The following is a 71,747-nucleotide window of genomic DNA, read 5'->3' on the forward strand; positions in this document are numbered from 1 at the left end:
TTTTCTGCCCGCCTCCTGCTTCGCATCAGACATTTATTGTTCAGTAGCAATTTCTATTTTTTCTTTAGGTGACTTACTTTTGCTCAGGATCTTTCTGATTTTGACAATCTTGAAATTATGTCCTTAAAATAAACCTCACAATCAGCAATATATAAATTATCATTTCCTTCTCCACATGCCTCAACTATTATCTTAATCAAGCAATCATGTCACTTCACATATAGCCCTTCATTATCCAAGTCGTGCCCTGTTTGTATTATATCATCCTTATCTGATGGCACACCAAACCATCTGGCAAATCCTCAGATCTAATGTGATCCGGAGTTCCTTACATATTCTCCAGTTCTTTGGTGCTACAAGAACTGATTTCTATGTACAGCAATGCCCATTAGATGATCTCCAGGTGATGAGATGGCTTGCTTTACATGTCCACCACATTATCTGACTTTTTAAGCAAGACACAGAAGAAGGAAAGCGTCACTCTGCTAAATACTGAGTGACCTTTGCTACCACTTTACCTTTAAAAGGAAACTCTCTAGAGTCAGGCCTTTGCCGGGATCACTTGCACAAGTGAAGCTGGCAACATTTGGACTGTTGTTGGAGACATTTTGAAGTATAAACTCTCCATGGGATGGCCATGCATTTGCCCGGGACATGGTCCTTCAGCTCAGAAGTACCCTGAGCACCAGGCACAGAATACCTGCACAATGCATCCCTGGCAGTGTTCAAGGCCAGGTTGGACACAGGGGCTTGGAGCAACCTGCTCTAGTGGAAGGTGTCCCTGCCTGTGGCAGGGGGTTGGGACTGGATGAGTTTTAAGGTCCCTTCAACCCAAACCATTCTAGGATTCTATGATGCAGACTCCTGCTCTGCAGTCACATCCAACCAGTGGCAGAGCTGGTGATGCTTTTCCACACAACCACTGCCCAGAAAGCACGTTTCTAACACGGAAACACCCCATTTGTATGCTTGGAGCCAGCCTGGCCTCTCGCTCAGCATCCGGCCTCCCTCAATCCATTATTAATGAGCAAAATCAGTCTCCCATTTTCAGTAGCTAATTTGTTCCCACAATCATGATTCCAAATATCACACGAATAATTTAGCAAGTTATTTTAACTGTGGTTAGATAAGCCTGGTAGCCGTCATAAATTTAAATAAATTACCCTTTTCTCACACATGGAGGTGCAAAGGCAGAGCACTTTGTCAGGTGACATATACCTCTCTGCTTCTTAGATAACACATATGGCACCTAGTGACTCACATCTGCATGGAAGTGTGCCCTAAAGAGCCCTTCTCTGATCTGCAGCAGGGAAATGGGGATCCAGCCCCAGCCACCAGCCCTGCTGCCATGCCAGGGCACATCTGGGTCACCATGAGCACCTCAGACGTGTAGCTGTGAGATGTCAATGTCACAAATGTCACAAGTTGAATGATGAACAGACCTGAGTCTGAGATCCCAAAGACGGAGAGGCTTGGCTTGGTCCTATCCCCCAGGAGCTATTGGTTCTTGCCCAGACACCTTATTTCCTTTACAGAAACCAAACACTTTCTTCTCTCACTTGCTCCACTCCTTTGAAAGAGCAATTTTACAGTAACTCAAGACTTCAGATATACTCCCTCAGGCTTCTCACTGCAAGATCCCATTCAGTGCTTTGAAATCCTTCCTTCTGCATCTTCGAGAAACAGCAAAGTGTGCTGCCAGTGCCCTGGGGCTACAAACCAGAGGTATGGCCAGGCAGTCTATTGCCACTGTCACCACTTGCTTTGATCACAGGGACTCGCCTTGCTCTAGGTAAGATGAATAGCTCCATGTGACCCCAAATTTCTTCATTCCTATGAGGCTCAGCTTCCCCGCAGCAGAAACCAACAGAAGAGGATGAGGTATTGTGAAAAAACACCCCAACGCACAAACAGCCCATGTGAAGGGGCTGTTGTAAGCACTGATTCTCATAAAGGTAACCTCAGTATGGCAGTCCACAGATGTAAATCGTGTCTGGCTTTCAACACGCCAGGAACACCTGTGTGCTGACACACAGAGCTGTGCAAGGGGATGGCACAACAACAACAGAGCTTTGCAGAAAAGCCACAAGGCTATTGTCTTTATCACAGCAGGATGATAGTAAACAACTGTAAATAATATATAGGAAATCTAATTTTAGTAGGCAAAGAAATGACAATACCAGTATTAGTTTAAATTGCTGATAAGAGGGATTTTTCCCCAAGGATTGTAGCTGGAGGTACAAACATTTAACTGAACATTAACAAATAGACTGAGGTTTACCATTAACAACAAAAGAAAACATTGCAAGGCATATCAAACCTTGGAGGTTTTTGGGACTAAGGCACTCGCTATTAGGGATTAGGATCAGATAGAGGAGAAGCAGATGATCTCACATGTGCCTATGCTGGGGCTCTTACAGCATCTGGTGCCCAACACTATGTGAAATACAGGCATGAGACTCAGCAAGGGCTGGAGTGGAGTCACTCAGGCAATTTTTAACAGCCTTACCTCTGCACAGATTCCACTGGCTATGGGTGAAATATGTGCAGCTCCTTAATATCACAGATCTAAAGAAGCAGTTTTAAATGAGATTGGTACAAGTACAGAAGGAACATACTTTCAAATACTGCTTAAGAAGCATAGAGAATAAAAAGGTATTTTTCAGTCTAGTTGTCCAATTTCTTGGTTCTTTAAAGCAACAAAGGATATAAAATCCCTGTGAAAGGAAGACAGCCTGTGGGTTGGGATTATTCTGATTTCTGAAGCAAACACAGAATGTCAACTGCCTCATATCTGTTGGCTACACAAGACAGATTCAGTAACTTGAAAAATGATGGACTTTTCCCTTCACGTTCATTGCTGCATACACCACGAGGCAGACGGGCACTTGCATCAATCACCGCAGTAATTTTCTTCAGCAGACCTTCTCGAGTGGGCAGTTCAGAAGTCTGCTTTCCCAGCGAGGGGCATTGCTGGGGTCAATACACTGTTCTGCCTGCAGCTCCAAGCGCTGAATAGGGGCAGTGAGGGTCCCCCTGCTGCTGGGTGATCTCCATCAATGGAAATAAAAGCCAACACCACACCTAACCTAGCTGGAAAAAACACTTATATCTCTGTAATAACAGAAGATGCGCAAGGGATTGGCTCAGCCGCAGCCATCCTGCAAACAGAGGGGCACATGGACACTTACAGATCCTTTCTAATCCTTCCTGGTAACTCTCATTTTCCCAGCCCACCTTTTTTGTCCTTCGAATGCCTTTTTCCTACCTCTGTTCCTCGTTACTTTCCAGCTCCTGCCTTTGCCATTCTTTTCTAACTCAGGTCTGTCCTTCCCTAAATTCTCCTGCTTGTTCTCCCAGCCTTTCTCATCCATAACTTTCTGTCCCAGGTTACTTCAGTTCCGTGCATCTGCCCCAGGAGAGCTGAGAAGTGGGACATCATTGACCTTGTCCTCCATTTCAGCACCTAGTTTATTCTTCCACTGTACCCATCTCTACTCACAGCTGTGTTTAACATCGCTGAACCCTCTCGTCTTCATTCCCCTTCCGTACTGGATCCAAAGCTTTCCTTTCACTCACTGTACACAGAGAGTCCCTCGGATCTAAAATGAATCTCGGACCCTGCCAGACTACTGCAAGACTCAGTTAATAAATATTAGTGAAATGCAGAGATCCCTGGGTGAAAATTGTAGCAGAGCTGCAAACTGCCACATCTCACTAATTTCTTATTATCTTATAAGGACTTCACTGGAGCCTAGAGGACTGCATGAATAGTGCATGAATCTTAAGAGCTTGCTGTCATTCTCACCTTCAGCTTGAAAACGTGTCTCATGGGAATGCAGACCTGAAGGATCCCTTGCCTGAGGATGGACAACACGCCTGGGAGTGGACCCCATCCATTGGGAGGGAGCTGGGCTCTCACACCCCTTTGGAGTTCAGCACAATGCAAATAAATCACAATTAAGAGGGAAACCCTTCCTGATGTTGAGGCCAGCATGCTGGAGTGATGCAGGAAAGTGATGGACTGTGCAGGTAAAGCAGGGATGGTCATGCACAAGGTAGGAGGTGATGGGAGAGAAAGGATGCTGCTTTTTAGAGGATACTTCAGTAAATAGCAAAGCAGCCGCATCCAACACCTCCAATCACCCCAGCACCCATAAAAGAGCTTAGTAAGAAAGAAAGGCTCCCACCTACCAGAGGAAAGCACTGAGGTTTGGGTTTTCCTCTCCTAGGAAACTTGCTCTACCTGCAGATAGGATGGGATCTGATGGCAATTGCTGCTGCAATTGGTGATGCATCACACTGAACAATTAAGCGTTATTGCTTTACATGGGCTTTCCAACTACTCCTTTAATCATCGCAAGGTAACTCATTGTTTGTAAGCACTTCATTATGGTATTTTACAGGAAAATTATATCTCTTTTGCTTAGCTCAGCAGTTTGAAAGTGCATATGGCAACATTTGCATGGGGAGGGTGAGGAGACCTGTGGGTCAGCCATTTAACCTCACTTTCCCATCAGCTGTAGAATAGCTGTTGTACCCAAACCCACACCTACACACACTCTGTACCTTGTGTGTTTTACAGCTAAAGCCCAACTAGCTGGAGAATGCAGGTGACCCAAGCAAGAATGACGGATAGCGTGTGAAAAACACCCAGTCACAGGTTCTGGCTTTGGCTGTTCTCAGCACTGTGCATTTTCTCACCTGTAATGTAATATTTGCTTTGCTATTTATGCCTAAATACACCCTGATTCCTGCCCCTTTCTATTCTCAGTCAGTGATTCTGAGAAGACAGGCAAGACTTTAAAAACCATCGTGAAAATGCCAGCTGCTATTCCAGATATGGAGTCTTGGGCATCCCTTATCTCAACCTCTTGATGCAGTTAACCAAACTAGTTAATGCTGTGGCTCTAGAACACTATTATGGAAGAAAACTGTCTGGTATGTCAGGCTGCTCAGACAGCAGACCCAGTGTGACTCCAACCAGCAAGAAGACAATGAAAGCAATGGCTTGAATTGCCTGAAGAACAGCAAAGTGCAGAAAGACCTGGAAGAAGAATTAGTGGAGGCCCAATAAATGACAGTGTGTCCAGGGATCTCCTATGTACCACACACCTGCAGCTCCCAAACCTCTGCCCATGCAGCCGCAGGGCTGCTCAAACAACAATTCATCTCCAGCTGCTTCCTACTAAAACACACAGCAGGAGATGAAGGCAAACACCAGCAGCACAGACTCAGAGCCTGGGGGGCGGTTTGGGGAGATTTTGGCACTGACATCTCGGTTTGGGCTCAGAGGGGGAGCGGGGTGCAGGGTGCAGATGGAGGAGGAGGTGTTCTGTCCTCACCAGTATTCAGTATATCTCTCTTTGTGACTGCTGTGCTAATTCCAGCCAAAAACATGTGTGTATCCCGCTACACAAAGCCCTTTCAGATGTTAATGGCTCGAGCATCACAGAGCTGGTCTTGGTTAAAAGACTTTTGATGTTGCCTTCCTTCACTTCACTGTCTGCTGCTGTTCAGCTCAGGTTTGCTTTGGCGCTAAAGCCAGCTCCACATTGCAGGACAAAGCTTTAGCATTTTGATAAATCCAGGGGCTCCTTGGACCACTGCAATCTGTGACATACAGACACCCCTGAACTTGACATTAGCAACAAGGATGAAAGTTGACATGCAACAAGGGAAACTCTCATTTTCTTCAAGACCTCAAGTTCTTACGACCCTAAAAACAGATCTACTGTGTGTTCAGCAGCACAGGACCAACAGCATGTGGAGGAGCTGCTCTTCCAGCTCGCAGAGACCACCACCCCCAAGGAAAGCATCCCCCGATGGCACTAACCAGACTGCTCCAGTGCCAGACAGAGCCCTTGAATCCACCCCAGCGACTTCACATGGACTCTGGCACATGCAGGATGGACTCGATGCAGTTTGCTTCCCCAGCCGACATTGAAATAACTTTGCAGCAAGCAACCCACAGACACCCCGTGCTCCAGTTACCTCCCCCGAAACAGAAACACTGTGCAAAGCACTTTTCTCCATCCAAACATATCCCGGAGATGCAGTAAGCATCTTTGCTTCCTAATTGAAATCATACATCACTTACTTAAGTGATACTAAATCAGACGCAAACACCACTGGCAATTTAAGCATTAATAACCAGTTCCGTGCTCCAAGAGACAACAGATTCTCTGCCAGCATAAACCTCACAGCTTCCTGTGAAGCCAGCCCCAACCCTGCTCCTGCCACCCTGTCCCACATCACTGCTGCATCAGTCCCACAGACATGTCTTTGCTCCAGTTGTCACATGCATTTCGTGCTAAGGGATTTAACCTGCCAGAGGGGAGATTGAGATGAGCTCTGAGGCAGAAGCTCTTCCCTGTGAGGGTGCTGAGGCGCTGGCACAGGGTGCCCAGAGAAGCTGTGGCTGCCCCATCCCTGGCAGTGTTCAAGGCCAGGTTGGACACAGGGGCTTGGAGCAACCTGCTCTAGTGGAAGGTGCCCCTGCCCATGGCAGGGGTTGGCACTGGATGAGCTTTAAGGTCCCTTCCATCCAAACTTTTGCTTTACTTTCTCCATTAATTTGACTTCTTACACCCCAGCACAAAGTGGAGCCCTGTACACGACTGTGAATGTAGCTGAACTGATATACATCAAATAATTAACTTAACAAACTTTTCCTCTTCAACGAGGCCTGATGCCTGCCTGGCCAGCTTGGACCTTGGCTGATGCTGCCGGAAATGCTGCCAATGGCAAATGGAGAGACAACATCACTGAGGTCTCTCTTCTCTCCCTGTTAAGATCTGCTAATAAAGATGCCTATTTACTTTACCTGTCCTGTGTGGCTCTCGTCTGCTCGAGCCCCATGTCAGTAATAATAATAGTTATTATGAATAATCTCTGTCAATTAACTGATTTACAAGACTACTCAAATGGCCTTATGTGCTGAAATGTAATTTGCTCATTCCCAAGCCCATCCAACTGTCCTGCCTTATGGCAGAGGAAAACTTCATCTCTGCTTCAGAAACAAGGCAGATTTTCACTTTGATTTTCATTTCCCATTCAGCTATTAGAAGAAACCCATTCGTCAATGCTATAGGTTTTCCCTCTGAAAACCTTCAGCGTTTAAAAGCTTTTGACTGAAATATAACATATTAATGGAAGCCGTGATTGCACAGCCCTCTGCTGACCTTCCATAGACTGAAATTGCTTATTTTGCTAAATTTATTTGCTACCCATTTATCAATATAAATCTAAGGTGGTTTTAAAGGTCATAAACCAAACAGCCACTGAAATATGATTAAAGAATATGGAAATAAATTACAAACTCATAATGTTATCCCTTCCTGTGACTTGGTGACAGAAGCTTGGATGAAGTGTGGGAACTTGTTTAACATCGTACGTATTTGGGGATTCATCTACCTCTGGAGTGTTGCTCAAGCTCCGCTAATTCATAGCATGCTGCTTTGTGCCCACTGAAAGGAGGATTATAGGAGGCAAACTCTGGGTCAGAAGCAGACTAAGAAAAGAGTTTAACTTTCCTTAGAGGGAAAAGGCTCTCCTTGGTGACCAGAGAGCATTTATTAATGGGGGTTAACATCATGCTGAGAAGTTACTTCCCGTTGAATAAGCAGTGCAGTTGCTACCACGTACAGTGCCCAGACTGCCTCCAAAATAATTAATGGAGCATTAAACTGCCTTAATGCTGCAGGATTAGCACTGAACCCACTGAAGATTATAGGAAAAATGAGGAAATCTTTACACCTCTTGCCTGGAGGACAGAAGTAAAGGTGAACTTAACATGATGCTTTGATGCAGTTAGAGCAAGTTTGGTTACAGTAAATAGCAGGGGTTGGAAACAATTCAGTGGAAAACACCAGGGAGGAGGATTCTGGGCACAGTTGAAGCTGGGGAGAAGGAGCAGCATCAAATTGCCCCATATGAGCTGCTTGAGGAGCACCAGAGGCAGCATCAGGCCTCAGCCAGCACTTATTTGGGAGCAATTAGATATAAACACACAGCAGCGGTCATGTCTCTTCTCCAGCTGCTATCCATGGGGTGCTCCTACCACCAGCAATGGAACCCTGAGGGCAGCAACAGGGATCTGTGTCCAGGTCCTGCCCTGGCATGGGATAGGGCTTCTTCAGAGCAAGTTAGTCCCAGAAAGTCCTTAGACCTGCACACAGACGAAGCCAAGATCTCCCTCTCCAAGATGTCTGATGAGTAACCAGCAAACGTTACTGCCTGTAAAAACAAGCTGCCTGCTCAGAATCAGGCATTAATTCCTACATGTCACTGGAACAATTTTGACTTTATTACCAGAAGCTTCAGTGCAATGACTGTGCAGTCACTGGTGAATTTTAATTCTTGATGAACCTGTAATTGCTTTGCCCAGCAGACTCTGGTACGAGCACACACAGACGTCTGCTTCCTGCAAAAATCAAACCTCAGTTCCAGAAACTGCCATTTTCCTCAATATCAATCAATTTCCCAGGGAACGTTTTTTCCATGTAACAAACGAAGAACATTTTCTCTTTTTTTAAAGCAGATCTACAAAAGAAAGAGCTCCAGATGTCTGATATCTCTGGCAGGGGTATTGCAGGGAGTGCTCGCGACTGATGCAGCCCGAGGTGCAAAATATGCACAGCGCAGCTCCCAAGCTGTGATCACTTCTAGCTGTTGGTTTTGGTGCCTTTTTTCCCTCTAATTTGATTAATGAATTATTAATAAAAGAGGGACGTGCACAGCAGAGAGACACTGTTTTATAAAGACCTCTTTAGAGACAACAGGATGGAGATAAAAATAAGCAAGGCAGTAAAAAGGCAAGATGAAAGCAACCAGCAGCCTTGTGAGGGTGTTATAAGTAACAATGAACCCAACAGATGAACAGAAAGACAAGCTACTGCCTGGCACTGCCCCTGCAAGGGTGCTGCAGAGATGGATTGTTGAAAAACATATATATATATATATACACATACCAAATACATTATTACAGCCAGAAATAGAACCTTGCACATCAGACCAGTGATACTACAAATGTGCACACACAGAGCTTTCTGATTGCTTTATCTCTGGTTTTACTCCAAGGCAAAGGATCCAAAGATTAAATACAGTGTAAGATATCTTATAGCAATTAAGAAAAACAACAGGGCTTGTGACTCGGTTAGAAAATCCAGCTCTTCTCCCTTCCATCTAAACAGGCAGCTCTGCACGAGCCAGTGCAGCTCCTGCTTGCCTTCAGAAGCCCAAGCTTTGGGCAAGCATCCCTGCGAGGGGATCCCTCTCCTCTGCTGATGCCCTAGTGCTTAGCAAGCCCTTGAGGCAACGCTTCAGCCTTTCCCATTGTCTAAAGCTCCGGCAAGGATTTTCTCCACTGTCTGTTTTCACTGAATTTGTAGGAATACCATCGCTTCAAAGCCTCTATCACTGGAAAAGAGGGTTAAAATGTGTTAACAGGTTCAGAATTTGTGAGAGAAAGGCTACCACCTCACGCAAGCCTGATAACACAGGTGTCATTTCTAAGCTAAAAGATTAACATGGTCCATGCTGTGACCTGCATCACTTCTGTCAACTTTTGGCCAGTTTTTAATTCCAGGCTCTGCAAATCCCAACTCTACAGAGGCTATTCTGGATTTAAGGAATTGGAAAGGGACCAGACGTCAGGCAAGTGATTGTACTGACACAGATCCAGAGGAATGCTGCAGTGGATCAGACCCAACTTCCATGAGATATTACAGCAATTTCTCCAAGTCCAATTAGCAGCTGATGTGTAATGCACTGAGAATGCCTGCAGTTCCAGGGTTTTCCTATTAACACTCTTATCACCTGCAGAATTTGACACATTGTCAGCTTAAAATGAATTGCAAAAATCCTATATTTTAAATAAGGGTCAAGAGAACAAATGAATGGGCATAAACAGCGTTTTACAGCTATCCATAATAGAGCAGCAGCAATAAAAAAATCAATGAATTTGAAAGAATACACAGCTATTCTGAATTACATGATTACAAAACCATGTCTTGATTGACTCTTTCCCTCAGCGCTTGCATTGGCATACTTGGATTGCAGAATTTCCTTTGAATAGATTAGCATGTATTAAAAAAGGACCAATTACGAAATGCCTCCCTAATTCAATGGTGTGATTTACTGCTCGGGAGCCAACTACTCTTCCAGACGCACACCCTGGGAGCTCATTCTGGCACGTCATTTCTTTCAAGGAAATAAGTTGTTTGAGTTTTCTAAGATGCTGCTAGGGGGTAACTGGGGCAGATGGTGGAAATCCTGCAGAAGGATCGTAGTGACTGTAAGGACTGCCTTGTTTCTTAACCCCAGCTCTATAACTGACTATTCCACTGTGGAAGTTGCATACAAGAAAGAAATCTGAGCAATAGTTTTAAGCTGTTTGAGACCATTACACACAAGCAGTCAGAAACAAGGGGCTAATCCTGGCCTCACAGACATGTGTGATGGAGACATCCAAAATAAGGATGTTTGCTTTCTGCTAAGCACCTGTAATGCTCATGAGCTGAACTGGACACACACATGGAGCACACTGTGCCTCCAAGTCCTGTTCAATTTCTCCAAAGTAAAGTCCCCGTAAGTCTCCACTCAAGCAGCCACCTGAGCCTCCTCCTACCATAAAGATGATGAAGAGCCAGGCTCCTGTCAAAGACACCATTTGATAGCACATAATGGTCCAGGAACACTGATTCCTATCCATTGTGATACCAGTGGACACCACCATGAGCAGAGGGAGACCCATCTCTCCCTCCACCACACACATTTTGGGCAATAGCTTCTCTCCAGCACCAGAAGAAGCTCCAGTATGAAAAAGCTGCACCGAAAGCCCAGCCCAAGCTAGTGGTTTCCAACAGCACTGCCTAATCTGGCTCTTCTCAGCCTAAAGCCTGCACACAGGCACACAGAGGAACAGCCCTCCAAATGTGTGTTTGGGGCTCACCAAAGTGAAAGATGGCTGTAGAAACACCTACATGGGATGTGTTTCTTTTGATTCACGCAAGACTGGAGTTACAGGGATTGATAAGGCTCCCGACTAAAGCAGCAGATAGCGTGTTTATTTGCTAATGCTTCTTCCAACTGCAATAACAGCCATATCAACTAAAAATACATCTTCAGAAAACACAAGCTGCCAAGGCAAAAGTTCTTCTACCTCACTGCTGAGATTCTCCAGGCTGCAGGGATTTCATTGCCAAGATCTTGGTAGGAATTGAAAAGAATCAATTATGGATGTTGCAATCCGGTGCTTACCACAAAGCTGTGCCCCTTGCTGGAGAGAACACGCTCAATGGCTCTGTAGAACATCTGGATGGGGAGCTCTGCTCACAGCACCCCGCTTCCAGCACCCACTGCTTCAAGAGATGCTGCCCAGCCAACAGGCACGGGTAGGAATTGGGCAGATAAGAGGGAGACTTTCCAAACCACATGCTTGCACTTTAATAACAGTAAGCAGCTTGCAACACATTTGGCTCCCAACCGTATGTATCCCAGTTGTCTCGTTAAACATTTTGTGTAAGTTTGGAGACTCAGCTTTAGCCTGTGTTACTACTAATTGCCTTCCTTCTCAGCTGTGCAACAACAAACCTCCCTGAAACACAGCATTCCGTTAGCACCAGACAGGGATTAACTAATTATCCAAAAATAAGATTTTCTTGAGACAACATTACGTAGATAATTAAAACCAAAAAGGTCCGTCCAGGAAGGACAAGCTCTGTGTTAGCCAAGCACCAGCTTTTGGCTTGGTTATTCCCCAGTCAAATGTTTTCTTTTCCTCTGCCATGCCCGAGGCATAACACGTTATTAGAACTGTACATGTGTCTAATTAAGTAACGAGATATTGTTTACTCTCATCTTCAGGGGTCAAAAAGAAAACTTACCTCCTTCATTTACCTACTAATGAATGAGTAACCTGAAACACTGATTAGCTGCTAAGTGCTCACACAGCACAACACGATGCCATTTCTGTACCTTTTGGTTAAACCAACAAATTCACTACGTGCAAACTGGCTGTAAAGCAAAGCAGAAGAGGGGACAGAGACCTTTACCTGGGAGGCCCCCATACTTTGCCTAACAGTAAGTCCACACTTCAGTAACTCAGAGAGAGGGGTGAGAAGTGAGGAAAAGGGGGAGAAAAGGTGCAGAAACTTAGAAAGAAATAAAGGAAGAGAAAAGCAGCAGGAGAAGTGTTTAAGCTGCTTCTGAAGCCAACATGAACATAGGAACCTTTAGCAGGTGTAAGAGCATCAGCTTGCACAGCTGGAATTCCTACAGCACCACTCAATATGGGCAGTGTGACAGAGTGAGGCCGCAAGAACATCTGATAAAAACATTGTTGGTACCAGCAAGGCAGGAACTTCTATTAGATCCTGGCATCTAACAAAGCCCATCCTGGAGCAGATGGAGGCATTATAAACATCAGCAACCATCATCCCTGCCTTCAGCAGCACAGCTTTCCAAAACAAACCAGTCTGTGATCCTGAGGATCAGAAATTGGAGCTCAGGTAACATGCAAACCCAATTCATATGGTTCAAGAAACACTTTCCCAGGTAACAGATTATCTTTTTCCATCACAGAAACTACTAGCACACATCCGTAAGGTATCAGCACATATCCACAGACAGGTCTGAGCGTCAGGCTTCCCTCAAAGGAATACAATCAAAAAATCCTCCTGGCTCCCATCAAACTCAGCCCTTTGCTGTATTTGATAATACTTGTTCTTTATGCACAGACAGGAGAAGGGGAAAGAAAGGTATTATCTCATTACTGACATTGATCAGAGCTCAGGCACTAAATCCTGCCTAAGAGAACATGCATCAAAATATTCATAACTTGATTGCATGAGAAGAAACTATTATCACTCTGCAGCGTTGAGAGGCATTGTCCTATGACATTCAGGAGCAGAAGACCACAGCATGCCCTTCAAGTTTTATGACTGAGACCAAAATTTGCCAGCATTTCGTTATGATCTTATTAATGCTATGAGATGAAGGGAAGAGTGTGGCATAATAGATTATCATCATCATCATCATTATTATTTCATCTGTGTACCCAAACCAAATCAGCTCTGTTATGTCCCAAGGGCTTTCACTTTGGCTTTCCTAATCTCATTGCCACTCCATAACCTCCAGCTGGCTTTAAATCTGACTGCCATGTGCCACTTCCCTGTTTAAATCCCCCTGCTTTTTATTGGCTTCATTTTTTAAGGACATAATTTACATTCGGTTCCCAGTGGCTATAGGAATATGTCCAAGTGAGTCATTCCCATTATCTCGCCACAACATGAGGAAATCCCAAATGATGCAATTTCTTCTTCACTCAGCCTTGAGCTACAGAGGACAGTGAAACCCAGCTTAGCCTGGCTACACCAGAGGTTTGAGCACGTGAGACTGTTTTGTTCTAAACAGATTGGGGACTGCAGGTTATCGTTGTGTTATGACTATTCAGATCATGGATGTTGGGCATTTTTCACCAGAACAAGGAACAGGTTTCTAGCCCATCCTCTTGGCTGGCACCTCACTGGGCTGGCTTCTTGCTCCAAAGTGCAGCCAGAGCTTCGGATGTGTCCATGCCTAAACACTGGCACCAACATCTCCTAATCCCTGGCCATGAGCGAGTGGATAGAAGACATGCTCACAGTTTCCATCACACTGCAAGTCTCATCTAGCCTGGATTTAGGCTCGTGTGAGAACACACTGAAGTCCTGCTCTTCAAGGAACAGCACCAAGCCTGTAAAATACTGGAACCAGCAGCCAATGCAGCAGCCTCTGCAGGGCTCTGAACCTCCTAATTTTTGGAAGTCTGATGGCTTAGTGGGTTTTCTCCTCTTAAGATTTAATTCTTCGTTGCCCTGTGAAGCTGTACAACCATTTGCATACATGTCAAGCACATACAAGACAGATGGGAGGACATTCTGCTGCTGCCGCAAAGCCCCATGATGAATTCAACCACTTAAACATTCCCTTTAGTTCTCAGTAATATCCAAGTATCTGTCTAACACCTGGGTTTTGTTAAGTTTTCTGATAGCATGGCTTTTGAAACGCTATTACTACACGCTGTGGTATGATTAAAGTGTTTGGCTTTCCATGGTAACATCACCCATCTATAATCTTGTTTCTTAGCGAGATCCGAGCCAACTGTACTAGTAATTTCCTTTAATAATAAGGCTTCAGGAATAACTCTGCCCTTTAAACCCCACATCTGATGCAACACAGGATTGACAGGTATCACGGCTTTCAGCTAATTAAACACTGAATGCTGAGCCCTGGGAGTGCTTTTAATAGAGATAATTAGAGGTGCCAGACTCCCTGTGGCAGATCTGCCACCACCAAAGGGTCCAGCGCTGCCCTGGGGTGACTCTGCCAAGCCATGGAGCTGCTGTCCCTCTGCACAGAGGGTCTCACAGCCTCCCCCTATCTAACTGGGGGTAAATGGAGCTCCACCCTCCACTGCACAAGGCAATTAAGCATGCTGTGTTAATTAGTTATAGCAAGGCTGATCTGCTAGAGAAGAAATGTGCTATTCCTTGTAAATGCTACTGCCACGGAAGTGTTAATTTCCTTTTAAGATCAAGCTGCCTGGGTATAAATCAGATGCTACAACCACCTCAAAATACAAATTGCCATGCAAAGATCATAATCAAAGGCAGGGAGAGTGAAGTGCTGCAATATTCTGCAGACCAGATAGCCTTGTAACACCCTGAGATGCATCACATCGATGCACTGTGTCGTATCAGCTTAACTTTTGGGGGTTTTATGGTGTGAAAGCATGTTCAGCTCTGGGCTGGGTTTAGGCTTTTGGACAGCAGGAAATCACAGTATTGCAAGGGGAGGCACATTGCCATTTTGCAGTTATCACAGAGGTCGAGCTCTTTTGCACTTTGTCACAAGTTCAGCCCCACTGCTGTGACTGCTGCTCTTGAGGAGCGAATTCCTCTGTATGTCTTCACAAATACCTCTGTATTTGAGAGCCCACCTCCAGCAGAGATGATTTGTTATGATAAATCTCAACCAAATCAAGCGTTTTGCCAACAGCAGTTGGAAGGTGTCCATGTTTTTATTGCATGCACATTCTACATATCCCATTGCTGTTGTTCAGTAGTAAATGTAGTCACCACTTGTACCAGTTCCCTACCTCTGATTCACGTAGTGTTACAGCCAGAGCAGACACCTGTATGGACTGGAACACACAGACCTCATTTAACAGTCTGTAATACAGAATAAGTTGGGTGTTATGCCCAGTTTTGCTGCAAAGCATCTCATCTGCTCTGGGGTGTCCAGGTTAGCCGTAACCCAGCATCTCCCAGGGCTTTGTACGTCCTTGGGCTGAGCTTTGAACAACAGGCTTTCTGGAAAGAGAAGCAAAAGAAAAGGGGGAAAATGGGGCAAAAGCTGCATTCCTGGAAGAAATAAAAGAAAAAAGGCTTTACAACACTTGCAAAACTAAATCCGTTCACGTGGCAATTGAGCGTGGGGAAAGTTGTAGCTGCTCTGTGCAGAAGGAAAAACTTGCATCTTCTAGTCACAGGATGCAGGCGGTGATATGCTGGACAAGGTTACAGACAGACTGTAGGCATCTTGCAACTTCATCACTGTGTTATTGTAAGTACATCTAGGTACATGACTGCACACTCAGGCACAGGCAATCAGGCACAGAAGTCGGGAATAACGCCTGAAGGCAGTGGCACTGCCAGGATCAGGCTGTGATCCCAGCTCCCGGACCACGCTGCACTATATGATGTGCAGGGTTAACATCCCACTGCTCTGTGAGGATGTGGATCAGTTGCACAGACAAGGATTGGCATTAAACATAAAACGTGTCGCATCAGGCTGCTAATGAAGACACACACATCACTGGCAGGACCACTGCATAATTTATCACCACAAACACCATCTTTCTCCAGAATTCCCACAATTCTCATTACTTCATTTATAAAGTAGTCTTAATCTGCCTGAAAAGGGAAAGACAAAAGTTCACATGTAAACCCTAAAATGTGGTGAAATGATGGAAGCTGTAACTGGAGAGGAAGAGGGAATCAACTAAATAATTTGGCAACTTTCAAATGCCACATGTTCCTGAAGTTCTGAGTTTTGTGGCAATAACACTCAGCACACGGGGTTGGAATCATCCGAGAGCTGCAGGGCTGCAGAGGAGGAGGATCTGGCTTTGGAATGCAACCAAGACACGCTTTAGCTGGGATCGCCTAAAGCCAAGCGCTATGATCCCCACTCTTTGGGTCACTTTGCAGCACTAAAGGCTCACAGACCTCTTTGGGATTATCAATTCAGTGAGGTAAAGGTTCTCATTTTCCTGTATGACACCTGCATTCTTCCACATGCAACTGGAGTTCCATATAAACTGGAGCATTTATAGCAACTACAGTAACTTTGAAAACTGTTGGCTCTTGCACTTTTAGGGTTAAACCTCTGCTAGAAGCAAGAAGCTTTTGTGTATCCTCAATAAAAGAAAATAGCCGAGGATTTGGCTTTTGCTTTATTTTGTTTAAAAGTGATGGTAATAGGTGAGACATTACATATAACCGTTTTGTACTAAGGACCTCTATCCAACCAGTGATTTCCACAGTAAATGGTAAATGCTTGTATAAAAACCTGTAAATGTCCCACTTGCCAAATGGAAGAAATCGTGACATTCAAATACTCTCACCCCAAAGCAAAAAGACAGCCTTTAGCAGCCCAGAAACGAAACAAGCAGATTATAACCCTAGAGACAGGAGAACGTGTTTGAAAAGCTTTTAAGTATCTGAAAAGGAAAGGGTGATTTGAAAACTAACATGTCAGTCAGGCGGTTTGTCATGAACGTGCTGGTTCCGCCATCACCTCTATAGTAAATATTTCAAGATAATCTTGTCCTGAAGTAGGAAAACTGGCTGCTTGATTTGAATGCCTCCATCACTGCTGGGTTCCTTACAGTGAACTAAGGCTCAGCATGATAAAGCTGGTTGAGCTGTGTAATCCTGGGGCTGGGGAAGAGCCTGTAATCCAGGCTTAGGAGGGTGATGTCAGTCTGGGAGGTTTGCTGGTACAACATAAGCACTCCCAAACCCAGTTGCTTGTTGAGTGCTTGCACAAGAGGTACCTGTCCATCTCCTGCCCTCAACACTGAAGTGAATCCATTTTCCCTAATGTGAAGGGGAAGGCAGCCAACCCCTTACCTGAGCCAACAGGACATTTTGAGCCATGGACACAAGAGAAATGGTTGTTTGCTTTTAGAGAAATGGCATCTTCTTCCTCCTTTCACGGCCAGCAGCTCCCACCCGTACCCCTAACAGAACATCCCTCCTCTTGGCAACGTGTCAGCAAAGCTGCAGTCACGAGCCCTGGAGAGACAGGAGGAAACCACGTCTTCCCTGCTCTCAAACCAGGGCCGAGCAGCCAAACCACCCCCTGGTTATTCCATTTTCTTGTCCTTTCTCACACAGACAACATCCTCCCTTTGCTCTTCGCTCTCAGTGGAGCCTCCTGCAGAAACCACTGATGTTAATCCCAGAAGTGATGCAGAAAGAGGGGGGGAAGAGCTCTGTAAACCCAAACAAGAATGGGACCATCTGGCAACAAGCAGCAAAGCCTGTTAAAAGCTCACTTTGTCCTTCCTGCAACTCCAGTGCAAGCTGTCAGAGGCATTTCAATAAGAAGAAGTTTCATTTACAGTGCTCAGTTTAATTTAGGCTTCTCCCCCCCCCCCCCCAATATTGTTTGGTTTATTGTACCAAAGCTGGTGGGATTGCTTACGAAATAAGGTATAATCCAACTTGAGTAACAGCATCAGAGCCTGCACCATCATCTCTAAAGCCTCAGCTCTCAATTACCCAAGCATCTGTTTGCAATTCAGTGTAGAGACAGAATTTAACAACACTCAATGCAACAAGAAACTGGACAGAAATATGTAGATTCATGCAACCTTGCTGTGTTCACAGTGCTGAACGCTTCCTGCAATAGTCACTCACACTCTTGTCCTGCATTTTGGAGGTTAGTTGTTAGCCCCACATCCAGATCAGCAGGGAGCTGTGGCAGGACCCTTCCTCATTACCACTGTTAATATCAGGACCTGAGAAGCTTTACACAACCTTAGAATCACGGAGTGTCTCAAGCAGGAAAGGACCCACAAGGATTATTGAGTCCAACTCCCTGCTCCTTGCAGGACTACCTAAAACATTACCAACCTTACCATGGGGAAGAAGCACCACGTCACTCCTGCATCCATCACTGGATGGAAACCAAAGAAGCTACAGCACTTTCATTAAATGAGTAATACAAATGAACTAAATTCATTAAGTGCAGTCCAAAACTTCTAAGGATATTCATCTTATGCAGAGCACATTCAAGTATTTAAGACAAGCACTAGACACCTTCCAGTATCACTCTGGTGATGCTGCTGAACCACCACTTCTTAAGCATCTTAAGAGCTTCTTCTTAAGAGCAGCAGCATCTCCAAACTATCCCAAAGTGTCTCTGGCATATTTTTAATGAGAACCCATCTCTGCTGCTGCCATTTCCACTCTGGATCCTGCTTTATGTTCTCTGACTGCCACATTACAGAGAAATCAAGTGGGAATTCAACCAGGAGGCGTGGTGGGTGCTACGATGGTCATTTTCCTTTTCCTTTAATAGTTCTGATTAACCACTGTTAGGAAATCAATCACCTTCATCTTGGGAAAAGAGGTGTGAGCAACATTCTTCCCTTTCTGAGTCTCTCCCACCTCTTCCAAGACACTTTCTTGCCCAGCGTTGCAGCTCCACGGGCATTAGCGATTCCCATACACTGGCTGCATACATGTGTAATTGGAAGGAGAAGTGGCTAAGCAAGTAATTAGGCAAACAAACTATTTACAGATACAAAATAACCATTTTTCAGACACCAAGTTCAACAAAGAGACTGGTATTAGCAGTGTGTGTGCAATTAATCTGTTAACTAGTGCTTTGGTGATGTATTTCTATATCTGTATTTACTCAAGCACGTAGTGCTCATTTGTATATTGCTCTGGAAAAGGTTAGATGCTGTCAGGTAAAATTAATCATATTATAATCCCATAATTAGCAACATTTATTTCTTTGTGTTTATTTCTGTTGCTATGCAGTAACATTTAGGAGATCTGTGTCCTTGTTTACCAATGTTGTCCTATTGTACAATAACAGGAATGTATGTTGGGTTGAGGAAACAGATTTGTTTTCCCCAGGGTTGGAGATACCCGTGATTTCAAAGTTGGAAGTTGTTTTGCTGAGCCCCACAAGAGTGAAAACTATTTTTATTCATGTAAACATATTATTACAGCTCAGATGGATTAAGACATAAGAGCTCATGATGTTAGAAGCCCACATTTTAGAGGAGAAGAAGAAATAAAGGTCTGGGGATGCGGTGTTAGAACATAGGGTCATTTAGGTTGGGAAAGACCCAGAAGATCATCGAGTAAACACACTCAAAGGAAAAGAACTCCATGTCTTGAGGGGGTTTTAACTAAAAGAAGTAGGTAAACCCCCTTCACGCCTCTGTTGTTGCAGTGGGGAACAGCGGAGGACACGCTGTGGGGCATCACCCCAGTCCTCCTTGTCCTTGCTACCAGCCTTTATCTCTCTGAGCAGAGGGGCTTTGGAGCCCCTCCAGCCTCATCCCATCACCGTGGCATCAGGGCACACCCGGCACCCGCGGGTACAACCAGACACACAACACAGTGCAGCCCTATCCTCCCCATTCCCCACACAAGCAGCTGGAAGCGGGGTCACGGTGACTGTCCCACCGTGCCAGCTTCTGTCTGGACGGATCCCAGAGCTCGTTTCTGATCTCGCTTTGCACTTCAGCTCTTTGCGGGCTGGAATGCCGCGTTCCACGGTGCAGCCACACTCCCACCTGCTGGCTGCTGCTCCGAAAGGAAACGCAGGGAAAAGAAATTGGCTTAATACCTAAATTGATGATCACTTTTTCTCTGGGTATTACTTAGGGAAACTTAAGAGAACCGTTGTTCTCAGCAGTGGTGGCTGCACAGCACCAGCAAGGTAAGCTTGCCTGCCAGGTCAAACACCTTCCTGTGCCTCCCCACTCAATCCTTTCTGTAACACGACTTTCATTCAGTGCTTTATCTGCTCACCCACCAGCAGAGGCCCAGGCAGGGAGCAGGCAGCGCTCCAGGCAAGTGCCATGGGTGACAACAGGACCCTTTTGTTCTCACAGCAGCAGAGCGCATCTCATTGGTACTGTGAGACCCCTGATATTCACACTGAAATGAGAAGGGACAAGTTGGGCTTTTCGGGGTGAGGAGATAAAGAAACTGCCCGTTTCTTTGTCCTGGCTTTCTTTTAAAAACAAAACCCTTCTGCAAATCAGTCCTACACAGACCAAGGACAATGCAGAAGGACCAACCTTGTTTCTGAGGCTCAGCCTGTGAACATGTGCATCCCCGGGTCACTACGGGTGAACCCACACTTCCCAGTTTCACCTCCCCACACAGGGCTCAGGCCGCTGGGATGCTCCAGCCTGGATGGGCAGGAAACTTCCTGAGTCAGCAAAGCTCCCCTAAACCTGTCACACTGGCATGTGGCTGCTAAGGAATGGGGAAGAGGGAGAGTCAGGCAAAGTGCATCCAACCTCTTCAGTTTCTTGACCTCCAGAGTGAGGAATCAGGCACGGACCTGATGAAAGGAGCAAGTCTGGACTCCTATAATGTCACACTCAACAAGACTGTGCTTTCAGCTGACACAGTGCAGAAGAGCCTGTACCACAAGCTTCAGCCATGAACAGGGTGAGTGTGCGGTATATAAAGCACACACAGCTGCTCCAGGGCTTTCCACCACTTACTCACAGCCAGGGCAATACTGGGACTCTCAAATATTTACATCTTACTACTGTCTCCAAAGGAACCATCTTCATTTGGTTCCAGGTAGGAGAGATCCCAGACAGACCATTAGCTGACAGTGGCTCCTGCTGCTCAACCTGCAGCAAGCTGTTTGGTCAAAGCTATCCACCACCTAAACACCTTGTCACAGGCCACAGCAAAGGACTTCAGATGCTACCACCTCCCTCAGAACCAAACTGCTACATGTGAGCATCCCACAGCCACCTCTGTATAGAGTTATAAACCTTAATATAAAGTTTAGCTAATATAGATATATATATATAAACCTTATATTAGGCCTAACATAATAAAGAGCCCAAAAGAAGGTTGCCTTCCAAACTGCCCCAACATGCTAAGATAAGTTGTGCCACACAACCATTTTGTGGTACGATCCAGCCCAAACCCTGCGTACTCAGTAGGATCCAGGAGTTTTCCTTCTCTAGGGAGCACCTATTCAAATGCAGAGAATTTTTCCCATAAATGATGTTGAAAAAGTGACATCACTGCTTGGAAGATCGTGGCTTGTTTTCCACAAGATGCCATTACATCTATCACTTCCACCTTCTTTCCTTCCCTGAATAACATGGAATATAATTCTCCTTTCCTGAACATGTGGCATTCCAGCTGTGGGGATTCACAGTCAACATGCATTAGAAATTAAAACCTATTTTAGATTAACCAGTAGAATTTGTCAGCTAATACTGAAAGGACAGCTTTTAGACCATGAAAACCCTTTGCGCCTTTAGAAAGGATTATCAGCTCTTCCTCACCCCAGTGACTGCAGCTCAACAACAGTCATCAGCTACGATTTCATTTGGAAACTTAACTATTAAAAATAAGCACAAGTTAACCTTAAAAGATACACCCTAAAGTGAGTGTCAGGGCTTGTTGTAATGCAAATTCGATGCATGTAGTTACCTTTGAAAGGTACTGTTCCCATTTGCAGAAGGGGAACAGTTGCACAGAGAGCATAAGGCTTTTCCCCTCCAACAAACAGTAAATAAAGACAGGGACAAGAAGGACTTCCATCAGTCATCACAAGTCACCATCAGTCACAAGACACTGGCAGATGAAAGGCAGGAAGGTGCTGACAGAAACATACAACATAATTCCATTGCTTTGCAGAGGTAGCTGACAGCGAGCATCAGCTTTGCTATCAGCAAATGCGAGTGTCTCCCAGTTCACCTAATCTGATTCCGAATTATCTCAGCATCCTTGGTACATCTGTGACCCTAAACTTCAGTCCTTAACCCCAGCAGCTTCCTTAAAGCTTAATCACGTCCCATTCAACATTGTTTACAGACTAGTACAGAGCGATGAAATCTGGTTTCACTTCAGCTTAGTAAAGCCTCAGCGAGTGCACCTCCATAAGGAGAACACGACCTTTGGATTTGCATTTTAACAAAGACAGGAAATTGCCAAGATTGGTGCTTTTCAGTGTTAATAAGAAAGCAATAGACCTTGTAGTTAAAAATAAGTTTAAGGAGGCTGCTAAATGATTTTGATAGTGATTTAAGGACCAATTACAGAAAATATGGCATTCTTCTTCTAATTAGATATACCTGGAAACAGTGAAGCTGAGAGTTCTGTTATTAACCATTTCTTATTACAATGAGGACACTAATATGCCCCATATCAGAAAAGTTTACCAAAAACCACTATAGGAACTCTTCTTTAAAGGCCACTTGATTGTAAAAGAAAAGGGGTGAGAAGGATGTTATTAGTTCTACCGCTTTGTAGAGGCTGGGATATATGGCCTTGAAGATTACTGCTCTATCAGCCTTACATGAGGATTTAGCACTCCCATAAAGTTACTCAGCCTTGTAGGAGCACAAAATGCAGCTTCAGTTTGGATTTAGGGCAGGAGAGGAAAGCTGCACAGCCAAGCAGGCGCTGTGGTGTTAGGGGACCATGCAGACACCATCACCTTTGGCTCCCCAGTGAATCCACCCAGAGATTTCCCTCCAAGTACCGTAAAAAACCAACCCAAACCAAAAGAAGCCTCAAATCCTCAGGGTGGCCTGGCCCCTCAGCAACAAAACCCAGCATGCTGATACTGCAGCAACCACCCACCTGGCCTCTACGGTGTAAAACATTCTTGTTTGGGCTTGGTTTTATGAGAACACTTAGTAATTTCTTTACAAAAAACCAAATTTAACAGTTTACTGCTACTGAACGGGGACATCCCCATCTCTGCCCTACACACTCCCATTGTTTGCCTTCAGCAGCTCTGGCACTGGTTTGGCAGCATGGTAAACCACCTCAGTGCCCCAAAATGACTGAAAATTCAAGCCAGGAAGATTGAAAAGAAAGAGGAATTGTTTCACTGGGTTCAGAACTCACCCTCAGGAGCAGAAGAGCATGGTGCAGCGAGGGAAAACCAGAGCTGGCTCTCCACATGTTGGGGACTTCCCATAACACAACCCCATGGCTGGTGATACCCACAACAGCATCCCACCAACCCTCCCCTTCCTCACTGAGGCAGTGGCTCCTTCCCTCTCAGCTGCCTCCAATTCAGGTAGAAAATTGAGGCCCAAACAAGCACCACCTGAGGCAGATCTCTCATTGCTCAGCACAGCAGCTTTCCATAGACAATAAAAGCAAACAATGTCTCACCCACCTGGATCATCACAGCTTTCCTAAACTGGCCGTGCCTTGGAAAATCCACACCAATGTTCTGCCCACCTTGGCCTGCAGCTACTCCCTGCTTGGAAACTGAGCATCCCAAATGTTGAGTTACAGCTGTAAGAACATCCCCCTTCTGCTAATATTAAGTCATCTGTGTTAGAGATGCCACAGAAGTATCCATTTGTATTATTTTTGTAGCATTTAAATGTATTTAAGAGAGGTCACATTTTTCTTCTCCACATTGCAGGTTAATTTCCTGTAACTCAAAGCAGCCTGCTCAGATAAACCTTCCTCTGTTCACCCTGTGCACCGCGGAGCAGCAGCCAAGGACAGTTGACTTCACTGAGTAATATGCACTGGTGCTAAATGAAAATTAAACTATAAATATTTGAAAATACCTGATTTCCTGGCTAGTAAAAGTGAAATGTATCATTTGTTTAAACTATCCTATTCATCCTGTCCCCGTTTCATAAAACCCAACCACCGACGAGGACCTACATAAATAAAGCTTCAACTCTCATCTCGAGAAGTTTAATCAGAAAGCTCTTCAGGAATGTTTTATTCCTTTTATCAGAATACTGATGGAAGTCATCATTCACCTTAACGTGAGAAAGTTTCCTTTCTTCAGTAAAGAAATGCATGCAGACGTTTCTCGTTGGTAAGATGGGACATCAATCTGCTCGCTTTGGCCTCTATTAGATCTCAGCACTTTATGAATTTTTGATTGCCTGCTTTTAATTTTCCACAAGCAGATTCAATTAAAGAAATAAAAAAACAGTAGCTCAATCCCCATTACCTCAGCAGCAAATGGCTCTTTTATTGCACATGGAATGACATACGCCCCGCTCTCCTGGAGCTTGCGTAAAAGCGGAGCATGAGAAACCTTTCCCTCTCTATTGCTACTATTAGGAAACCGTGTGTCAATTCAGCAGGGCACTTCCCTGTCCAGGCAACAATCCAAGGGCTATTGGGAATGAAAAAGTATTCTTGCATAAAAGAAAAACTGCTGAAGTCACTGTGTGCATTTCAAACCTTTTGTTTTACAAGGCTGCAATCCCTTTTCTGCAGCACCAAGATGATGGGATGGTACAACCCAGCAGAGTCATTAGCCAGGGTGGAGTGACAGTTCACCATTTCCTACCTTTGTTTCCAGTATTCTCTTGCTGCAAGTGAAGGTGAGCAAGTATAAACTACAAATGCAGGGACTGGATGCCGAGATGTCGTTGCTAACAGGCTGATTATTTAGCCTTCATCTTTTGAGGACACAAATGACCAGTGTTAACCAGTACTGCAGCCTCTAGGTTGTGCTGCCATTATGCGCTGAGTGCTGGAGCAGATCTGCAGTGGACAGGTTTTATCAATAGAGCTATTCCACAAACATCATTATCTTAATTAATTTGCTTAGACACATCCACAGACCAAACCTATCTCTTGGGGCAACTCGCTACAAGCACTGGCAACCTGATAGAGCAAGATTCACCCCAAGTTCTTAAAATACCTCAGCATCCTGGAAGTGAATCTGTTCAAACAATTCCCCAAATGAAACCCAGTTTAAAGAACTTCAAGGATTTCAAATTCACGTGAATTCCCTGTGAACTCAAAAACACTTGGATAAGCTGCTGTTAGTACCATCAGTGAAGAGCCTTATTAAAAAAAACCTATTTGTATAGATATTTAAGATATTTTTGTTATTTGTGAGCTAAAGATGCTGTGCACAACAGCTAAGAGTAACTGCTCACCTTAAGTGCTTGGAGTGAAGTACCTGGAGTGAGACAAAGCTGCACTCTGCTAAAGACAACACCACATGCAAGCCATGATTTCGTGACCTCAAATATCACTTATGTCACTCAAAAGATTTGGTTTTCTCCTCTAAGGTAACTTCATGCAAGAGCATCCTCAGAGAAGACAGCTAGAAGGACATTTCAGAAGAGAATTTATTAACTTTTGCATTATAACCAAAGCGAGTTGCAGTCCATTAGGCCTAAACACTATTAGGTGCACCTAATGAATATTAAATCTGTGGGCCAAGTCTTGTCTCAGCATAAGAGCATTTTAAAAATGTGATGACTGCAAAACAAACTGTTTAGTAATTGAGTTTACATCAGGCCTTCGACAGTTTTCCTTACAAAGCTCACAAAAAGCCATCTTGCCATTAGCTGTGTGCACTCCTCCTCCAGCAACAGTTATTGGGTTTTAAAAGAGTGGGTTTGTTGGAAGGAACAGCTCAAAAGCTAATAGATTTGTCTCCCTACATACAGTCTTTTCACAAGGAGAAACAATTTGAGGGAGGGAAGGCAAGGAAATGCAAGATTCTTCCATCACTATATTAACGTATAGTCTTAAAGAAGACATTGTTACTCGTTCAGAAAGCCTGGAAGAAAAAACATTTATGTTGGTTTGATTCAGCCAATTGAACTGTGCTTCAAGAGCTCTGGAAGACATCCAAGATGGAATAAGGTAACACATCTATGAACTCCAGAAACCAACCAAATACGTCTTATTTCTCCTATTTCAGGTCAATGCCAATTTTCTCTGATTTTTAAGCAGTATTCTAGGTGTTAGTCAGTCAAGTGGCTGAAAATGCAACATGTGCCTTGATGACCTAATTCACTGGATGGGGAGAAGAGAAAATGACATTTAAACAAAACTTTTAACATGGGTATTGCTGAAGTTGTGTTCAGTCAAGCACTCCAGGACCTCAATTCAGGGCTCTGTGTAAGGCCCGTGGTACCAAGCTGAAAGGAAACATGCCAAGTGTGAACATACTATTCTCAACTGTCAAAATCACCACATTTCATGATTGGTATTTAAGGAGAAAGCTACTGAACTTCTTGGGTGTGAAACCATGAGCCACCTCCTCCAATTCCACTGAATTTAAACATCCTAAAGAAGCTTTGCAATTTAACCTTTCCCTTTAGATCCCAACCACAGCAGTGTTCAGCTTCAATGTGGGTATGTTCAGGCAACAGTTTCAAGTGTCTCCCATGAGGATTAGTAATTACACAACTTAGGTGAAAAATTACTTATAAAAGAATTTACTAATTCCTATAGCTTAAAAGATTTCATTTCAGCCTTGCTATCTGCCCTACCTACCACTTAACAGACACAAAACAAAACTCCATGCACCCCCACACAGAGTGAATTTAATCAGTAATGGAAAAGATGGTTTAGAACCATCTTTTATATAAAAAAAACCACCTTTTATATAAGCTCTTTATCATCAAGTGCTGTATAAAAGCAGTGAAGCAGTTCAGATAAACACCACAAGCTTTACGTCGTCATTTATTTTAAAAACCTTATTCAAAATATTAAGTGATACAAGTCCAAATAGGATAAAAATTACTGCAAGAAAAGAGTTGAGGGCTATTTTGTTTGTGCTTTACTTCTTGTGGTTATGAAAAGAATGCATTTAACAGTAGGATTTAGAACTTCTAGCACTTCATTTGTAAGTAGTATCATGCCTTCAGCATCCTCATGCCAACCGCTGGAAAGGTGATTTCCTCACAATGTTACAGAATTACTTGAATACCAAGTTCTTAATTATGGGCTCCCGCTCTACCATTATTTACATATTTCTCAGTTTGAAAACTCAATCACAAACAGAATGTACAGAAAACCAAGATTTTATATTTTACAACTCAGGAAAACATAAATAATGGAAGTACAAAAGACAAAGTTAAAAAAAAAAAAAAACCAAACCCAAAACTACTGTACCAGTGATGTGATTGACACTAATGCATACATGTCTGTCCAAAATCAGAGTGTGCTGTCGCAGCCCCACACACCAGCACTTTCATCTGCCTGTTACCTGGGTCAGAATAACAACAACATAAATTACTCTTCCATTTTTCAGGCCTCTCCCATTTACAATATAGCAAACCATGTAACTGTTTCCCAACAGCCTTAAAATTCAACAGAAAGTTCTGATGTATCAAAAGCCTGCCGACTGTATTTTAGTAAGATTATTCCACAAGGCTTATTTTCCATTCATTAATTACAAAGACAATGAAATAGCCATAAATACCATGAGAGGAAAGAACTGGACAGTCGAGAAGCTGCATACCTTCATAAAGGTCTTGAATATTTTAAGGAAATATGTAACTTCTGAAATAAAATGGGTTACATATGAAAGTATTTACTGCATGACCACACACAGAAGTTATGAAATTGCCATGCTAGTAATTCTGCCTAAAATAGGATCAAATTATGCAACAAGAAAACAGAACCCAGAAAAAAACAAGATGAAGATTTGCAGCATTAGGATTTAAGCATAGAAAAAAGTAATTATAAGTTTGCAATATAGGGTGATTTATGAGCCATATAAGTGATTAGCAAAGAGACCGTTAATTTGATGAAATGATGCAAAAGTCGTTAATTTATTAGACCTAAAATATTTTATGCTTATTTTTTTTGTATTACCACTATTAAGACTGCTCCAGACAGAAGGGATGATGCTTATAGAATGGAAAGAGCACTAATTACTAAAGTCTGTATCTTTATAGTTGATATAAAACCTGACCAAAGTAGCAAACAAATGTATCATGCCCTTGATCTTCCATGAGATTTAATCTCAAAAACATCCAGGTCAAAGAGGGTGCATCTCATTTCAGTACAAGCAGCATATTTAGAATACCTGAATATCATTACATGACTAGGCAGGCAAAGAGTGGTAAGTTCAGCAAACTCAAATCACAGTGCTTTCAAAAGACGTAGTCATTAGTTATCTTGAGGGAAGGCATTGCTTCATTAACATTCTGATCTAATCGATGGTATTCCACTGTCCTAGAGCACAGCCCATCCCTCCATCTTCGGCTCTGCACCAGTAAGAAGATCTGGAAGAAAAAGCAGCCAACTTACATAATGGAAAAACATTTTGGGTTTGATAGACAGATTAATGGTTCTATTGATATCACAGTTCCACCCCTCAATCCTGGCAATGGTGTTACTGTTGCTATAGAACATGGCACTGATAGTCATTTCCACACTGTCCTTGCCATCAAGCCACCTACCAGCAGCCTCAGCTGCAGTTTGGCAAAAACATGTCATTCAACCCAGAACTCTTCCAGTACAGTTATGTGTGTAGCTTCACAAGTACTGCATATTCAGACTATTAAACTATCCCCAGATGGCGACACTTGTTAGCTTATTACATAGCAAAGACAAGTCATTTTTATCACTTATGTGACCTTCCCTCCAAGTTAAATTTTCAAATCTAACACCTTGTTCAACATTTTCTCCTATAAAGATTTGGCAATGCACATTCCGGATATATCACTGCACTGTAAAGCAGAAGTCAGGGGTTTTTTTAGCTGCGTTCTTTTCAGACTCCCCCAAATCCTTAACCAAATCAGTGTTCTCTATAAGAATAAACACTCAATTTTCCTCATTTCTAAAGATTAACCTATGATTTAACTGCAAATTTGTGCACGCATCAGAGAATTGCTTTGTTCTAAAGAAACAGTTACCTGAAAACACTGAACTTTGAGCTTCTCTATGTGAAACTGAAGTCTTAAACATTTCCTCAAAGTTTGTAGTTAAGCCCTCAGAATACGTAGGACATAAAGACCACCTTGAAGTGAATACTTATTAGAAGGATTATCACAGTTGTAACAGGAACATTCCCACACTATCTGGGACTAAACCTTCCCTAATTTGCTGTTTATAATCCTGTGCAGAAACAAAATTAATCAATCACCTTCACTTAACTTGGCTCCGGTCTCATTTATAGAACTCACGTACACTGCCAGCATCCATTACTGAACTGATTGAATACTGATGGTATCAATCAACTGATTTTCTAATCTAGAATGTTTGACTCAAGTCCATTTTCATTGTGCAGATAAACTGACAGAAATGATCTGCATATTAGTATCCCAAGAATAAGTAGTCAAAGATGTGATTCTCCCAATAGCTAAGTTCCTTTTACTAGGAGAGCGTACAAGGCAACGCAACTCCATTTTAACTACTACAGCTGTTTCTCTCGACCTTTCACAGCATACCTACCTTCCTCTTATTGTGATAGGTGACATAAACAACAGCTACTAGGAAGGCAACTACAACCAGATGAAAAAAGAAATGGCCATCTTCTTCTTCTTCTTCCAACCCCGTGACAGAAACATCTTTTATCTTCTCATCAAGGCTCTTGATCTCCTCATTGTAATTACTAATGGTGTCAGAGTCATCGTCTTCTGGCATCTCTAGGTCTGGGTTATATCTGGAATTCGACGTCACTTCATAAGGACCATAATCATCTCCATCTGACTCTACAGTTTCTTTTATGATGGGTGGTGAACTATTTAGTGTGTCTTTCAAATCTGTTAGAAGATCCTCTTCCTCAATTTTAGTATCTTCAGAGGCATCAACATCAATCTGAGATACTGAACTAGCAGTCACCGCACGAGAGAGGGGTGGAGAACCCCCTTTTGCTGTAGATGGTTTTACTGCAGTCACCGAAATGATTTTAGCTGTTGTTGGGAACTCCTCTTTCTTTGTTGGGCTTGCTTCTTTTCTGGTTGGGGTTATACCCTGCAAGCTGTCTGTCAAATTCTGGGATCTACTCGCTGTTTCATTCTCATTTCTAGAGGAAATATTCTCCTGGAGCACCTCTACTCTCACAGACTCTGAGAAAAGGATGAGAAACAGTCAGTATTAAGCACAAGGCACTAACTTGTGATACCTGAAAATTACTGCAAGGCATTCACTTTATAGACAAGAAATCTTACTACGAACAGGGCATATTTCACACTGCAAACCTTTCAGAAATCACACGCGGAAATACACACTCCTGTACTTTGGCAACTTCAAAAGACAAGTCTTGAGTGGGGCAGGAATTAAAGCTTGGAAGCACATGCCAAAGTGTCCCTGAAAAATTGAGCATGCATATTTTCCACACTCAGAACTTCAGAGACATGTCCCTCCCCTCCCGCTGTGGATTTATGGTGTTCTTGTAGAATAGTACTTTCTCATCATCATAGTTTCTCCCATAGAATTTGCTGAGGTCCACAGAGGAAGAAGTTCTCTGTGTTCAGAGTTTTTAATCTTTCACCACTGCATATTTTACCAACAAAAAGAGAACACATTGTGATGTCTCCTCCAGGCAGGACACAAGGTCCTGGCACCTCTTCCCAGGCACTTATTTTTATTGAATTTGTAGAACACAGAATGATTTCCAACCTTATGTTAACTCAGATGGAAGTACTGAAGCACAGCTTATAAAACAAGCTGAAGAAAGGACGATGTGACTGCACATGCTCCTGTAGGCCAGCCTTTTGTCAGCAGCAAATTATTATAACCAAGTCAGTGACAGTGTTGCGCAGCAACGGACCCTCAGGCAAATTCATAATCACTGCAATGCCAGGACAACTACATAAAAAACAAGGTGAGCATTAAAACCACGTGCAGGGCCCATCATCCCTCTTCTCTACCCAAAGGAAGGTGAAAAAAAGATGCAGAGAGAGTTTCTAAATAGCCAATGGGTTTTAATCCTAGAACAAAATAGCAAACTATTCCTGTTTGTAGCACATCACTTCCAGACTCAAATCAGGAGGCCCCTTAAAAAGGAAGAACACATTTGAGACTCCCAGTACATCATAATTTAAATAGTGGAGCCATTCTTGCCGTGTATTTTGGCAAACCAAGCTGATTTTTAATCTTTTATTTAAGAAAGTAACAACACTTTCTTTAAGCACTCCCAAGGAATTCCCTGGAAGGTTACAGGTTCTAGAAAAGAAGCATTCAACCAACTGCTTGTGTCAAATTACCCATAAGTAAAATATTATACAGGGGACACTGAATCGTGTTATTCATGAATGGTGTATTTACACAAGGTCAGTTACAACAGACTTCTTGTTTACGTGGTACTCTCTCTACTGTGAATTACTCTTCAACCAAAGAAAACAGAGAAGACTCAACTAATCCCATATGAACGAGGCATTATGGTGCCTCTCTGCTAAAGTCTAAGTCAACTACTTAACATTTAACATGCTTGCTGTTGAAGAAACTACTAGTCTGAATTATCACACCAACATTAACTTGTTCAAGTTAACTTGTACAAGTTATACAAACTTGTACAAGTTCTTGTACAAGTTTCGGGAATTCTCATCCCCCCTCGGGAATCAAGCTGGCTAATTGCATAGGTGGAAATAAATAGACGGAAAGTTTATGCAAGATAGTTTCATATTTATAGCTAGTTGGCATGTGGGTAAGGTGGGTAAAGCTTACTGCTACCCTCACCAAAAGTATTAGAGAGTAATAACTAAATTGTTTGAAACACAAACAAGTACGTTCTTCCTACAGAACTACACTGGGTTCTTAAACTTCAAATTATTCTTAAACTTATTTTCGTGTGAAGGTTTTAGAAGGATATATGCTTAAATGCACAGGACTCCCACCAACTAATGCTGCAGCTTCAGAGTGAGAACGAATAATTTCCTGTTATTCCCAAAAGAAGGTATTCTTTGTTTTACTAGGAGTAGCAAGTTTAGTAACTACATCACAATTGACTTATGCTATCTACCCAAAGCTATTTGGCATTATAAATGGTGGTTGCACTGTTTGCAGTTACACAACATGGTCAGATGATGTTGCACATAGTGCCTGGGCTCCAGAGATGCCTCAGCTTCACAAATAGATACTAATGTTCAATCACAATGACAGGACTAACACCACAGCCCTCTTAGTAAACACTGAGCAGAACAACACCCGACAGGGTCAAATTTCACTTCCAGGATAACTTGTTTTTTAGAAAGTGAGTTGTGCCGTGATTGTTCATCTTAAAAGCACTTGGTTTCCTATAACTTTGTATCCCACATCCTGAACCTCTTCGTTGCTGCCTACCCATCACACCAGGTGAGGGGCAACACAAATAGAGTGGGTTTGGGTACACTGACTGTCAGGCAAGAAAGGAACTGACAGCTCAAAACTGCCCCTTTCATTTCCTTCAGTAATTTCCTTCCTCTTCGCTGCCCAACTAATACTCCATCTAAAAACAACAAAGTCGCTGCACTTGAAATACACATTTCTTACTAGCATTTGGTTACAGCTGGTTGAAGGGAAGTGGGAGAAAGAAAACGACCAGGTTGGACACAGGGGCTTGGAGCAACCTGCTCTAGTGGAAGGTGTCCCTGCCCGTGGCAGGGGGTTGGAACTGGATGAGCTTTAAGGTCCCTTCAACTCAAACCAGTCTGGGATTCTATGACTTAACTAGGAGTCATCTTGCACAATAACAAGCTTATATGGGGTTAAGGGGCCTAAACACAGGCGCCCCATTGGAATAACTGGAACAAGATACTAGCTCCGATGAGCGAAGCAGGCAGCTACACCGACCTTCACAGCACTAACACCCGGTGACCATCAGCCGAGCCCCCTCACGCCCACTGCACACCCGCTTCTGCCCAGCACTAAACCGCCCGCTACCGGCGAGCAGCTCCCGCGACAACGGACACACAACCAAGCCGGAGCCGGCCCCATCGCTGAGCAGGGCGGCGCACCGGCGGTGAGGGCGGCGGGCGGGCCCCATCGGCGGCCGCAGAGACCTTTAGGCCTAAAAGCCCTGAAGAGGCGTTCGGTGAAAGACCGGCGGGTTCGCACGCCGGCAGCCCACCCAGCCACCGTGCCCCGGCCCCACGCCCCGCCGCGCTCACCGGAGGTGGCCTGGCCGCGCACCGCCACGGCCCATCCGCACAGCAGCAGCAGGAGGAGGCAGAGGGCGCAGCCCTCCGGGACGCGCCGACCGCCGGCGGCCGCCATCTTGCCGGGCAGCCTTGCACCGACGTGGCGATGGCACCGCCCCCCGGCGCGCGCGCGGGGCGGTGGGGACGGGGCGGGGCCCTGCGCGCCGCCGGGGGAACAGCCGCGCATGCGCAAAGGGCTGGGCGGGAAGGCGGGAACGCTGAGGGGATGGAGACCCGTGAGGGAAAACGGCGCTTTTCCTCCTATTTCCTCTATTTTCTCCTATTTCTTATAGGCGGAGGTTGATGTTGGGGGTTGGACCCTTCCCACAAAGCCGCTGCCCCACACGCACGACTGGGCTTCATGCTGTAGCACTAACGGAATGCTTTTTGCAGAATTTCTGGCAAAGTTCTCCTGTTCTCACCTATTTGAGGCATTCCAAACCTTGAGGGAAGCCTTGAGGCTGATCACAGCAGGGAAAAGTCCACAACAGCCGATTCAGGGGGGAGAAAGCCAAGAGCAAGGAGCCCAAGGGCTTTCAGGGACACCGAGGGCACACAGAGCATACAGGGACATAAATTGATTTTGAGTATTTGCCATGTTACTGCAAGCTGGTTGCAAGTGGTTTGTTTAAATGGGTGAAGTCCGAAGAGGATGATTTACCCCCGGGGCGTTAGGTTCCGTATTTGAGATAAGGCACACGAGGAAGCGTTCAGCAATACTTGTTATAAGAGGGCAGACAGCCAGCATTGCACAATGTGTGGCAGATCTAGCCTCAGAATGTCCTAACGCCATTGCCTCACCAGGCACATCCGCCTGTGCCACAGCCCCTCGCCATCGGCGACTGCTTACACATGAAATAAAGTCTTAATGAAAAGCCACTGAACTTTATCCCAACTGATGACTGGTCATTGCTCACACCTATTTCTATGGGTAATTCAACTTAGAATTCTGCAGTGAAAGATAAGTCACGTTATCTTGTTTTCCTCATGAGCTAAACGCGTATGTGCAGCTGCCGGCACTTAGCAAGCACTAAGAACGCAGCCACATCTGGGACTTAAACCTACTAAGTATTTTGTGTGTGTGTACAAAATATGCACTAAAATGTTGCCGGTTTGCTTTTGGAGCCAAGAATTAATAGAAAATTGTTTTCACAATTAATACAAAGACAAAGTAAAAGGTGACATTTCAATATTTTATTCAAGTTGGGTTTGGGTTTGATATCCATTTTTAGTAGTGTCAAGTACAGCATTTTGGGGTCTAGTTCCACACAAAATGGAAGACTCTCTAAAAATGTACCCATTTAGTTGCTAAAAAAAAGTGGTAATAAAACAAAGCTCCATTTTAAATTCCGTGATGCAACTATGTGATTGCAGTTACAAAGACTCTTCCCTGATTATGTCCCTGTCTTACAAGCTTTCCAGTCAGTGCAAGGGAAAGGAACCACAACACAGGACAGGGAGTATTGGCTGAGTCACATCAAACCTCCTCCGTGACAGACTTACACAAGGTGGACAACCTAAAGCACTCTGGAGACAGCTGTAGGTGTGAGATGACCAAATAAGACAAACCATTCATGAAACACCTAGCTAAAAAAATAATAATTAAAACAAAATAATCCCTTTTTCAGACACGTTTGCACATTCCATCGTGAATTGAAACCTTAAGTGTTGGACATTTTGCTTACAGAATGAACAGTACAATATAGTGGTCTGCGATTCATAACATCTCAGGTTTTATATCCTTTCATACTATTAACATATTCTTTGTGCAGTCAATACGTTAGTAAAGGTAATTGATACCTTCCTACTTCCTATCGTGTGGCAGCTGACAGACATGATGGGAAGAACATTCAAAAGAAAAAGTTAGGATTGTTTTTTATGCTTTTGTCTCCATTTCTTTAACAACATCATTTTTAAAGCTTAGCTGTCTTTAACCAGGACTAGCAGGACTGATACTGAGCAATACTTGCATCCCAGACAAACATTGAAAGGTACACTATATTCCGAAGGTAGCTATGCTGTAGTTTTGATTGTAGAATCACTCCTTACGCTTCGAATTCCAATCCTAGACCAAGTTTGTGTCCACCAGCGTTGACGTTCTTGCCATCCAACAAAGCTGACAATGTCAGTTTGATACCTGTGAAACAGAGAAAAGTAAAAGAAAAAGACAAGTTTTAAAACTTAGAATGAGCTTTATGTTCAGTAAGTGCAGCATCTGCATTACTGCTTTAACTTAGCGGGCAGCTGGGTTAAGGTAATTTGGCAGCTAGCCTTGTAAAGACCAGGCATTTTGAAACAATTTGCAGATAAGAAATCTTTATGAATTATGAAAGTTATAATAAACCACGGTGATAGATTCTGCTTTTTATCACTCCAAGTAATTAAAGCTCTGAGGCAGTTCACTGCTGCTGGTCTGATTAATCTAATTTTAGAGTCCAGGATTATGAAAAATTGGGACCTTGATACATACCCACCTTTCTGAACCATTTTAAAATCTAGGTAGGAAAAGGCCCAAGCTCTGTCTACTGTAATATCTCATGTCAATCTGCTCGGAATTCTGGCAGCAGATTTATTAGACTACATTAAAACCAATTTCACAGCGGTAAGATTGTCCTCTTCCTGCACCAGGGGACCTTGAGAAAGTCACATTTTCAAGCAAAATAAACTCTGTAATAGGAAGCCTCTGAAAGTATTAAAAATGCATTTACCTATCTGTGAAATACCTAATTGTAGATATGTTTTGTATCAACATAAAGGACTATGTGACTGATAAGGGGTCTCTTATAATTCTGCTTCCAACAGACATTCAAAATGAACAAAGGAGTCAGTAACATCTTGTGACAAAAGCACTCTGATATTTCAAGATTAAAGCATCACTTTATTGACTCTCAGTTTCTCCTGCACAGACTCACCTGGCTTTAAAGTCTGAGTGTAGCCTAATCCGATCAGACTGGAGTTGTTCACTTTAGCCTTAAAGGGAAAAAATACAGTATGTAAGTGATTCAGTGTCTTACTTCAGAGTCCTTCCCGCTTGAAGATTAAGTAACACCTTTAAAGCAGGGACAGGACTTCATGTTTTAAATCACAAAAATAAATAAATCTAGAGTCGATTTTGCCATAACTTAAAAGCCAAAATTTCAACAAATCTACGGTCACAGGGGGGGGTGGGGGGGTGGGTGGGTGGGGTGGGGGGGTGGTGGGAGGGGTGGAAGTTTTTATTAACATAGTTTTTGATTTTGTCAAGAGTGACACAAAAAAAATCTCAAATATGATTAAACATTCTGTGTCACTTCTAAGAAGAATCCAGTACTTGTGCTCTCATGAGCCAAAAGCAAGACAAATAGATTGATGTGCCAATTGTACACCACAGACCTGCATCAAACCCCTGCTTCCATCCCTGGCAGTGTTCAAGGCCAGGCTGGATGGGGCTTGGAGCAACCTGCTCTAGTGGAAGGTGTCCCTGCCCATGGCAGGGGGTTGGAACTGGATGAGATTTAAGGTCCCTTCCAACCCAAACCAGGCTGGGATTCTGTGATTCCCTGACGTAAAGGCCCCTCTGCGTTTCCATTTTGAGAGCCTATTTTCAAATGCTTATAAATGTACATGCACAGCACTCACAGAAAAAGAGGCATCTGGGTCGATCTGGTACTTGGCTGCAATTCCAAAGCGAGTGTTGCTATTCCCGGCTGTCCAAGCAAGATTCACAGCAGTTTCCAGTTTATCATTCACCTTCTGGTAAATGGAGCCGCCAAATTCTGTTCCATCATTCCTGGAAGGAATGCATTAGTCTAGTTTTAAACTGCATCCCAAGCCAATCATCTTTTTCTTTTCCCAGTAAGATCTATATTTGCAGAACGCCAACACCTCATTTAATATCCCTGTAACAACTGAGATAGAGACATTAGGCCAGATTGGTTCTGAAGTTGTTTTTAGAGTCTTAGATTTATTGCTGGTTACTCTATTTCAACAAACAACTTATGGAACTGAAAAAAAGCCACGACAAACTACCAAAAACAGCCAAGTGATGACAGCTTCCAGTTTTTCCTTCTCTGTAGGTGGGAGTCTGTAGTAAAGAGAGGGTCGTGCCCCAGTCCCAGAGCCTGAGCAGTCATCCTACAACTGTCTGTCATCAGACACAGATGGACTGTAGCAGAAGATGCCAATTTAATGTCCAAGTCAGATTAATACATTTGCAATAGTCCTTTTGGTACATCTGTGCTATAGATCTCTCTGTCCTAGAAACTGAGATGAAACTATACTAATTTGCAGGGAACACAGCTTCCAGCACTGCTACCAAGTAGCACAACTTCCAGTTACTACTGCCACCAATGTCGCACAGGGAATAAAGTGTGATAAATAAAATGCAAATCATTAGAGCATGCAGATCATAAAAACAAGAGCGAAAGGCTTCTAAAAGCCTTGCACTCCTTGTAAACCAGTGAGCAATTTCCATTTTCGCTCGTTTTCTTAAAAGAGGATACAAACGTATTGCACAAAACGGGCATCAAACCACAGGAAGAACTCTGCAAGTAAAACACAATTCTTTGTAAACTATGAAATAATCTGGTTCCAATTATTAAAGCTTACCAAACCTTTAGTGATTAAAAAAAGGAGTAGATTTAGAATCTCTCTACTTTTACTCCTTTGGCCTGATGTTCCTTACTTCATGCCCCATCCCTGGCAGTGTTCAAGGCCAGGCTGGACACAGGGGCTTGGAGCAACCTGCTCTAGTGGAAGGTGTCCCTGCCCGTGGCAGGGGGTTGGAACTGGATGAGCTTTAAGGTCCCTTCCAACCCAAACCAGTCTATGATAACAACTGAATAAACAGCAGTGATAATGCCTATAGAAAAGTTCAAGCAATAGCAGCAGCCTTTTAAATTGTTAGAGCAATTCTTCCAGAAACACACTACAATACTTACTTCAGATAAGACTGAAGCTCACATATAACTGCTTGTGCTTGGCTCTCAAGAAAAGGAGGGATTAAAAAGGACTGAGGAGAGCTGGTTACACAGGCAGATTTTGTGCAAGGTTCCCACTCAGCTCTGTCTTGACCTGCAACATTAGGGGGGGGCGGTCTGAGCTATGCTTAAAAAATGAGGAAAGTCATATTTAAAACTAGAAATTAGCCAGCCCTACCTCCCTTTAGTTATTATTTATTATTAAAAATAGTAATAACTAAGAAGACAAAACTCCTTTTAATTCTAACAGTAATAACAGCACTTTGTAGATTAAAAAAAAACAACAAACAAAACATTATCCCCCTGTGAAAATTAAGATATTAAATCACCATTAAGAAAAGTAACTTGCTGGTCTGTGGAACACCAGGAACAAAAGACAATGCTTCCAGCCCCTCCTAGTTGTATTATCAGCTCTGCCACAGCGTCCCTGTGAAACACTGAGCTCTCCAGATACAACGGCCGAGCAGGAGAGTGATGGGAGCTCCACACACAAGTAACTCTTTCTGGGATTATAGAAAAGCTCTGACATGTTTCAAAGCTGTAACACAACAAATACCTAAGATATTCATAGTAATAAATGTCTATTCATATCACATATTTATGGGTTTGCACATCAATTGATGGAGTATGAATACTAAATAAACCAGGTGTCCTCCTGAAGAGGATTTATCATCCACGTACAGTAACAGCAACCTAAGAAACAGATGCTCAGGAATCCAAGAAACAGTACAGCAAGATCAGAGCCCCTGCTGCTCTTATAAAGTTATTTTCTGCTGTTGCTTTAATTGTTATTTTATAGCAAAGGTCAATAATACAGTGTTTTGAATCACTACAATACAACAAAGTTGAAAGTCATTGTGCTTGAAGGAATAACTGAACTACTGAGTGGAGGGGGAACCCACATATTGTTCTGCTGCAAGTTTTCTGCCCACATCTTTGTGCTTTGGCAATCCTTCAAACACACAGTCTGGGCTGTGAAGGTTCAATTGTTCTGTAAGGCAGTGAGAGCTTCCTAAAGCAGACCTCTGCAAAACAGCATGAAACAGAACAGAAAGCCTTTGAAGCAGCAGCTCCAGGAAGGCAGAACAGTTGCTCAGCCCCCAAATGGGAACAGCCTGCAGTAGCTCTGCCACATGCAAACTATCCAATTACCCAAGGAATGGGAAAGGGGGGGCTGGGGAACGGATTAGGGATTGCCTAATCTTAAAAAACCATCTTCCCCAGAGGCATAAATTGCTTTTTAAACAGGAACAGGAGACAGAGAAAATTAAGATTTTCATGGAATTTGGTTCCTGGTTCCTCACTGTTCCTGCTTTCAGAAAGGACAAATGCCTGTGTAAATAGCCTATTAGGAGGTATGATACCAAACCAAACGCTTACACCATATCCCTTCCGGTACTAAAACAAACCCAGGCCCTATCTCTTCCATGCACTCCCTTTTGCCTGTTCTTGTTTGTTCTCTGATTAACTCTTTCATTTACAGATCAAACCACCATTTTGTTTCACTTTGACATTGCTTTTATTTCACCTTTCACAAAGAATATTTTCATGACCCACTTGTTTTATTATTGCACTAATAGATTCTAATAATCCTTAGCTATTAGAGAGAGAGATGCTGGGTGCTTGGGTGCACAGCGAGTTCCAGTTCCTTCCATCATGCATTCCCTCCCTCACATAATTCAAAGGAAAGTTAATGCAGCTAAAAAAGTGCAGCTTGCCATCTTAAATGCAGAAGTCATTTCAAACCCATTCCCTCTTTCACCAGGGCTGAAACTCCATCCCCTTCACTGTTCTAGTAAGCATCAAAATCCTTTCAAATTCCCTTTTAATGCCTCTCTGCCAATACTTACACATTAGTATGAAGCTGGAACTCATCAGTCTTATAGCCAACAGCAAAGTTGCTCTGGGTTACTCTAGACTTCGTTGTCTCAAAAGTCATCTGGTAACCTGCCAGCCACCCCTCGTAGCCAACCACCAGGGCTCCACGTATTGAAGGGCCAGCAATGTCAAAATCCATGTCACAACCAAGGTTGATGTGTTCCCTTTTGTACCCTGTCTTAACTTTAGCACTCTTCTTCCTGAAGAGAAAAGAAAGAATTACATATCTTTGAACAGGTACACTCACAGGGAGCAATTCCATCAGATCAGTTACTTTAACTCAGTGTAATAGTTCTTGAAGACAAAGTATGAACCCCTGGAGAGCCACATGATACATCACCTTCTTACCTCTGCAGAACCCTAATTCGGATACAGCGAGTTATTTGCAGTCAAGCAATAAAACGTGGTGTGGTGCCCCACTGAGCACTGCTGGGCTGTGCTCCGAAACGAGGCAGCACAAAAAGCCAGATGGGAGATGACAAAACCAAATCCTCATCTCCAGCTCATCTGATGGTTTGGGAAGTTTGGTAGATGCAGGGAAGGAATGAGAACTGTAGCAGCTTGCAGGTTTGCCACAAAAAGTCAACAGTACAAACAATTTTTAGACAACCCCAGTGATCTGTGTAATTTCATTTACTGTGACAGACATCAAGAAATCACTGTTTCGTCTCAGCTTCTTGAGGGAGCAGAAGAGTGTTTTCTCATGTGTCCTTACGTCGGTTTACATTACAGACGCAGCCTCACACAAGGCAAGAGAGTTACATCTAATATATTCAGCTACTCTTATTAAAGACTTCTTCCCCTTCTTTTTTTACCTTACAAGTGTTTTCTGTCCTTGACTAAATCTGTTACCGAAATCTTCCTGGAAAAGTCAGGCTAATTTGAAATTTCAAATCAACCTTTCCCTTCAGCCAGTAGAAACAGTCTGCAAGAACTGTTTCAATCCTGTATCTGACCCACATAGAGATTGCTCTCAGTTTTATTATGAATATCTCAGACTCAGGAATTTGTGTTGTGCAAAAGGAGACATAAGAGCAGCAGTGCCAGAAGCACTCAGCATTAGCTGCTCTGCAACTCCTGTAAGTCAGCAGTACTTCTACCAGCGTCAGCAGGGACAGAGGCAAGCTAACACAGAGCGCTCCTGAAAATGACTTTCCCTGTTGAAAGACTCATCGCAGCAGTAAGGAAGGGGGAGAAGGTGTCTCAGACGTGGCGCGTTCCCTGTCAACCTAAACCAGGTCACACCAGGGTTGAATCTCACTCCATTTATTCAAATTATAATAGTCCTCCCACGAGGCAGTTGTTACAAATCAGATTCTAGAGTGTCTGTGAAGTGCTAAGAAATAGCTGTAGAGCTGTAAATTGTCATTCTCAGACCAGGTTTTTCTTTTTCTTTAAAACCCCTACCCGTTAAAAAACAGTTATCAAACAAATACTGGAGATTATTCTGGTTAACAAACTCAAACATATCTGAGTAATGGAGAACTGGGAGTGGACTGGAAGCAGTTGGCAACACAGGACACTACAAGACAGGGTAAAACCTCCTTGGCACTGTATCCCAGTAGCCTCAGTGCAGTGTGCTGCTCTGGGAAGCTCCTGTGCAGAGTATTTTGACTCACTGGCAGCACTGCTTGCAAAAAGATAATCAGGGGGGAATAAAATAAACCAACATCCAGACTCCAGCTGCTGCCTAATCCCTCTGGCCCAAATAAAACGTGGCATCCAATGAGAAATACTCATCCTCCGCCACGCTGCGGCCAGCGGGAGCTCACATGATAATGCAGCTCGGGAGAAGAGCCCAGTTCTGTGTTGACCTATTAGAGCCGTGGCCAACTGGCTCCCGGAGCCTGTTCAGCCCTGAACTGACTTGTTTTATTCAGACAGCAGCTCAGCCTCTGACACAGCCAGAAACAGGCAGCAGGAGCACAAATAAAACCTTTTCATCACACCCTAACTCAGGCTGTAATTTTCAAGTTACTGTCTGTAAAAGTTTGCTTGCTACAGCTTCGGATTAAAAAGGGGTTGTTAATACTGAGATTTAAATCAGATGCACATGGTTTCATCATACACAGGCTGATTGTTAACTGTCTCGGTGTCTTAGGACAGAAGCAGTAAAGAAGACAGACAGTACTCTGGAAAACTAAAGTAAAAAATGCCTTTTTGGGTCACTTAAGCTTACTGGCTTCTTACCCAGTGTTAGGAGAGAAGGAGGAGTCGAAGGTCAGCTTCAGGCCACGTGCAAGCTGAACAGAAAAGAAATTCACTGGTTGGATTTATAGTGAAGAGACTGAAATAGGTGAATTTGCAAACTGCATCTTTTGAGCCAAAAGTTACCTGGTCTTCAAGAGTAATCTCAGTGCCTAGTGTGTTGTCTGTGTTCCACTTCTCTGTGAACATCAATCCATATTCCACCCATCTGTATTTTGTTTCCAAACTACCACTAACTTTGCTTGTTTCTGAGTTTGCTGAACCTGAGCTTGTGAATTCCTAAAAGGAAAAAGAAAATAATTACATATATATAATATATCCATATATATTTGCAAAGATATATATGTTTGCACACAAGCAAATGCTTGTAGAACATTAGTCGCATTAAGTTGGGATATGATTCAATACTGCAGAGTTCTCAGAGGATTTAAGACCATTTGCTAGTTATTAATATCAACACACTGTGCCCCACAACAAACTTCAGTGTCAGGGAGAAAAAGTATTGCATGCCAAGGGAATGGATACGGGACAGGAGCGGGGATAACCCTTACCACCAGTGTAACACAGAGTAAGGTGCTAGTCTGTACAAGGAGTATCTGTGAATCAGCATTCAAGTCTGCAAAGGCTTCATAGAGATACTCTAAATATTAGCTCCAATACACAGTTACATTGCACCTAAACTTGTTTAGGGACTGCTAAGTACCAGGGTTGCAGAGGAGCCCTTCACTGTGTCTGCTTTGTGCACAGTCACATATGTTATACAACAACTGTAAGAGCAGAGTAACCTGCAAGATAATAACCCATCTGCAAGATGATAAGGGGAGAGTAAGGGATGAGTATTTCCTTTTAAGAAGCAACATAGAGTAACCACAAGAACACTGCAATGTTTTGGATTTCAATGTGTCTCCAAACTCACCAGTCCATTTTCAGACTTTGTTTTCAAATCAAGTTTTATTAGCCCAAACCCTAGAAGATGAGTAAAAAATATGAATTATATATATGATAATTGGAAAAGCATTTCTCATTTCTTACAACTCCCTTCTAAATTGCCTGTGAACTATTAAAACAATAAACTAAGGGTACAGTTATCAAACTGTGTGTTTTAATGAAGCAAATTACACAGTTGTGCTCACTTCAGATAGCCCCTGACTAATTAATCCTACTGACCTCAGCAATATTAATTGGGACCAAATTAGGTAATAAAGTCCTCACTCATACTGAGTAGCATTTTGTTCATGAGCAAACTACTGAATCTGTCATCCTGCTCATGAGATAAGCAGGCAGCCAAAATACATTTTCTTTCAGACAACAGGCCTATGGGGAACAGGAAGAATTCTGTTTAAAGAAAAGCAAGTTACCCTCCCTTTCCAGCAAGGGCAATGGAAGCTATGACAGAAAATTCTCTGGATTCTAACGGAAATTATTGGAATATTTATCAGGAAAGAGTGATAAAATCATAACAGTCTCAGGAGTGGGGTAGACTGAGAAAGACCAAACTTATTTTGGCTGTATTTACCATAACCCTTGGTGAAAACATCCCTGGCGGATTTGCCCAGATCGGCATAAGCAGGCGGAACAGCCATCTTCTGCAGGGGAGAAACAGAGGAATTACAGCGTTCAGAAACGTTTCATTCATTTGTGCAACATGAAACTCAAGCCCATTTCAGCCACTTCTGTTTTCTACACCCCACCTATCAATTAAATACAGCCTGAAGAAAGTAGCTGTAGCAAACAGTGTGATTTGAGCCTGCTCAGGAGCCAGCAGAAGCCATTGCCACGCATTTGCCATGAGGATGAGAATCACGTTGCAGAACAAATATGTATTTAAAGAAAAAAAAGAAACTGTCTTTGCCTTTCCAAAGAGTCAACTGTTGTTCTCTTATCAGTGTAACTGCATGAATGAATGACTGTTCTGTAAAACCACCCCTCAGAAACATTTCTCCTCTTTCTTGCAGCAGATTTATGTGTTCTGATGCCAAGCATGAGGGCCTCAAGTCATCCACTCAGGAACTCTAACCAGGACCAGCATCTACCATCAAGAGCATCACTCTTCCCCTAATTGAGAGCAGCAAATAGACAACATTTATGTAGCAAAATCAACAAATAGTCATTCTTCTTCAGTTTTCTTGGACTTTGCTACCTCTGTTAATAGCTTGTCTCCTTAGACATTGACCTTTCAGTGTTCTACTGTTCATCAGCTGGGGGAAAAATGAGCTTGCTGAGAAAAACGAAGCCTGAAGGGACACTACACTAAAGCCAGACAGTCAGGAGGGCTGCACATCCCTGCTTCAGCAGCCAACTGCAGGCCAGTGCTCTCTGCCAAGCCTGGAGCGAGGCACCAGCCCAGCAGTGGGGCAGCACAGCGCAGCTTTCTCTATCGTGCTTTGTTCGGTGGGATGCCCACCCTGTCATGTCACTCCTCACTTTCCCATCTTCAGCAGGCCCTGACCATTCTTAGTTGGGTGGCCTCCTGCCAGAGATAGGAACACATCCCATTTTCTCAGCCTCTGAGAAAACTGTCTCATCGTGTACGGAGGAGAAAATAGGATCCCAAGAGAACAAACCAACCAAATCTACTTATCCAAGTACAGTAATTTGCTTGAGGGAAGCAAAGTCAATCTGCAGTCACGGAATCCCAGACTGGTTTGGGTTGTGATGGACCTTAAAGCTCATCCAGTCCTAACCCCCTGCCACGGGCAGGGACGCCTTCCACTAGAGCAGGTTGCTCCAAGCCCCTGTGTCCAACCTGGCCTTGAACACTGCCAGGGATGGGGCAGCCACAGCTTCTCTGGGCACCCTGTGCCAGCACCTCAGCACCCTCACAGGGAAGAGCTTCTGCCTCAGAGCTCATCTCAATCTCCCCTCTGGCAGGTTAAAGCCATTCCCCTTGTCCTGTCCCTCCAGGCCCTTGTCCAAAGCCCCTCTCCAGGTTTCCTGGAGCCCCTTTAGGCACTGGAGCTGCTCTAAGGTCTCCCTCAGGAGCCTTCTCTTCCCCAGGCTGCCCCAGCCCAGCTCTCTCAGCCTGGCTCCAGAGCAGAGCTGCTCCAGCGCTCGCAGCAGCATCAAACGGTGCACACCTCCTGTCTTCATAGGCAAGATTTCATGATTTTAAGAAAGCAAAGGAGATGACTCATACTTATAAAGCTGGTCCTCTTGATACCGGATGTTGCACTAAAATTCCACATTCCCAAACTTTCTGGTTATGCAAAAGTAACAAGTAGTTTATTACACATGCATGGAAATGCTTACAAAAATTCCCTGCCAGTCCTTACTCCAGACTCCAGAGGAATAGAAAACTATTCCTTTGAACCACAAGGAAAACAGCTGGCTCTGAACTGAAGGGATGTTCCGAAGACTTCCTGGCTGCAGACTCGGACACAGCTCTCTGGGCAGGCACAGCACCCCACTAGTATCAGATTGGGAGCTTCAGCAGTCACTCACTGCCTCCAGCACTCCATCCAACAAGTTGCTGCCTGTTAAAGAAGGATATTGCTACTGCATAAATGAAGAATCCCTGTCCTAGAGGGAACAAACCAGATCTGGTGGCTAAATGAAAGCCAAGTCTTCCCAGAACATAAATAAAGTAGCATGCAAAGGTGCACACTGTGATGTAGCTTCAGTTGTAGAGCCTACCTGGATGCATGTCATCTCTTTCCTGTTACAGTTCAGTACTAAGATGCAGCCTCAAATACATAAGAGCTAAAGTTAAATAAAGAGAAAAGAGGGGGGGAAAAAAAGTATTCCATATTCCAAAGCAGTTTTAGCTGCCTATATTATTCCTAAATAGTTATTGTGTGAAGATGAAAGCAGGGATTTATTGTTTATACACAAACCCAGCCTTTAAAAAAACCCCATACTCCCAAAAATCCCAAACCAAGTATTAACAGATTGGTTTAAGTCATTCCTCTGCTCCTTAGTAAAGTCACTAGAAGCAGGGTACAACACCCTGCTTGGAGATCGTACCTTAGAGTCAGAGCTAAGGCAGCACTTAGGAGGGGGATGGCAGGATCCAGTTTGGGCTCTGTGTGTGCAGGAGATGTTTCTTCCCTGCCAGAGCAGCTCGGTCCCCTGAGAACCCTCTATGGGTGTTTCCATTTAGCATCATCAAAAATTAAAATGTTCAAAATCTCTTCTTCTGGACACAGCCAGGCTCGGCGGGTGGATGAGCTGCTCCAGTGCTGCAGCCCGGGCTGTGGCTATGGACAGTGGGAGGCAGCGAGATCTCCACTGAGGCAACTACTATAATTAGGGGGCAATGCAGAAAGGCAAATCCCTGCTGGTTGTAAAGGCAAATCATGCAATGCACACAGAGCAAGGTGTTCAGAACTGCTGAGTGTGGAAGCCAGGACAAGCTCAGTACCTGGTGGTTAACCTTGCTGTTGTCAGCGAGAACAAAAAGAATTGTTTCTGTTTGCCCTGCCTAATCAGAAGCCTCTTGTTTAACAGATGGAAAACAAAACTGATTACATCCTGTTGAGTGCAGGTTGTAAGACAAGCGTGCTTAGCAGGGATTCAGACTCTTAAAGGATCAAGGAATGGCCGTGGCCAAGTGCCCTTGCTTTTCACCAGTGGGATCCCAAGACATTAACTCCTAACATAAATTAGGTTAGGACTGAAATGAATTCACTGCTTTTATCCTTGTCCAACTGGGCAAATAGCTCAGTGCCTGTGTACCTCAACTCCTGCACAGAGCAGGCCAAGTAGAATATATATAATGTGTTCTAAGTAGGAAAAGAGTTTGATTTTCTTGAGTAGGAAATGCTGTAGCACAAGTCACAACTGAAGGAAAGGTGAAGTGAGGAGTTAGCTCTAAGTGCTGCTACAAGCACCACCTCCATGAATGCCTGATTTGTAACTGCCATAGGGAGAAGAGAGGAATCTTCCTTCAGAGCTGCAGGATCCAAGAGCCAGCCCTAGTGAAGAGTTCATTAAAGATGAAGCAGCAGTTCCAGCAAGCCAACCTTGAGTATTTTCCAGTGTCACAGATGGCAAAGTTCTCGCCCTACAGTGCAGTTCTGGGCAATTAAATCAAAATCAGCCCAACAGGCAGCAAATCCCAAGGGTGTCCTTGGCAAGTATAAGGACTGGCTGCAACCAAAAGAAATGTCTGCTTGGTAACTCTCCTGCATGCTTAAGTTAAAGTTTCCCTCCACAGACTGATCAACCTTATAATAATTACATGAAGGGAAGGAGCAATCTATAAATTTAAGACAAGAATAAAATCCATGATAAGAATAAAATCTCCATGAAGACAGCGGGAGCCTGTCAGATTCAAGGCTAAGAAAATAAAAAGCTTGGATTTAACCTTACTGTGGCCACATTTCTTGCTGATATATTCGAACTCGTGCACCATTTCTTGATGGTAACAGTAGTTCTGAACATGTCAGCTCCCCATCTCCACAAGCGGCACCCCCAAAGAGATGGTAACTGCAGAGCTGGCATGTAGCAGGTACCAAGGACATGTCCCACCAGTGTGTGGCTGGGAGGGACAGACAGCATCGGGGTATGACACCAGGTACCGCCTGTCTGCAGGAGGGAAAAAGCACACGACAGTCTGTTGCCTCAGGATAAGCAAATTCTTCCCTGTGAGGGTGCTGAGGCGCTGGCACACGGTGCCCAGAGAAGCTGTGGCTGCCCCATCCCTGGCAGTGTTCAAGGCCAGGTTGGACACAGGGGCTTGGAGCAACCTGCCCTAGTGGAAGATGTCCCTGCCCGTGGCAGGGAGTTGGAACTGGATGAGCTTCAAGGTCCCTTCCAACCCAAATCAGTCTGGGATTTCTCATTTATCTCCTTCATTAAAGGAGAAATTATTCCTTGGTGTGAAGGAACTTTTAAGCACATTCTGGAACCCCAGCCTGTGCAGTCATTTCCCAACCAACATATCAATAAATAGACCACAAATCGTGGTGCTTTTGCTCTGCAGCAGAACAGGGCCCAGCCCTCCCCAGGCTGGCCGAGTCACCAGCTCTACATCCCAGATGCACCAGCACGGTGCTGGCTCCACAGTTTGGGTTTTATGATCCAGATCCCAAACCCATTCGAGCCAGAAATCTGAATCAGGCTCAGAAGCCTAATTGTGCAGGGATTTAAAGCCACACTTAACCATAAACGCATGAGTAGTTGGGCTGAGGTCAAACATCAAGTCGGGTACGTTCACAAGCAGCAGCCAGTGCAAGCACGTGATTTGTAAATACTCTGCATTATAGACACAAACTTAACAACACTTTTTGCCCCAACTTGCTACTGCTCCAACATCGTATAATCCATGCACCATTATGACTCAAAACTGAGGCCTCTGGAGCCCACAGCTTCTTTCATGCAGGTATTAGTAACCCCGTGCAGCGTCCCTCCGACACCCGCAGGATCACAGCGGCCTGCCGCAGCTCCGCTTCTGACCTGCACGCGTGATGGAGCAGAGTCAGGCTGTAAAGACTGGTTTATGCAGGATCTCTGCAGCCCAATAAACACAGGAGCAGAGAGGAGTTAAACCCCTTTAAAGCACTGTAAATATTATTCTTTAGTCTATACTAATATTTATGGAATGAAAGAGCGAGCCTGCTCTTAATTGTATGGGCATAAATGAAGACTGACAATGCTCCACAGCAACCCCTTATTAAACTATCACTTACAAGTGTCAATTAAACAAAGCTGGGGGATAGTGCAGCTGTAGCTGCTGTACTTACTAAAGCTGCAAGGGAAGAACAAAGAACCACATGCCCTATGTTCAGTTAAACCTCCAGGTTAACTATCTGCAGAGCGGGAGTCGCAGGGCCCGACGCAGGGGCCCTGGCACAGCGCTCCAGAAGGGACGTGTCCCTGCAGAACACCCAGTGCCTGATCAATGGGGATGACTAATTGAAACAGCATTTTGTCTTCCAGCACCATTTGGCAGCTCGCTGCCCTCACACACAAGAGGAGCATCCACACACCAGAGCTCAGGCTGCAGAGCTGGTGGTTGTGGTGTTCACTACCTGCAGCACATGATAAACGCAGGAGGGCCTGTGTTGTGCTTCCCAGCTGTATCCCGCCTGCATCCTGCAGAGCACCAGGGCTGGGGGCATCACTCCAGCTGCTATGGCAACCGACAGGATGTCCCACATCCCATCACACCTCCCCCTGCACTACCCAAAACATGGGCAGGAGGAAAAGGAACTGAGTGTGGAGCAGTGTAAACCATCAATGGAGAGTGGTGGGGGGGGACTATTATGGGATGTGTTCCCAATAGTGCAAAAGCCCTTTTCTGAAGGAATTCTGACTAAATTTCATGGATGAAGTGCCATGAGGCAGGTGATGATTCAACCACCCACCGCACCGAACACCACAAACTGCAACGTGCTTCTGAGCCTCCACAGGCCATCTGAGAAACGAGACGGGCTCTGTGTCAGCGGAATCGCTATAAATATTCCCCAGGGACACAGCCCTGCGTCGGGCCGTCACGATGAGTCAGCTCCGCTTCAGTTGCAGGGAAGATTTGTTACTCTATTTCTTACAAATGCCCAAAGACCGAATGAGACTTTCACCCTCCAGCAGGAGTTGCTGCCAGCGAGGGCTGTGACGAGGCAGAATGGAGGCGACGGCACCGCCGCACTCTGCACCCTGCTTGGGAAAACCCAGTCCTCAAGATTTATCATGGAATCCCAGGCTCGTTTGGGTTGGAATTGACCTTAAAGCTCATCCAGCTCCAACCCCTTGCCACGGGCAGGGTCACCTTCCACTAGAGCAGGTTGCTCCAAGCCCTGTCCAACCATTTTAAACTGACATTATTCCCCCCGTTCCCATGTAAAGAGCTACATTTTGAGGATAAAACGAAACAGAAATTAGTCTGGCAGCTTGGCGCGGGGTTTGGGGTTATGGTGCACATCAGGAGCAATCTGCCAACCCGCAAAACGGATCCCGGTGTGCGGGTGAGCGAGGTGGAAGGATGCCAGCGCTAAACCCGGGCACCACGACCTTTGCTCCTCGGGAACGTGGAGAACGATCCACGCCTGGGGAAGCGCTCCCCAGGGACCCCGCGGCACCGCCTGCCCGGTGACCCATGGCCAGCGCCCGCGGGTCCGCGCCCGGCCTCCCCGATGGCACCGCACCGCGGCCGGGCGCGGGGCAGCCCCGCTGCGGACACCGCAGGCCCGAGCGCCCCGTGCCCCGCGTTACGTAAGGAGACAGTTATTCCCGTTCCAACGCGCCGCGATCGCGAACGCACCCGCGGGGCTCCCCCGCTCCCGCCGGGACCCCCCTCCCCGGCTCCCCCGTACCTGCCCCCGCCGCGGCGGCAGCTCCCGCCTCGGCCTCCTCGGCGGCGGCTGCCCCTGCCCGGCGCCTCCCGGGTCTGCGGCGGCGGCTGCGTGACGGCGGGCGGGGACGGCACCGGAGGGAGGGGACGGGGCGGGCGGCGGGGCGGGACCTGCCGCTGCACCGGGACCGGGACCCGCCGCCCCGGTGGGAACTGGAGGGGGGCTTTGGGCTTGTAGGGACAGGCCAAGGGGAATGGCTTTAACCTGCCAGAGGGGAGATTGAGATGAGCTCTGAGGCAGAAGCTCTTCCCTGTGAGGGTGCTGAGGCGCTGGCACAGGGCGCCCAGAGAAGCTGTGGCTGCCCCATCCCTGGCAGTGTTCAAGGCCAGGTTGGACACAGGGGCTTGGAGCAACCTGCTCTAGTGGAAGGTGTCCCTGCCCGTGGCAGGGGGTTGGAACTGGATGAGCTTTAAGGTCCCTTCCAACACAAACCAGTCTGGGATTTTATGCTTCTCATTAAACTAGAATTACCAAGAAATAGTTCAATCCTAACTTCCCATCCAGTTGAAATTCCCCTTCCCAGTATTCTTGAGCCCGGAAGAAGAGGATGGGAGCATTTAGGAGAGAGTTTTGGGGCTGGTGATGCCTTGTGCAATGGTGAGTGTCCGAAGGGGCTGTTGGAGGGCAGCGAGGCAGCAAACCTCCCTGCCCAGGGCCCACCACAGGGATGCTCCTGTGAATCACGGAGCTTCCCACCTTCCATGGCTCCCACTCAGCCACATGGATCAGCCCTCACGGTTCACAGGAAGCTGGGGCTGAGCCCAGGGCAAAGTTCTCCTGGTGACAAGAGGTCAGGTGGGGAGAGCTCTGCTATCAGAGAGGAGCAGAGGCTGAGCTGTGCTGCGCTCAGGATGAGATATAAACCCACCCTTCGCTGCTGGGGGCTTCTGTAGAGCTCAGAGCATCACCCACAAGATACACAGGAGAATCATCCCACCTAGGGAACTTGGTGGTCTTGACAGTCACCCTTCTGGCCCCAGCATCCAGGGGAGTGTGAGGAATAGAAATCATCACTGAGAGCCCACATCCCACTGTTAACTCTTATTTACTTGTTTCTCTTTCTTATACAATGAATCCTTCCCTACTTTCTGCCTCACACAGTGGCAGTGGGAGCAAGAGGCAGTTTCCTGCCTGTGCTCTTGCCTCATTCACACCTTTGCTGCCTCAGCAGCATCTCTCCAGAAAGGCACCGCTCCACAGACACACACAGAGCACTTACTTAACTTTGCATCAGGCTTCAAACCAAATAAGCTTTGCAAGGGATTTCATGTTGAACAGATACATATAAATGGTGTGTGGGATGCAGTGAGATCTCAGGGATTTCTCAGCATTCCTGGTGGGGTGGTAAAGGAGAAAGGGTTGCATGTACCCACGTGCAGGCCTTGGAAATGCAGCTGTAGCAGCAAAGGCTGAAGTAATTGTGCCTGATCCCAACTAGAATAAAGCACACAGCCTTCCACCAGGGTAGGAACCCACGGAAACAAGAGGCCTCTTTCAGATCTGGAGAGTCACGTCCAACCAGAGTCATTTTGGCAACCCTGTGAGCGTGGGTTTTGTAACCAGGGGTTGACATGAGGGTGAAGTGCTGGCTTTGGGCAGCCTCTCGGCTCCCATGTGCCTTCCCTCCTGCCCTGCATGGGGCTTGTCAGAGCCTGCCCTGGGCTGGCTTCACTCGCTGCCCCATGGAAAGCCCCAGCCCAGCAGAAGCAGCCGGGCAGCTTCCTGCAGGGGTGCCCTGAGCCCCAGCACCGAGAGCCAGAGGAGCCAGGGAAGAGCTGGGGCTACTGGCACAGAGACAGGGCCCCGGGGGGGGCAAGGGCAAGGGCCATCCCTCATCACCCCTTAGGCTCAGCCGCAGGGCACACGTTGATCCCAAGGGGCAGTTCCTCAGTGTGTGCGGTGCCAGAGCGCAGCCCCAGCTCTGCACCTCTGCAGAGGTAACTCACACACCGAGTGCGGTGCATAGAGCACTCCCTCCCCAGCAGCGCCCTGCTGCTGCCCCATCTTCTCACATACATTCTGCTATCACCTCCAGGCATAAAACCCTCATTCCTCACCCTCAGGCATGCAGGTTCCTTACCTGCAGCCTGTTCCCTATGGCTTTTCTTTATCTCAGGAGGTTTTTATACCCCCCAGATGTGACGGTTGAGCCCTCACCACATTATTTTGAACTCCATCTTGCACACACACTATTTACCCTGATTTTGACTTCTCTGGTTTTCCTCCTTCCAGGCTTTCACTCCTCAGTCTCTGCCTGAGCCTTTGCCTTTCAGCAAGACCAAAAAGAAACCACTCAGGCCCATGCCCCTGCACTTGGCCCTTCCAGCTCCAAAGGCACCCTCGGAGGTGTCACTGGTTGAGATTAATTTCATGGGCTGCCTCTGCAGCAGAGGCTGAGAGGATGCTGCAGGTGGGCCAAGAACGAGCAGAGGGAGAAGATGTTTAGTATCTGTGCAGAGAGAGTTTATCATGACTGTCTGGAACATGCATCTACCAAGAGATGGCAGCAGATCTCCTCTCATGGATCTGGGCACCAGTGCCGTTAGTTCTGCTGGGCCCTGTTTCATAGAGAGCTCTGGATGGTCCTGGCGAGCATCAGATGATCTCAAAGGTAACACTAGATGTTCTCAAGGGAGGAAATCTGTGCTTCAGTGACATAAGAAATCACCAAAAAGTTCTAATTGTCAGAGCCCTCTTTTATTTTGGCAGCCCAGGGCTTTTGGTAATGCTACCTCTTCATTTTACAGGTGAAAATGGAATAAAAGGGAATCCATAATAATAGATTTGACAAATAATAATGCACAAATAGCTCAGATACAAGGTCCATCTTTGCCATCACAAGCTTTGGGTCTTGAGCTCTCTGAGAGGCTTATTTCATAGAATTATAGAATCCCAGACTGGTTTGGGTTGGAAGGGACCTTAAAGCTCATCCAGTTCCAACCCCCTGCCACAGGCAGGGACACCTTCCACTAGAGCAGGTTGCTCCAAACTGGCCCATTTAACTCCAGTTTGCTGGAAAATCTGGAGCTGCCTCACCCTTAGTTACATAAATCTGTGTGTCAGCCAAAGGATTATTTTTAAGCCCTGTCCTGTATCACTGATGGACACAGCCCTGCCCCTCTTCTGAGTCTGTTTCATACCCAACTGACTGGGAATAAGTCCAAGCCAGTGGAGTGTCACTGCAGGTACAACAAGACCAGTCACAGTCCCGGGGCCGGGCTCCTTGTGACTGGCACAGCTTTACCCCCGCCTTGTACCGCAGGCAGGAGTGGCAAAGAGGGAGGCATGGGGGGATGATCTCTCCTGCGCTTCAGAGCGTGCTTCTGGTTCAATCCCTTCACTCCCTCCTTTGGAAAACGAGATCAATAAATCCTATTTGCATGAACCACCTTTATAACTGTGCAAAACTGTCATTTCCTCCCGGAAATTTACCTGCCGAAAACGAAGCTGTGAGAAAATTGCCCTTGTGCTCATTCACAGCTTGTGAATTGTACACGACCGGCAAGATCTAACTCAAAACTGCAGCTTCATTCATCTCGCATAACGTGTTTGAACAGCTGAAAGCTCATTAGCCACAGACCCAGGATGTGTTTGTTCAGTAGAGCTTGATGTGATTTTTAATAATATAAATGTGTTTGGCTTGTTAACTTGCAGGGAATTCATTCATGATGAGGTGAGGACATGCTGATGGAGTGATAAAATAAGCGGGGACACCTCGCTGTTTGGTACCACACTAAACACCTCTTCATGCTTCTTACACTTAGCAACTCAAACCAGGCTTTGTTCTCAGGGACAAGCCCTGCCTGCCTGCTGTTCCCAGGTCACACAACGGCTGCTTCCACTGCAGAACACACCGCACGGGGATGCTTCCACAGCTCTGCTGCTCCACAGGGTATCTGTATCTCGTCATCAACAATTTCTGCCTTGACCAGTGTGGATGGGATGCTTCTGGTCAGGAAGAATGAGCATAAGGAGCTCTTGCCACCGCCAGCACAGCCACACAGCACCCAGCAGGCCGGGCAGCGGTGGTGTCCCTGCTCAGGGAGCCACACCAGCGCCGTGCCCCACGGCCTGCGGTGGGCCTGGGGGCTCTGGGGGTTACAAGATGTATTGATTTTTAAGGAAGAAAGCCAAAAAAGCAGAAAACAAAAGGAGAAGGCAGTAAAAGCCAAACTCCCCCCCATTGCTTTTGATCTCGGGGAATAGCAAGGAGTTGACCTGACATTATCACACTGCTCGCTCACTCCCTTTGGGTTATGTTTCTATTCCCCGTAAAAGCAATGATCAAAGCCAAGAGCTTCTCTGTCACTGTGTGTTTTCCTTTTCACTCCAAACAACAGTTGCAAAGGCTGCAACGCTTTCTCTCACCCTATCCTGGACCAGTCATGTGCTTCAAACAGAGCTGTTGCAGGAGCACAAGCTCCGTGGCCTCAGTAACCTCATCTTCACAAGCAGAGGCAATGTGCACCTCCCTGGGCAGGGGAAAAGGGAAAGGAATTCGCACCCTCAGCCATGGGCACAGGCTCTCCAAGCAGATGTCATGGCTTCTACAGCTGGAATTGCTTGGGGAGGGTTGGAAATTAATGTGTCAGGTGGGGCTGGCTGGAACCATTGCCTCTGAGGATGGAGGGCGGGTGGGCATGGAGCTGCTGCGAGGGCTGGAGCAGCTCTGCTCTGGAGCCAGGCTGAGAGAGCTGGGCTGGGGCAGCCTGGAGAAGAGAAGGCTCCTGAAGGGGAGCCCTTAGAGCAGCTCCAGAGCCTAAAGGGGCTACAGGAAACCTGGAGAGGGGCTTTGGACAAGGACCTGTAGGGACAGGCCAAGGGGAATGGCTTTAACCTGCCAGAGGGGAGATTGAGATGAGCTCTGAGGCAGAAGCTCTTCCCTGTGAGGGTGCTGAGGCGCTGGCACAGGGTGCCCAGAGAAGCTGTGGCTGCCCCATCCCTGGCAGTGTTCAAGGCCAGGTTGGATATACACAATTATCTTGTCTTGAAAGCAACTTTAGAGAAGCAGCAAAGATATGGTATGTAAGATAAATAGGTGATAAAAACATGCCAAGTAGACCATTATTTGTAGGCTATTTAAATTCAGGAAGCATTGGTATTAAATTGGCAGATGAGTCTTCCACATTGTGGTTACAGAGCTGCAAACATGATTGTTAGCAAGACAGTCTAACACTTCTTTTACTTGTCCAGGACCAGAATGCTGAACAGCATTGGAAAAAAGCTATTCATCACATACAACACAAGCAGTGGGGTGGCAGAAGCTGCCTCTAGGCGAGAGATGTTTCTGACCGCTGGCTGCTAAACCTATGTGCAAAGCAGAGCACAACCAACCCTTCCAGCCTCACCAGGAGATGTGTTTGCAATGAAAAGGGGACACAGAGACACAAAGCACCTCGGAACGATGCCATGGGGCTGGATGACAGCGGGGTTCAGGTGTGCAGTGGGTCACTCTGTGGCACCATCCCAAAATGCAACCCCAAAGCCTGGTGCTGGTGGCCAGAGGCACTGAACACAGCTTGTGCTTCTCTGCTGGGTGTTCCTGGGCAGGAATATGGTCAGAAGATGAAGACATCCAGCACTTCCCATTGAAAAGCAGTTGGAGAGAAACCAGCCTTCACACACGGACTAGCTGGTATCAAAAGTGCAGTCCTGGCTCATCCTCAGCGTGTTTGCCAGGGAGCTGCAGTGATGGGCAAGAGATTGAGGGAAGGGAGAAGCTGCCAGGGCTCACTGCTGACCATCACTGGCACGGCAGCAGGATTCATGCCGTGTAAAATGCTTAAGGAAAGTTCCCCTTGGCAAACAAGAACTGCTGGAGCTAAGAGGATGCTGGGGTTTGTCATCTTCCAAATGAAGCTTCAGCACTAGAACGATGCTGGAAGCAAGCAGGGGGTTGGCAGCAAAATATCCACATTGGATTGACACTTGCCAGAATAAAAATGTGAGCGGTTCATCTTAATTCAAGTGATTGTTTAATCAGGTCATATTTAGGCTGAATAATCCTGCAAATACAGGCAAAATGTAACAGTGGCTTCTTAGAACTAAGAACATCTGCACCTCAGCTGCAGTGTTTGTTCTGTGCAGTTAAACCAAATGCATGAGATCTAATCTAAATGTGGGTACAGCCCCAGCCTTAGCTGCAGCTGGAGTTTTGGTACCCAGTTAAATAGGACACACAGCTTTAGGCTACAGGTCTTTAAATTCCTTCAGATAAAACTGGGTATTTCAATGAGATCTCCAAGTGTTGTGATGAAATGGTTCTGCTGCTGCTTGAGTGGATATGGCTGTGATAGCACTAAAGGAGAAGGTGGAAACTACCATTGGACTCAGACAGTAGAATAATGTTACCTATTTAGTGCAATAAATAGCATTCGTTACATTATTTGATGTCCCAAACAAGCTAGGAACACCCCTACAGAAGGATGTACACAGGGCATCCACTGGAGTATTATCTCATACACAGCTTTTCCATTCAACCTACTTCTCCCCATGGCAAAAAGGAGCATTTCTGGTTTGGGGAAGAACAGCCCATGCCGACGAGCTGCATGTTTCAGTTCCCTTCCCACCCAGTGCTGCAGAGAAGCAAAGCACCCACAGAGAGGACCAGAGGTGGTCAATGGGTCCTTCCCGCCTCACAGGGGTTTAAACCAGTCTTTGTGTTATGCAGGAATAGCCAGAGTTCTCGTTTCAATTCCACAACACACAGCTTCTCCTCTTCAAGGAATATTAGGACTGGCCAACAACTGACTGGCAGGAAGAGCAGGGATGTAACATCAGAATCTCGAGAGGAAGGATTGTATGGTCAGGAGCCTGCAAGAGAAAAGACCTTTCACAGCCCCCTGAGCAAGCCCTGGCACCAGATTGAAGCTGGGTATCAGTGCACTTGTGATCCCATCCCTGCAGGAACAGGAGTGCATTAGCACGAGACAAACTGCTGTTTGCAGTTGAAGCTGGGGGCTCTCTGGGGAAGAGGGTTGGGGTTTTCCTGGAAGATGGAAGCTGGCTCAGCTGGGAAGGGGTATTCCTCAGAGGGCACGGATCCTGCTGCAGAGGCACAGGCTGTGTCACAACGCTGAGGAAGTCTGACAAAACCTTCACCTTGCTCAGACACAGGAGGGAAAACAGCTCAGATGATGCTTCACTGCACTAAGCTGAGCCCAGGGCAGCCTCCTCACGGATCCCAGCAGGGTTTGGAGCAGACTTCACTTCCTGAGCACAAGCCAAAGCATTCCCAGTGTCTGGCACTTCTGTGGGGCCGGAGCAGCCCGTCTCCGGGATGTTGGCCTCAAGAGCTCAGCACCAGTCTGCTTTCCCTTCTGCAGCCAGCCTGGATGGGGTCCAGCCCAGGACGGCAATAGCGGCGTGCGGAGCATCCTGCACGGATGTGGGTTTCCTCTTTTGGAGGAGGTTCTGCTCTTTGATCTACTCCACCTTAGAGAAGGAAAAGGCAATTTTCCTCTCAGCCCCAAGAAACATCAGGCACAGCATGGAAATACAGCTGAGTTGTGAAGGAATAAGGCAGAAGCTTGACACCAAACACTGACTCCATACACACACTGCACAAACACATCAGCCTCTACGCCATTGATTGTAATTAGTGCTACCAATTTCGATCCTCTTTTGAGAAAAGTGCTGTATTTCTGTCCATCCAAAAGCCCCTTTTTGATCTTTGGTCTTAAACTCTGATTGAAAGCTTTAATGAAGGAAATTCCTCCAGAGTTCAACACTTGGCACAGCACCCCCTGAGCCAGGCACCTAATAAACAGAATGAGTCCTCTTAGTGGCCCATCAAGCAGAAACATTAACACAAGCCCAGGGACAGTTTAGGAGCACGTTTAACACTTGGTTTAAGCCACTTTGGGCTATAGCTTCAATGCATGTCACCATGTGGGGGGACAGATGCCCCAGAGAAGGGGCACCAGCTGCTCAGGGCCATGCAGTGGGACAGCCACCACCCTGTCCCCTGCCAGCACAGACCATCTGAGCGCTGTTATTCTGCATTGTTTAGACTTTGATCACCAATATTGTTGCAGTCAGTTATTTATACAAAGAATTCATAAAACATGATGAAAATGAACTATTCATACACAAAGAGAATATATAAAATATGCTAAAATACAGTCTTTGTAAAGATAAACCATTTGGTTTATTATATGATATTTCTTGGGCTTGTATTTAGCGCTGGTGAAGGATGGCAGAGTAACAGCTCTATCCTGGTCCATCCCTGGGCTGGAGAGTGCAGGGACAGGGATGTGGCAGAGCCACACTGGGAGCAGGATGGTATTTAATGGGGCTATAGGGCAGGTTTGGGTGGGTTATATGTACAGTGTTGGCAGAGGCAGCCACAGAAGCTGAATGAAGAGCCCTCACTGCCTGGCTTCAACTCCGCACAGCTCACATGTGCCATCTAGTGATGCTGCTGTTTCATACACAGCAGCTCTCCCAGCAGGACCAAAAGCTTTCAGGAAGGTTTGAGTGCCTGGAGCCACAGGGATGGGCACCGGTGATGCTGCGCAGGCAGCCCCGTCTGACAGCATCCCCCATGTAGGGGTTAGGAGCGATAGGAACCCAGACCCCCCAAAAATACCCAAAACCAGATTTCCTAAATATGGTAGCAAATTTGTGTTCAAATTCATTCACCCTTTCATGCAAGGGGTAAAAGCATACACCTGGCAAAATTAGAACAACTAAATAGCTAAGAACTAAATAGTAACACTAATATATAAGTAGAATAACTAATAACTAGGGACTAAATAGCGCAGAAAACACCAATGCTTAAATGTGAAGAAAACCCAAGTTAAAACCACATTAATCAAAGATGTCCTGAGCCCATTACCCAGGGACAGAGCCCACATCCAGACCCAAGCCTTGGCCTTGCGTGGGATTTATAAGGGCAAAGGAACAAAGGTGGCAGACACTGGGATTACCATTTTAATTCCTGGCAGAGGGCTGGAAGGGCAGAGGCTGGAGGAGGATGTGGGAATAACCATTAAAGCAAAACTGGAAATGGCCTTTGCCCATTCGCTTCCTGCTGCATTTGTCACTGGGATGCAGGGTGAGGTGCGCAGTTTCCCAGCGGCAGGGAGACACCGTGGAGCCAACAGCCTCTCCTGAGCCGATGGGCTCGAGGCCAGTTCGTGTCGTGGTGGTGAGGATGGGGAGCCACAGCACTCATTGCTAAGTGCTGCTGAAGAGGCTTCCTCAAGAGATCATTAAAAAATCAATGGGATGAGCAGCACACTCCAGAGCAGCGACAGCAGCAAACACAGGCCAAGAAGGCAAGGATGGAGAGTGAGTGCATGGGAGAGCCGGCTCCAATGTGCTTGGGGTGGATATTGGAGAGGTACGAACCCAGCTACCACCTTTGTTCAGACCTGAATCCATCACTGGACAGGGCAGGGTGCTGCACGGAGGGCAGAGGGACCAGGCTGCAGCCCAGGGCTCCTCTCATCCCAAAAGCTCATTTAAAGCTGAGACACAAGCACTTTGTCTGCATCCAATGCGTCCAAACAAGTTTCCACGTTTACCTATAACTGCTCTGTCTTTCATGCTCCCATTTACCCTCCTTCGCCGAGGCAACTACATCTCATGCAGGACTGCTGTAGCCCCCCTACTGCCCCAAGAAACATCTTCTCAAAGGGTTAGACATTGATAGGAATGGGTCAGCGTTTTCCTTCACTGCAGCATCGCTCCCTTCCTGCCCCTAGGGAGGAAAACTGCTCTCACACGTGTCTTCAGCCACCTCGAGGGGCTGTCTCTCAGGACATGACCTGACTTTTCCCTTGGCTGTCTCAAATCCTGCTGTTTGCTGGATTGGGACGTGGAAGACACCCCCAAATTCTTCCTAAACCATTTAATCCCCCACTCCTTCTGCAGTAACATTAACAGTTTGACTCACTTTCAACCCCCAAACAGTTGCCCTTTTCCCTGAAACAACTGCAGATTTTATCTCTCATTTCCCTATCCACCTACTCGCACACTTCTCCACATTTCTCCCCGAATTCTCCTGCTCCCTTTTCATGGCCCGCAGCTTTGCTTTTAACATTCAGAGCATTGTTTCTGGCAAGACATGAAGGTTCTCCTCAGTTGCCAGCCTGAAAGCCATAAATACCCCATTTGCATTCATATTTTGATAGTCCCTCCACCTCTGCTGGGATGGCATCTCTCCCTCCCCCAAAAGCCTGGCTGTCTCCATCCTCTTGGCACAGGCTGGGATCAAACCTTTCCTCTTTCCATCTGAGGTTACTCCAGCCGTGACAGTCACCACCTCAGTGCAACAAGGGTTGGACTTGGCTTGGACTTGGCTTGGCTTGGACTTGGACTTGGCTTGGACTTCAGGAGCTTTGCTGTCTTCTCAGTGTCTTCTCTTGCAGCAATCTCATCTCCTGCTTGGAGTCCCCATAACACAGTGAGCTCAGGGAGGTTCTGGAAAGCTGCTCACAAATGCAGAGATAGTTTCTCTTCCATTTTGTGTGCTCCCATGAAATCATGCTGCTCATTTCCAGCAGTGGCTGGTGTTCCTCAACCAGCTGTACTGCAGCAGCTTCAGCAGCACCCCGAGTTAACAGCAAGGTTTTAAGTACATGGAATGAGTTACAACCTGGCAAGGCTCCACATCCACAAACACCCACCACTTTGAGTCAAGCATCACTTGAACACCTTCAACTGCATCTACGCAGGTTCGGCTCCAGCAGAGCTGTTGCCTGTTCCATTTCCCCCTCAGCTGAGCCCAGAGCAGGAGCTCCAGCAATCCCCTCCCTGGTTTCCACCACTCATCACAGGAGAGACTAAAATCTTGGTCTGTCTTTATTGCTGAGTTACAGGGAATCTTTTAAAGAGGGCAAAACCAGACTCCACAGGAGTGTGAAATGGCATGAAGTGAGAATGACTCCCAGAACCTGTCATTACCAGCTGACATTTTAATGCCGGCAGATTTTATTAGGTCTTGTCCCTTTTTAAATCAACTTTGGGACTTTAGCAATAAGATTTGAACTACGAAATGCAGGAATATGATTAAAAGCAGCCATAAAACATGAGCAAAGCTCTCAAAAGTTATGGCTGGCGCCACATATCCTGCCAGTTAACAGCTTCTTAAGCTCTGGGGAGAAGACATCACTTGGCTTCAGCTTTGCTGCATCTCTTGGGGAGGTGGGTTGTCACAGCACTCCTTCAATAGTTCTTAGTAGGTGAAAGCACGAGCTAAAGAAATCCATTCATTCAGTGAGATTTGCACTGCCAATTGCCCACAGTTGATGGTATCCCTGTAGCTGCTGAGTTTAACCTCCTGATTCAGAGAGGACAAGTTAGAAATTCCCCAGAGGAAAACTCGCATCCATCACTCTCAAAGCCATGGATGGCAATCCCCACGTTCCTTGGGTTTGCAGTGTGCAGGAGAAGAAAGGCTAAAGTTAATTTTCTGATTATTACTGTGGAAAAGACACCTTCTGACACTGGATGTGGAGGTGGGCACCAACACCAGCCCCCATGCCCCAGCCCTCTGCAGCCTGTGCACAGGCTCTCGCACATCATCTGTGGCTTGGCCATGAATGTGCAGTGCACACATGGTACCATTTGAACCCCAAAGTGGAAACAGGTTGTGAACTTCCCCAGTGCAGATCACACACACACGGCATCACCGTTTGCTGCTGCTTTGAATCCAAGTTTGACCTAGTTTAGGTCTTCCTTTCTCTTTCTTTTAGTTCCTTTGAACTAAACAAGCTCCTCCCGAGAAGCTCAGCGATTCGGAGGGTGCCCCGTTCCTCCCATCCCATTGTCCTCTCCATCCAGCTCAAAGCCTCACTCTGTGGGGCTGGCCCTGCCACATCTCCAGCCCTGACTCTCCACATCTGCCCACACTCAGCAGCCCTCAAGCCACAAGCACAGTGGCAGAGCAAGGCCGGGTTATGACACCTTATGGAGGTGGGCTCCTCAACAGGGACACCAGCGAGCTGCAGCAAGGGGCCCCCACACTGCACAGCAGCACCACACACTGTTCCTTACTTGCCTCTTCTTTACTTTCCTCTAACAGGAGCAAAATGAACTCCATACCCACAGCTGAAGTGCACGCAGCTCCTTCCGACACCAGTAAAAACCAATCTTGTGGTTCTTCGAACACTTGCCTGGCATCTTCCTGAAGCACTTGACCTACATCTTCTTCCTACTCTTCCTTTTGCTTCTGTATATTCAAATTAACTGCTTAAAGGAGTTACCTGTTTTTCTGTGCTTAACAGCAATATGATCTGTAATGATGTGAAAAAAAGCCTCACAGATCAATCACGCTTTCAGTCTATGACACCTACCACATCTCTTATTTATAAAGCAAATCCCTTTAAACAAGCTCAGAAATTGCTGAGGCTCTTTTGTACTACCTCAGTCAGATTGGAGATATTAATTGGAACTTAAATGGTACATGGTCTCTGCAGGCTGGGGGAGCCCATGAGCAGTTTCCATCGGATTTGATCAAGAAATTCTTAAGCAGAGCTGGACACAACCACAGTCCTTACAGAAGTGTGGTTGTGCATCAGGCTTCACCCCTCTAAAAACACATGTGCTAACAGGAGACAAAGAGCCCATTTTTTACCACCTTTCATCCCCCTCATCTCTTGCCAGCCTGAATCTCCATCTACCATCAGAGTTCTCCTGGCTGTGGGTATGTGGGCTTGAACCAAAGCCAGTCCTCCCAAATCCATTGCAAATAGCTGCTGTCGTAAGAAAAGCTTCCACGGGGTTTCCTGCTGAGGCTGGCACTGGCAGGGTCTGCTTGGGGGGCTCAGTACATGCTCACCAGTTAGGACATTGTCACTGCATCACCTGCTTTCTGCACTGATGTAGGTCCCATTGCCCTTTTCTGATGTGTCCTGCACTTCACGATAAACACCAAGAGCGACCAGCTCATAGTATGACTTCTGGTAAGCCATCTACCTTATTTCTACAGGCAGCAGCTACCAGCAGGGCACTTACAGGGGCCAAGGAGTTCAATTCCTCAGTGTGTGTCAGTCTCAGACAGAAGAGGTACAGAGCAAAAGACCAGCCACCGCTAGGAAGGGACTTGCTTCAGTTTGATCTTTGCAGCATTCATCAGTGGGAGAAGAACCCTGTTTCATCAGGACAAAGCCAGGGCTCCATGGTTCATGTCTAAGGGTAGCACTGAGTACCAACCTCACCACCACCTCCTCAGCTGCCCCTTTACTCCTTGATTCCAGGCACACACATGACAGCCAGGGAGGAGCAAGGCTTTGCAGCTCTGAGTAACAGACGTGGGTACCCAGTACCCCTCCGAGCAGCAGCAGCATGAGTGATCTCCTCCCTCTGCTGCTTTAGCCAGGCACTGGGCATCACTCAAACAGGCACTTGCACCACTGCAAAACCTACTTCCCACACACGCTGGGCACAGAGAGTGACCTTTTGCAGCCTCCCAAGTGAGGACTCTGCTGGTGTTAGCACTGTGGTCTGTCCCAGGCTGTTTACTCCGTTACAAGTAAGCAGTTTTGCATTAATGGTGTGCACAGCCTGAACTATCCGTGTGTGTTATAGAAGCATTTAGACTAATTAGGAGCTTGCACTTTCTGATGTGGATTTTGCTGCTATCCCTCCCGTTTCATTATGAATACAAGATCAAGAGGTTAAAGACCAGCTTTTCAAAGGTGACCAGCACTTAAATACCTTGGCAATACTGAGCAATTACTGTGAGGCTGAGCAGCGCCTGTGTCAGAGCCAGGAGCCTCTCAGAAGACATCTGTTGCAAATACTGGGGTTGTTCTTGCAGACACAAGCCTCCCATGCCTTCGGTAGCAGCCCCATTTGCAGTACACAGAGAGGTAGCCCCAGCAGGGAGCAGAACAAGGTCACGGAGTCTAAGAAAATCAGATTTGAGCCTGTGAATACATCCAAGAAGCGCATTTCTACTACTCAGCCTTACTCAAAGCTCAGCCAGGGCCAGAGGAGGGTATTTGTAACAAGAAGAGTACGATCTCTAGATGTTTCTACCAAGATACTTCCACAAGATGGAATCACACGGTACCACAAAAGGGCACAAAAAGTGCCCTTATGTACGATGGAAGAGCTATTCCCATGAGAAGACCGTAGGTGTGCTTATTGCTCAGCCCAGGCATGTCTTCTAGGTCAAGCAGAGGGTGTCATTCCCTGTCCAGTAAAGGCATCCTGTGTTCATACCAGCTTCCAGCTGTGCACATGGCAATCCAGCTTATCCCATCCACTGACCACCCATGAAGTTAAACCTTTATCAACAGCACAGGGGGACATTTTTGGACCCTACTCTTATATATAGAAATGGCAGAGGAGGATTCGTGCAGCTCTGGTTTTGCAGACAGAACAGGAAGCTGCATTTAGCCAAGCAAGCACTTGGAGGGCAAAGCTACCTCCTATTTCTCAAAGAAAAATGTAAAGGGTCATTTTATTTTGATGTTTCAATATTTGGTTTCAAGAGAGATGCGTTTGGAAACACAGACTCCTACAGAATTGGTTTTGAACTGTGCAGTTTGACCCATTTGCGAAAGGATTTTGGTTGTTAACCAGTGAGACATGAGCTTCCTTGTGCATCTCTATCCCATTGCCAGAGCCTGGGAGCTTCCATGGACAGCAGCACAAAATCAGCCTCCCCTGGTGGGTTCTTCCAGAGATCCTGGTCACGTTCAGTGGCCACACAGCCTGTTTGATCCTCATCCATGCGTTCACTAAAGCTCCTAAGTACAGCTGAACACTGGATGAAGCTCAGGAGTGGACATCACTGTCATTTTAAGTCATATTCCTCACGAAAGAGTCTTTCACGGGTATCCTTAAAAGTCGCACGAGGGTAACTCTCAGCAGACCTCTGTAAATCCCTGATGGCTCTTTGCTCCTTTCTCCCTGCCAGAGCAGCGCGGTTTGCCCGGCTCCCAGCAGAACCTTCCTTACTTCCCTAATTAAAATTCCTTTGCGGCCATCATCTAAGAACTCGTAACCCAAAAAACTCAAGCCATTGCACAAACCAGCTCCAACTCATACCTCGTGTAAGACCATTGCAATGGAGTCAACGGTTACACCCAAAACCAAAGCACCAAAGCCTGTGAAGAGCTCCTGGGCTCCTCCAGCCTGCCTTTCTCCCACTGGGATTGCTCCTTACCAATCCTTCCCGAGACTTAATACCAGTGTAGCTTTCAAGGGGATTAACCTGGGCTTTAAAGATCTCGTTTCCAAAGGTACATCCTGGTATTTCACCTGCATTTCGCTTCTCCCCACACTGAACTAATGAACGGTGGCATCCCCAAGGCTGAACCCCTTCAGCATCACAAGCCACGACCACCTTAAGCACCTCTTGGCTAAGCTTTGCCCTATTTTGCTGGTTTAACCTTTCTTCTCCAACACCCCAAATAGTTTTGCCCTTCTCACAGCTCTTAATTAGCCAAGGAAAAGCTCCAAACCCCAGTGATGCCCAAACCTGAACACAGCCACTGATGAGGAATTTGTACCATCATGTGGTAGTGGGTAATACCATGAAAATGCCCATTTGTCTGGATAACTGAGGTTCATTCCAAAACCATGCCTAACATGGAAACTAACACACCACCCTCATGCCAATTATTAGCTTCAAAGGCAGCAGCACAGACTAGTGCTGTAGACAGATAATATCAGACATCCCTATATTAAAGCAAACACAAATGATTTAATTTCATTTCAGATTCACCTGGAAAGTTCTGGCTCTCCCATTTATTGTGCTGGTCCCCACGTGTCATGGGAATGGCATCAGCCGTGTTCCCCCATCCTACCTCCATCCCAGATGTCATCTCTGCTGACCCGGGCTGGTGGCAGCACACCTTGGCTCGCAGTCAAGCCCATCACCACGGTGTATTCTAATAGCAGTTACTAGCTATAGTAAGGTGAAAATAAGACTCTTGGGGAAAGGTTAATCATTAAGTTCAGGTATTAAAGAACCAAACCAGCCTCTCACCCAAGTCATAATGGGGTTCTCATCTGATTGGCATGAATAAAATGAGTCTCAGAGAAGTCCAAAGTGATCTGGGCTGCACAGAAGAGTTCCAAGGTATCTCCTGATCCAATCCATGTTTAACAAGGCATTTTACTTTTCAGTTTAGGAGCGTTTCAGTAGCTCTCAGGAAGTTTTAACTAGCTTGTTTCACTGAATGACATGTTGCAACACACGCTGCTTGCATGGTGGATGCCAGGCTGTCTATACTGACTAATCCATGTGGGTCCTGTTGGAGAAACCGCTCTGGTCAAGGGGAATTGCCCAAACTGAAACCAGCTGTTTGTGCAAGCCTGTATATTGGCCTGGTTCATGTCAAGAATTGACTCACATTTGCTTTACCTCCTGTCAGATTTGCTCTTCTCACAACTACTGATGCTGGGTCTTTCTGTTCTGTGAAGAAAACATTCAGGGAACCATCCCCATCCCTATTCCCAGCCAGTGTCCCATGAGGAGTTACACAGGATGATGAGGAATAGACAGACTGTGCTGCAGTCTTACACCCCATGGATTGTGTGGAAACACAAGGAATGGGTATAGTGCAGTTAAAAGAGAATAGCTGCATAATGTGTAGTTACCTTTAATTGCCAAGAATAAATTCCATGAATGTTTTTATGCTCCTTTTCCAAAGTTTCTGGCTTGAGTTCTTTACAAAGCGGCTGTTGGTCTCTCAGCACAATCTCGTACATCTGGTTTCATTCATTAAACAGTTTGTTTCCTCATATGATAAAACCAACTCTGGCAGTTGACATATGTGTGCAGAGCAAGAGCAGTGCCAAGTCATCGTCAGAGCTACTGCAGCTTGAGGCTGGATCTAGACCTGACAAAGTATTCCACAAGCTTTTCTTTTTTCTTCCCTTTCTTAGCTAAGAACTCACCACCCTGTACAACAGCAGCCACTGCAGTGCCTCCAGCATCTGAGATCCGGGAGGGAAAACTCATGGGCAGCTCCAACAGGATGCAGACAATGGGGCAGTAACTTCATGAACTCACACATCGGCTATTGAGCTCCTCGTTGCCAGAACACTGGTGGTAAGAAACCCTCATGCGATGGGGATGAAAGCAGTGCAGAGCTATAAAAACACTACAAGGCTTTATATAAAAAGTGCTGCAAAACCATGGAGTTTTGTTTCTATTCTCTCCTGACACATCCTGTAGAATTCTATAGGACTGAATGATCCTCATTCGTGGGATGGTTATAAAGCCAGCAGAAACTTTGTAGGCATATTAAGTTCTGTAATTCCCTCCAACACCTGGGTGTCAGAGGGATTCTCAGAGGTTTATATCTTTATACCAGACACTGAAACCTGGAAATACCTACTCCTAAAGAGGGAGCAGGAGTGCATCATGGACATACTAATCCAGTGGGAAACACCATGGATTTACAATCTAAAGACACACATAAATTGCTCAGAAGCACACAGAAATACATCATTCCCAGAAGTGATCTAATGGGGAATAAGGAATACCTTGCAGAACAGTGATGGGATGTGAAGGAGGCTCCTGCATGTGCATCCTCCAAGGGACGCAGAGGAGAGCACACAGCGGGTCTGCCAGCCAGGGCACGCATCTCCTGGCCATGGCACCAGACCGCTGGACCACTGTGGCACAGTTTGCTCCTTCCTTGGAGCAGGAGCAACCAGGAGACAGCTGCCCCATTCAGACACGCTGGGATGTCCAGCACAGGCATGCCCGAGCCCTGCCCCGGCGCAGGACCAAGCACCCAGAGCCATGCTCGGTCTTGCAGCAGCCCAGGGGTGATCCCATCCAGGATCTCTGCACTCCAACAGCCCACTTGCCTTCCTCCCTTCCTCCGCTCTTGTTTAATTCCCCAGTAAATTGCTGGGAAGTCTTTAAAGGAGATCAAGTCCATGCAGATTACTCTTAAATGAGCATCTGGCAAAAAGATGGGCTGCAGTTTAATTGATGAGCAGGGATTTAGTTGGTATGAAAATCCTTTCTCCAAGCATTGGGGATGATGGAGTCTAGGGTTTTTTTCCCCCCTTTCACAAGCACTGTGGCCAGAAAGCTCTCTAAAAACATGACAAGGAAGAACTTTTTACTGTTTTTCTTTATATTTTTAGTTTTCAGAGAGCAACGGGGGGAATGGAGCAGGGTATTCCCCCTCAGTGGCTTTTTCCTCTGTCCTGACTGATCCACAGAGCATCACTACGCACCTTGTTTCACATGATCCAAACTTAAAAGTCCTATTTCTGTCACCCAGGCACAGAAAGCAGCCCCTTGTACTCCCAACCACCAGGTCACAGCAATTCACATCTCTTAGCACATCTTTTGACAGAAAGGTTTGTCCCATGAACTTCAAAGCACATGAAAACCTTTTGCCTTCACAGATCTCAGCAGGAGTTGCCTTATTTTTGTATTCACACCATAAAATTCTGCCAATTATTTTTAAACAGAAAATGAGCCCAATTAGGAGAATGAGAAAGGAGGAACCCAAAACCTGACATATACGCATTTGACCTGCACTGTCAGAACTTGCACGTAATGGGTTTAGGTCCATTACCCCCTCGTGCAAGTCCTGACCGAGCCCTCTGTGCTCCCGCTCTCCAGGAGATGTACCACAGCTCTGTGGTATGAAGATGTCAACTGAAACGAAGCCTAAGCCCCAAACTTCCTTTCACAAAAAGATATAAAAACAGACTCTACAGACACCTGTGTGAAATATCATAACCCCTTTGCTTGGCTTTGCTCATGGGGAGGGAAGGAGATGTTAAAGTCATTGTTTCTCTATTGATGAATTCAAAATGCACCAGTGAGAAGAATCACAGACTTGGAAGCAAGTATCAGAGTAGGTGTCCAAAGCATCTTTTGGACAAAGTCAGCAGAAAAGGTAAGTGGATTTTTCCCCATGTGCTAGACAAGGTTTATTACACTGGGCGTAAAGGATTGCTACAGAGAGAGATCAAAGCCTGACACATTATACAGAGACATTAACTGAAGGTTTACCATAACCTGCCATGAGATGCAAAACCAAGTTCCTGTGGTCACTGGAGACCTCATGACCTCTCACAAGAGTTGACCACAGCATCCTGGTCAAATACCAATAAGTTAATTACATTTTGGCTTTAAGCATCCTCTGCTGTGTGAGCAGACCAGGGGAACCTCTCCTGCTGGGTGCAAGAGCCCCACCAACCCTTGTTGGCACTTGGCTCTCAGGGAGGAACAGTACAATTGACAGCGCAATATCAAGTTAGTTGAAGCCAAAAGTTTTCCTGTATTTGCTCACATCCCCTCTCTGACTGAAGAGAAACTCCACATATATCCTGGGCAAAAAATTAGCATTTAGTGTTTTGAGCCATTCTTAAGACAAACTCCTAACTACTATCCAACCTGGCTCCAGGGACACACCAATAACCCTCCATATGAAAGATCTTTACAGAGCATTTACCTTCCTTTGTAACAATTTTATTGATGTCTTTCATTTCCCCCCACCATTAAAAACATTCTAATGCCAGAAATGTCTGGCTGCTCCAGAGAGATGGATGTTCCTGTAATCACATCTAATAAAACACAGAAATCAATCACAGGCTCCAGCTCCCTGTTCTCAGTCATATATACAATAGAGCATAAAGCTCACAATAGCTCAGCTCTTACAACTTAATTCAGATTTTGAGCAGAACTCATACAGTTCTTTAGTAGCTTGTATCAAACCATCATAGAAGAGGGAAGTAGGAAGACATCTCAAGGAAGCTGCTGTTTCACTCTGCTGCATTAGCTCCAAGCTCCAGCCAGAAGTAATAGTAAATATAGAAAAATTGAGAGAAATAAAGAACAAAACCCCCCAAAGTTGGTTTAATTGGTCTAAAAGCAGCAATTTTCATGTTCTGTTCTTTGGGAGGGTTATGCTCGTGTTGTGTCAGATGTGGTTACCTTCCTTGTTCTTAGAAGTGCTCCCGGTTTGCTATCTCTGCCCAAGTGCTCACAGGGCTCTTGTAACTGGAGAGGCAGATGGAGAGGGGAAAGCATCCTTTCAATTTAAAAATAGGAAACTGAAAAACCACATGGAGTTTTCCGAGCTATGGATGAGGCACGAGCAGGGGCGTTATCTGAGGGTCCAAGGCTGTTCAAGTGGGACCAGGACAGGCCCCTTGACAAAACTGAAATCAAAGCTGAACATAGAAGAGAAACACCTAAAAGCTACATTATCACGTAAAGTGATGGGGATTTATAGCACTGAAAATCATTTCTGAGAAACCCACGATACCAGGCAGAGGGCCACATCACAAGTGCTTATTGTCCCACCCCAGCCTGGGCAGAGGGAAATCACTGCTTTGATTTACGGCCCATGTTTCCTTACCTGTGTGGAAACAACTCCAGTAAAATCAAGGCACTATCACACAATAAGCAGTGTCACCCTCCAGTGTCACTCCTGTGCTCTGCACAGGAGCAGCCGGGACACATCACCCCCCCCGGGACATCACAGAAAGCCATTAAGGGCTGTCAAGGATACAGCAAAGGGGCAGAAATTGAGGATAAACACACAGCATTGCTCATCTCAAATCCTTCAGCATTAGACAGAAAAGTGAGAGCTGGGCTTTGATCATGAGAAGTGAATGTTTCACGCCGGAGGGGATGGCACAGAGACCGGAGCTGTAAGCAGGGGGTGTCTTTGCTCTGTATTTCCTTTGTGAACTGAAGCAAACCACTAAATAACATAATCACGGCTGTATGATTAACACACACACACACCCATCCCTGCTGTGCTATTGCCAGAGATTATTTTGGCTGGTCACAACTCCCAGCATTTCCACTCTGCAATAGCCTGAGTGCTCAAGAGCACAAAACTCTCCCAGAAGCTTTTCCTCCTGCACTCCAACACCTTTAAACACAACCCTCCGCTCTCCCAGAGGTGTCTTACCATGGAAATCCTCCCTGTTTGACCAGACTGAGCTGCCCCCCAGCAGGAGCATAGGGAATAATCTGCTTGATAAAGCTGCCATCACACCTGCAGGTGTTTAACTTGCAGATTGGTAAAGCCAGTACTGATAAGTGGGAGAAATGAGTGACCAGGGGCAAATCCCCTGGGAGGGTGATGCAGGAGCTGCCCCTGCAAACCAACAGGGAGATGCCACTAGATGGTGACAGTGCCCATAGAAATTAAACCACCCAGGGGATAAAGAATCCCATCTCCAGGACAAGGCCACTGTGGACTGAAAACACTGTTTGGAAATCAGTGGTTGGCACTTCTTGATTGTAAAGAATGAGGATTGAGCAGTGTTATGGTCGAGGCAGTGGTTTAGTGATAAATAGAAAAG

At 45.7% G+C, this 71,747-nt stretch overlaps 2 protein-coding genes across 4 annotated transcripts; both read right to left on the reverse strand.

The window, feature by feature from the left end:
- Window positions 1-26,745: 26,745 nt before the first annotated feature.
- C12H5orf15 (chromosome 12 C5orf15 homolog) lies at window positions 26,746-33,263 on the reverse strand. The gene is made up of 3 exons (XM_030504632.1): window positions 33,122-33,263; window positions 29,484-30,100; window positions 26,746-28,312 (listed from the first exon to the last, which is right to left on the reverse strand). The coding sequence occupies exons 1-3, from the start codon at window positions 33,225-33,227 to the stop codon at window positions 28,181-28,183; spliced, it is 855 nt and encodes a 284-aa protein (XP_030360492.1). The 5' UTR covers window positions 33,228-33,263; the 3' UTR covers window positions 26,746-28,180.
- Window positions 33,264-34,323: 1,060 nt separating this feature from the next.
- Window positions 34,324-50,600, reverse strand: VDAC1 (voltage dependent anion channel 1). Of its 3 annotated transcripts, none has more exons than XM_030504400.1 (9): window positions 50,448-50,600; window positions 43,712-43,781; window positions 43,112-43,161; window positions 42,322-42,474; window positions 42,178-42,230; window positions 39,960-40,187; window positions 36,770-36,920; window positions 36,064-36,121; window positions 34,324-35,288 (listed from the first exon to the last, which is right to left on the reverse strand). In XM_030504400.1, exons 2-9 carry the CDS (start codon window positions 43,776-43,778, stop codon window positions 35,197-35,199), a joined length of 852 nt encoding a protein of 283 aa, XP_030360260.1. In that variant the 5' UTR covers window positions 43,779-43,781; window positions 50,448-50,600; the 3' UTR covers window positions 34,324-35,196. The 3 variants fall into 3 exon arrangements, with proteins under 3 accessions (XP_030360260.1, XP_030360259.1, XP_030360261.1); XM_030504399.1 differs by having other exon boundaries at window positions 43,712-43,783; window positions 50,451-50,549; XM_030504401.1 differs by having other exon boundaries at window positions 43,712-43,786; window positions 50,471-50,511.
- Between the last annotated feature and the right edge of the window lie 21,147 nt (window positions 50,601-71,747).

The sequence above is a fragment of the Strigops habroptila genome, chromosome 12 (assembly GCF_004027225.2).
Source record: "Strigops habroptila isolate Jane chromosome 12, bStrHab1.2.pri, whole genome shotgun sequence".
Taxonomy (NCBI): domain Eukaryota; kingdom Metazoa; phylum Chordata; class Aves; order Psittaciformes; family Psittacidae; genus Strigops; species Strigops habroptila.

Bases quoted from the DNA above. Each gene is read 5' to 3' on its own strand.
- C12H5orf15 (XM_030504632.1), bottom strand. From the start codon at position 33,227: ATGGCGGCCGCCGGCGGTCGGCGCGTCCCGGAGGGCTGCGCCCTCTGC. The intron at 30,101-33,121 runs GTGAGCGCGGCG...TCCTTTTCTCAG, and splicing joins GCGCGGCCAGGCCACCTCCG to AGTCTGTGAGAGTAGAGGTG. The intron at 28,313-29,483 runs GTAGGTATGCTG...TTTTTCTTCCAG, and splicing joins CCTATCACAATAAGAGGAAG to ATCTTCTTACTGGTGCAGAG.
- VDAC1 (XM_030504400.1), bottom strand. From the start codon at position 43,778: ATGGCTGTTCCGCCTGCTTATGCCGATCTGGGCAAATCCGCCAGGGAT. The intron at 40,188-42,177 runs GTAAGAAGCCAG...TTTTCTCTTCAG, and splicing joins TCCTTCTCTCCTAACACTGG to GAAGAAGAGTGCTAAAGTTA. The intron at 35,289-36,063 runs GTGAGTCTGTGC...TCTGTTTCACAG, and splicing joins CACTCAGACTTTAAAGCCAG to GTATCAAACTGACATTGTCA.